The sequence below is a fragment of the Passer domesticus genome, chromosome 6 (assembly GCF_036417665.1).
Source record: "Passer domesticus isolate bPasDom1 chromosome 6, bPasDom1.hap1, whole genome shotgun sequence".
NCBI lineage: Eukaryota > Metazoa > Chordata > Aves > Passeriformes > Passeridae > Passer > Passer domesticus.
This window is the reverse complement of record NC_087479.1, coordinates 9,050,360-9,121,906: the sequence shown is the minus strand read 5'-3', so window position 1 is coordinate 9,121,906 and position 71,547 is coordinate 9,050,360. Positions and strand designations below refer to the sequence as shown.

General features: G+C 43.5%; 2 protein-coding genes across 4 annotated transcripts; one reads left to right on the top strand and one right to left on the bottom strand.

Moving 5' to 3' along the window:
• Window positions 1-37,449: 37,449 nt before the first annotated feature.
• Window positions 37,450-53,885, top strand: C6H14orf180 (chromosome 6 C14orf180 homolog). Of its 3 annotated transcripts, none has more exons than XM_064423178.1 (5): window positions 37,450-37,573; window positions 40,703-40,810; window positions 44,459-44,585; window positions 46,317-46,343; window positions 49,127-53,885. In XM_064423178.1, the coding sequence occupies exons 1-5, from the start codon at window positions 37,556-37,558 to the stop codon at window positions 49,327-49,329; spliced, it is 483 nt and encodes a 160-aa protein (XP_064279248.1). In that variant the 5' UTR covers window positions 37,450-37,555; the 3' UTR covers window positions 49,330-53,885. The 3 variants fall into 3 exon arrangements, with proteins under 3 accessions (XP_064279248.1, XP_064279247.1, XP_064279246.1); XM_064423177.1 differs by having other exon boundaries at window positions 37,496-37,639; XM_064423176.1 differs by lacking the exons at window positions 37,450-37,573; window positions 40,703-40,810 and adding an exon at window positions 41,676-42,171.
• Window positions 53,316-68,504, bottom strand: TMEM179 (transmembrane protein 179). Its single transcript, XM_064423179.1, has 4 exons — window positions 67,922-68,504; window positions 63,932-64,069; window positions 62,384-62,462; window positions 53,316-61,460 (listed from the first exon to the last, which is right to left on the bottom strand). Exons 1-4 carry the CDS (start codon window positions 68,221-68,223, stop codon window positions 61,281-61,283), a joined length of 699 nt encoding a protein of 232 aa, XP_064279249.1. The 5' UTR covers window positions 68,224-68,504; the 3' UTR covers window positions 53,316-61,280.
• Window positions 68,505-71,547: the final 3,043 nt, after the last annotated feature.

Below are 71,547 nucleotides of genomic sequence, written 5' to 3'. Positions count from 1 at the left end.
TATGCTTATCATGCAGAACTAGGTTGCTGTTATATTCATTTGGATGCACAGCAGAGCAGTAAGCAGTCTCCATCCTTGTCTTGGCAAACCAGGGCTCCACCACACAGAGAAAGAGGGTGCTGATCTGAATTCCTCCACATCCCTGTAAGCAAATAAATAAATGTAAAGGGAAAGGTAGAGATAAACCTAGGTTTTGCAATCAAGTGGGTGGGGGAAATCTGCTATTCTGTCAGTATGTAGGCAGATTTTTTAAATTTTATTTTATTTTTTCACTTTCTCACAATGACACAAACAGGGCAAATGAAAGCAGGGAGACCTGTGAGCTGGAGCCTGTGGTCACTGCTGGCCCTGTGCCATGGCCAGGCAGTAGCACTCTCCTCTTTCCAAAGGAGATGACTGCTTGGGAAACTCAGTCCTGATTGATGACCTGTGTGCTTTAGACACGGGGATAAAACAGTCAGCTTTTCACTTCATGTATCTTTATCTAGCAAATAAACAAAACTGGTTTCTGCAGGCTTCTCCTCAGCCCTTGGGTTTTGAGGGAGGGGTGTTATTGCTCCAGCAGCCCCAACAGCAATGACAGGAGCATCAGTCTCCAACCTGCAGCTGATTTTGTCCCTCTCACTGTCTTTGGTGGTAACATCTTGTTCCACTGCCCCCAGCCCAGCTCTGCTCCTTCCTGTGACAAGCTGTACCCAGGCAATGGCTTGGCACACCCCCACAAGCACACTTAAAAACCTCTTTAAGGTAGAGCTACAGTTTTATTTCACTTAAAGTCTCATCTGTGTGCTCCAGCCTGGAATCCTGAAGGGATTGACACAGGATTGACCCTTAAGCTAGCAGCAGGATCTAGTTTCATAGACCCACTTTCCATCAACCTCTGTATATGTATGCAGAAACTCACAGAAGACACGGACTGCCAGCAGCTTCCCACTGCTCCATGCCTGCCTTTCAGCCTTGCCTGACTTTGGATTTATCATCCAGAATCCCCCTCCTGTACCTTTCCTGGCTGTGCCTCCCTGGGGTGAGTGCCTGCTGCAGGCAGAGATGTTCACCCAAATCCGGCTTCATCTGTGGGCCCCGAAGGTGCTCATGAAAATAATTAACACACATAACAAGGAAAGGGAGGGGAGAATAAATTATATGCAAATTTAGTCAAGGAGCTTCACAGAACTAATTAAATTGGATAGGAAGGCTGACAGTAGAGCAGCCACAGAGACTTTTTTCCCCTTCTGCTCACTAGAAAGTCTTGCTTAGATGGGCTTAATATAGCCTGGTGCAGAGCAGCTAGCTATAGGTTTGGGGTTTGGACTTAAAAGCCACGTTTATCATGGACAAAACTCATGCACGTGAAGCTTATTTAATGTGTGTGTATGGGGAGATGGTTTAGAACAGCTAAAAGCAGAAGGCACAGAAGGTGCCTGCACACCTCTATTAGCAAAAGCCAGTCATAGCTGGTAGCACAGATGGAAAAAACCTCTAATAAGACATTGTCACCACATAGGAAGGGCTGGAAATACCCAGTGGCAATTCTCTTTGTAAACTAAAAATGAGGGCAGAAGAAGAATAAATATCAAATATTCACAGAGACACAAAGGAAATTTTCCCCCACTCAAAAAGTTCCTGAAGCCCATCAAAAAAGCCCAGTTCTAACACAGTGGTGGGGGCAGAAGAGATCCCTTCCCAGACCCTGGTTCCACCCTGTGCCACCACACATCCTGTGTCACAGCTCCACTTACAGGGCGCAGCTGGGGATTGGTGCATCCCTGCACAGCAGCTCCAGTCTGACTGCTTTGGGAATCAGTGTGCTCCAGGTATTCACCATGATCCTGCCTCCAGGACCTTTTCTGGTTAAATATCAGTTTTTTGGAGTTCTTACAGAGCTGATTTCAGCCTTGGCTAGGAATTGCATTAAATCCTGGAACCTGAGATGATCTAGTTGCAAAACTAGGGTGCTTGCAGGGATGCATAAGATTTGGTGTAGGTTCAGAAGATATCTGTAGTATCTGAAGGATGGTGTGAATCAACCTCTTTTCCTCATCTGCAAAAATCAAGGCAATGGCATTTTCTTACCTTGTAGAAACACTGAGAAGGGGATGTTAATAAAGATTACGAGGTGCTCAGAGTCTGAAGCAGCAAGTACCATAAAAACACCTTTAAAAGACTAGATGTGTGACCTGCCTCTTGCATTGTGGCAGGACTATGCACAGACAGCTTTTTAATGGAAGGGTCATTGCTGGGGGCTGAAGTTTCCTGCACAGGCTTCGAGTTGCACACTGATGAGGATGGAGTGGCAGGCTGAGCTGGGCTCACCAACTGGTTACTGTACCAGGGAAATGTGGAAAATCTCATGTTATAGACTGAAAGGAGAGGCTGGGGAGGCTGCTATTTTCAGTTTCCCAAGGCCTGTGACTGCCTGACACAAAGACAGCTTCCCTGCATTGATGTCTTCCATGGAAAGTTTCCCTCTGCGTCGAGTTTTCAAATTGCCATTAATAAGTCAAATCCTGTCAGACTTGTGTGCTCACCTCTCTTCTTCCCTTCACATTCATCCTAACCTGCAGCACTTTGGGTGTAAGCCACAGGTGCCCAGCCATGGCTCACTGGTTTGTGCCAAGGGCAGCTTTCTGAGCCAGCACCTTTCTGAGCCCCACACAGTCATTTTCAGAACTGTATCTCCTAGAAGGGATGGGAAGGTCTTTGGGGCCAGCCTTTGTGTTATGTGACACGAGACCTGTCACTTTGCCTTTCAGTTCCTCAGTTTCCCTGACAGAAGGAGGAAAGAACAATCATGAGAACTCATCTGCAGGACCAGTGAGTGTCTTCTGAGCACATCTCTAAAACAGCATCCCACCAACAGCACTCAGTACCTCTCCAAGAGTGAGCAAAACCAGCATTTTCACTCCTCAGCCCAATAACTTTCTCACTGAGACAGCAAGAGAAAGTCAGTTTGAAAAATTTAATTTTATTTTAGAAATGCTTGGCACCCAAGCACAAGTCAAAGAAAGACACAACTCTTCTTGGAGTTATCTCTCCTTTTCCCCATTCCTATCATCTTCTAATCAAACCAGCATGAGATATCAAGCAATTACAGTGCTATTTGCTCCCTGCTGGATACAACAATTAGCCTAAGATATCTAATGAGAGGAATTAAATTCTACATGTTCTATAGCAAATAGCTTTAATTTTAATTACAAATCCCAAATACATCATCTTCAATAACGATCAGCCCATCACATCTGCTAGGGACTGATGAGGATTTGCCTTTTTTTATGGTTTGGACTGAAAACTAAACCAGACTTTCCCACATAAGAGCCCTAGTGGACAATGGAAATTAGGGTACAGCAGGGATCAGAGCCCACAAAATCCCTGCAGAATTTCCCAGAAACTTAGGCTGTTACCAGAAGGCTCTTCATCTGCAGCTGTGAGAAGTGTCCTTACACATCAGATTGGGGTTTGGGGATATATTTCACTGCTGAGTGGCTGTTACAACTCCCCATTTGGACTCCATCCATGTAGTCCATTACATCTGCAACTAAAGCTCATTTTAGCAATTGTGCTGTGCCAGGTGTCTGTCCCTGGGCACTCCTGGCATGCAGGCAGCAGTCCATTAGGAGCAGGTGAGGGCTCAGGGCAGCTCATCTCCCAAGCCTCCCACCTCTGCCTAGATGGGAATTGGAGGCAGTGAAAGGTGAGGAGCAGCCCAGAGGCAAATGCTGCCTGCCACCCCTGTCTGGGAGCCCAGCAGCCTCTGCCCTGGAGCACAGCCAGAGTGCACACACTGTCTCCAGGTGCATGATGGTGGCTTTGGATTCCCTGCCCCAGCAAGTTAAAAAGTCTCTGATGGACCTTGCTCTGTCCTGATCCAGTTTTGCTTTTTTCCTGAAATCTCTGTTTTATTACCCATTAAATGCCTGGCAGTAACTGCCAAACAAATCGTGTCCCTTCTGAAGGGAAAATAGTAATTTTCTAAGTAATTCATACAGTTCTGAATGTTTTACCTGAGAACAATTTGGAAAAATTAGTAAAGTCTTCTCCTCAAAGTTGTCTTTTTCTTCTTTGAGCACAGAAACAACTAAAAAGAAAGTACAATGCAGATCTCTGTGGCTGAAAATCAGGCTGTGTTTTTTTGCAATAAGATCTATGTAAACGCTTTGTTGGGTTTTTTTTGGTTTTTTTTTTTTTTTTTTGGTTTCATATTTTTATTCCAATACATTTGAGTGAAATAACTTAGTGAAAATAAGCTGTGTTTGGGTCATTACAAAGATGAAATTTTTATTTTTACCACAATTTTAAGAGAAGCATCACAGAAAGACTAGGTATTAATTGCTGGAGGAGATTCACTATTTCTCTTCAACTCTCCTGTTCTACGTTTGTTAAATCCCAGAGAGCTGTACTACAGTGGAAAAAGTCCAAAGCAAATACCTCCTGCCTGGCAGCTACAGGGACACCAAGCCCTGGAGGGAGCTTGTGGCTCTGCCCCATCCTGCAGAAATCCCTGCCTCTCACGGGCATCACTGAGCAGCCCTCTGACCCCTGATGGCTGCAAAAGACTGAGTAGTTCTGCTAGTTCTTAAAGACCTTGTAATATACTGGGTGATCAGTCCATGTTCGTGGCATTGCAGCTGACCTTCATTTTCATGTTATGATACCTCTAATTCCCACGGGCCTCCTAACTGCTGGCAGGGGCTACAATTTATACCTGTCACTTACTCACAGACACCCCTGAGAGAGCTGCTGTTGCACAGGCTTGCATTTTCAATTCCATTTGTTGCTTAGAAGCTGCAGGAAATGAGAAATAAAGGTGAATCCTGGTTTCTGTGCATCCCAACATGACCACCCAGATAATGCCACCAGATCTCCCCCATGCCACCAGTGAGTTTTGCCTCTCTGGCTCTGGGGCTGCCTGACCACACACAGATCTCAGACAGTGCTGCCATCCCAGAGACAGGCAACAGCAATCCATCATCCCTAATCTTTGTGCTGCACATCCACACTCCATCCACGCTGATTTGTCTCCTCCAGCATCCAGCATAACTAATAACGCCGGCATTTATAACAGCGGTATCGTGCTGTGTTCCCATCTCGCTCCATAATTCATACACCGTGATTTATTTCCTGTGGACACAACCAGAAAACATATTTGCTGCTTCCCTCACCTCCTACGTGCAGTGTAACATCACTGAGGGATGAGGATTCAGTGCAGGGGCACCAAATCAGGGGAGCATCCCCATGGCACAGCCCCAGTCCAGCTCAGCTCAGGGCCAGGAGCCAGGCAGCTCTTTGGTGTCACACTGCACCCAACAGCTCTGCTGGGATTTAGCATCTTCTCTGCATTCTGGGCAAAAGCTGGGCTGATCTGGAACTGTGTACTGCAGTGATCTGCTGGCTGGGATGACAGATTGTCTAAAGAACCAAAATGTCAAGAGCTAGAAATGATGTGTCAGAGGGAGCCTCAAGAAATCCGCTGGAGAGGACTGCTGTTGAAAAGAGATTCACCAGTGCCTGAAAATTCTGCATAAAATGTTTGTTCTGCCCATATTTTAACCTCTTCTGCAAAAGAGACTCCACAGGTCCCAGCAGCATGTTCAGGTTGCCCTCCCTCCATTTAACACAATTCCTTTTTTCATCTCATCTGATTGTGCGTAGTGGCCATGAGCAGCAGCTAGCCACTATTATGAATATACCATGTTTCTGTACATTGTATACAATATGTGTATTGCATGCAGTGAAACACTTGGGACCTAATCAATTCCTCCTCTTTTCTAAGCTTGCTCTTGTCCTGTCTTTGTCCCTACTCCCCTGGTGGGTGTACACCTACAGGTTTCAGTGTGCTGGGAATCATTACCCAGCACCTCACCACGGTGATACAGGGTGACACAGAGGTACCACCACAGCCATAATTCAGGAGATGAAAGACAGCAAGGGGCCTACAGGGCCAGCTTTTGGCCTTTCCTGGGAATTCCTGGTTGAGGAAACCACCACAAGATCCACATGTAAGCCTGGCTCCACAGCCAGGGGTCTGGAGTGGGATCTCTGCAGGTTCAAAGCAAGGAGCTGACCCTGAATCTGCTGCATCCCCTGTCTGGGAATATCAGCTTTCACCAGGAGGGGTTGTCCCTCTGTCCTACACTTAGCAACACACACACATATGCAATTTTAATATCTGGTTCTCAGTTTAATACAGAAAATGCTGTAAAACCTCAACATCTCTTGCTGAAGTGGAATTTTCCTTTCAGAAATAATCCAGTTCACATGAATATCCCAAAACAGCATACATAAACCACGGTACCTCTGTGCTGTAATTTGTTCCCCAAATTGCTCTGCTTTGATCATTCATATGAGCATTGTCTGAGCATGGAGCAGGGAGTGGTTTAAGCTATAATAGCTTTACCCATCATCACGAGAAATACCTGTCTTGGGGGTCTGGCATGTTTAGATTTCTAATGATGTAACTGTCTCCAGAAAGCTCTAGAGGTTTGCTGGCTCTCAGGCCTTAAGGTTATGACAGTGATGTATGGAAAATCTATTGCTGAAGAAGTAAAGGGTTTTAACATTTATTCTGTCATCTGAAACATACAGGTAGTGACTAAGTCAAGGTGGGGTTACAGATAGTGAAGTGGGTTAAAAAAAAAAAACAAACCAGTAAAAATATTCTACAATTCTAAAGGAAAAATTTCCAATTATATTTATAAATACTCATGAGCATGTCTTTTTACATGTGTGATTTTGACTGTCTTGGAAATGAGAAGTTTTATACTGTGATTTTCATGGTGATGTCTAAAAAAATAGGAAAGTTTTCCCAGAGGCAATTGCACTGCCGCCTGTATAACTTTTTTCAATAAAGTAGATAAAAAATATTAATTTTTAAAGCAACTATTTTTCTAAAACATCCATTTTAAAAACATCCATTTTCATATATCTTTTTAATAAAAAATATATAAACAGTTTCACAGAATTTATCTGTGAAGAAGTTCTATTGATATGAGTTCGCAAAAAGCTGCTACCCACATTTTCCCAATCTTCCTTTTTTTTCTTTCTTTTTTTTTTTTTTTTTTCTTTTCTGATTAGACTGTAAATTCTTTGAATAAAAGGTTGTCTCTCAGTGTGGGAACTCCCAGAGGCAGGGACTCTCTGGGAGGCTGTGCACTGCCCAGCACAATAATATACTACTCTGACAAAGTCCAGCTATGTACTAGACCTTATAGCAACCACAGGAAAAGAAATACAACTCCACTTCACGGACTTAATGTCCAAACTACAAGGATTTCACATTTGCTTGCATTTGATTTGGAAGATAACCCCTGAAAGGTAAAAGGGGACAGATAGGTTCAAATAATTGCCCTGGACCTACTGACTTTGGCAAAATGGCCAGTGGGAAAAAATATCCATATCTTCATTCAAGGAGATGAAAAGACTCCTGAGGCACCTGGCCACCAAGCAGCCAGGAATGGGAAAGTGCTTGGCAGCAGGCTCCAGTGAAATGCAGCCTCTGTCCTGCTGGAAATTTATCCAAATCAAAGCACTGATGATGATGGCTTTAGCAAATGAGTGAATGGCAGAATACCAAGGTGTTTCTGAAAATGTCTCCCTGTTCCCAGTAAGATACTGGGGACATAGACAGGATATTGTTCTTACCTGATGCAGTTGTGTAACATACTTCCCAAAATATTCACACAAACTTAAGAAGGTCTTTGAGTTTAGTGTGTTTGAACCTGTGCAGTTGAGTTTTGAAGTCTCTCTAAGTTTCACCTCTGAGTTTTTTGTATCCCTGTACACTTGCACACAGATAAGCACCTTTTCCCTCTCTTTCTCTACAGCCTGGCAATGTCAGACAGTTTGTGCATCCCTGCAAAATGGGCAGCTGCTGTATGCATGATACCTGCATGTAAGTACTGTCCAGAATGGTCTTTATACATCTCTTTTTATGCAACCTTGATAAATGTGGCCTGCTTAATATGGCTAAGATGAATGAGGCAATAATTTCTAGACAAGACACCAGACAGGCAGACTGGTTTGATTTACAAGGCTATGTTAATAAATACCAGTGGCATGTTTTGTTCTTCAGGTTGCTGGATGTGAGTCTCTGCTTCTGGGCTGGTGTCAGTGCAAGGCTGTGAATTCACCTGCTGCTGCTGCTGAGTTATGAGCAGGGAAGCACTGCAGGGCTGGAAGGAAAACAGGGTGAGAGCAGTTACCTGAGCCATGCTGCAGGTGCAATTTTTGCCATGTGAGGTTGGTGCTGCAATTTGTGACATCAGAAAATTACAGGGACATCACTGTGTCTCCAGGCTGGTAAATATTCAAATACTCAGTGCCTCAGCAGGGCAACATTTCTTCTTCATGTTATGTTTTCTCTTTCCTAAGGAGGAGCTGCTGTTGGCTGGAAATTGCTGGGTTTTAGTTATGTCCAGCAGAGGTTAAGTTCTAAGGACCTTCCCCCCAGTGTGAAATACTGGGAGCAAACCCTCCAAGGGTTTGTGACACCCAAAGAGAGCTGTGTCCAGCACAACCCCCAGAAGCAAATGAGGGCTGGTCTCATGTCAGTGAGGGAAACCTCTGAGCAGGAGAAAAATTCTGACCTTACAAACTATATCAGGTGCCAAAGTAGAGTGACATCAGCATTTGTCCTCTCACAAAAATGAGAATGTGATTCCAGAGTCCCCAAGGAGGAGTTTTTGTAATCCAAATCCTAGCAGTTGCCCTACTTTTCTTCCTTCAGCCAGCTTTTAGTGCTTGGAGACCTTTAGAAGAGCTTATCAGTCAATGCTACTCTATGTTCATTAAATATAAGTAAATTAATATTGGGTCAGAAAAGGCATAGTGGGAATGTTGCATATAATGTGAAATACAAATGGATTCCAATCCTTGCAAATTTTAGAGAAAGATCCCAGCCATAAGAATTTTGAAAGAAAAAACAAACAAAGAAAAAACCACCCCTTAAAAAAAACAAAACAAAAAAAAAAAAAAACCAAAAAAAACCACCAAAAACGAAAAATGCCCCACCAGTCATAATTTGATTGACTTGTCATTATTTTTAGTCCCTGAATTTTTATATCATATGCCAGTCACAAACTTTCAACTTTGAATTTTTGTCATAAAATTACATTTTGGGACGGGTGGGAGACAGTAACGTGAGAAAACAGGCTGTGAGTGTGACTCTCCTCCTACCCTTTTCTCCTTGCACATGGTGTCAGCAAATATTTCTACACAACTGCTGTTGTGAGTTTACAGAGACAAAACTACAGGAATAAACTGAAACGCCTGAAGGCCAAATGCACACCAAAATTCCTGTGGCATCATTGTACCAGTTCATAATTTGCAGAGAAAAATATAGACTGATTTTTGTTTCTGTGTGCTCTCTGTGGCTGCACTTTGCCCCTTTTTTAAGCTGCAGCCCTATTTCCTTTCAGCCCTTCAAATTTTTTTCATGGCCTCCATTTCTGTATCATTGATGTGCAATGGGTGTTAGTGCCCCATTTATTGGAAACATCAACCTCTCACTTCTGCTTCAGTAAAGCTAACTGGGAATAGGAAACCATGAATCTTGTTTTGGTCATAAAAACCCAGAAGTTAAAGAGGGTGCTAAGCCACCTGGCATTAGTGAGTTTCTGCTTACAGGCACTTCTCTCTTGTGGCTGGCAAAAGAAGATATATTTTATGTTGCTGTCCTTGATGTAGTAAGTGTGGATTTATCTTGGGGAAAAAATTCATCCAAGTGGCTTCCTCTAGAAGAAAATTACACACCTCTACCACTCTGTTTGGGAATGGCAACTTGCCCAAGATATTTATCTTGCCTCTGGTTTTAGCTGAGGCTCAGTGTACTCTGACAACCCCATCACTGCTGCTGAACCTGATGTGGAGCATTTCTACCTTTGTATTTCCAAAGGAATTTCATGTAGGCTGAGTTTGTAGAGCTTAAGCCTGAAAGGGCTGTCAAAACCTGTCACTCTTATCCCCTGTCTCACCCCAGTTTATTTTCCACCAGATGTTACACAGACTCAGGGTTTATCCCCTGTTCTTCAGCAGTGGTAGACATCCCAGCCTGGAGATTTCTGCCTGTCTGCTTTGCATGGATCAGGAAAGCAAAACAGTCACCCAGGAAGGAGTGTAAGGAAATTCTTTCAGGAATTGTTATTCATTTACAGAAGGAACTGGCACAAGGGCTAAGATACCTACCTGTCACCTGAAGTGACAGAGGGGATGTCCTGGAAATGAATATTCCCTTTTTATTCCCCAAATCCCCAGAATGCAGAAAAATTGTCATAATTTCAGAATAAATGTGCTTATTCTGAATTTTTGTAACAGAACCAAATGTATGACATGTACCAGGACTCATATTTTTTGTACCCTGAAAAATAATCCAAAGCTTCAGTCCAGACAAAATCTTTGTCATCACAGTCAGAGCCTTGCTCACAGGCAGAACCTTAGCTGATCCCCACTGAAATGGGGCCTGTTGGGAATCCTGTTCTGCTCCCAGCCAGCACAGCAGAGAGGGACTAAACTCTGGGAAAAGATGCTTGTACCTAAGGTAAGAGATGGCCCCCAAACTTGCACCAAATGCAATTTAATTAGGGGTTAAAATTTTCTGTGGTCTTTGGGAGTCTGAAGTGTTATGAGCATGTATGGGATCAATGCTGGTGTGTTTTCACTTTCCCAGGAGTGACAGTAACTCATGGCCAGGAAAGGCAGTCAGTGGGACTGGGATGGGGCAGTGCAGGACAGTGCCATGGTAGGAACAGGCTGCCAAAGGGGCCTGTTTACTTCAGTTTGCCAAGAACAATTTGACAAGGTAATTGCTCATCCCAGCCCCAAAAGTGAGCAAAGCTGTCAAGGCTGTGATAACCATGTGTTTCTATGAAAACACACCAGCAGCCAAAATTCCCCTTCCTTCCCTCTTCCTCCCTCTTCTCTCCCTCTCTGCCCTCTCTCTCTCTCTCTCTACACACTCAGGTGTATAATGACCTTAGTACATCTCAGCAATCTCCTGTGCACCAGCAAATGACCAGAAATTATCTCTATGCAAACTCCTAGTGAGGGCAAGCACAAAGTAATTCAGCTTATTTCAGCATCCTCCATGTCTTGCAAGGATACAAGCTTAAACACACACTGGAAATTAATTTTTTTTTCTTCATTTTTCAAACCTGTTAATCTAACTGCTGCTCCCCAGCTCCCCAGCTGGGAGAAGCACAGAGCAGTTCCTCCTTAGTTGTTCTGTGCATGCCATTCCTCGTTTTGTAACCTCTAATTATATCCTACCTAAACCAAAGGTTCTCTGAACTGTAGCATCCTAATCTGTGCAGCCATTCCCTCCCCACACATCTGGGTATCTGTGCTGCCTTTTTCCAGCCCTCTCTCTCCTGTTAGAGATGAGCAGAGCCAAAATGCACACAGTACTCAGCATGTGGCTGCATATCATTTAGTTCTCTTTTCTTCCTTATAATTTCTAGCTGGTTGTTTGTTTATTTGATGATGGTAATCTGATGATTGTGTCCTAGCATTTGTGGAGAGCTAAGATGTTGGGGTAAGGACTGCAACAAAGCACCTTGGCATTGCTATCAGGTATGTGAGCCTCGGCAGTGGTGGAAGAAGGCACGGGGTTATTCTGTGAAACTCAGGGAGCTAAACTGATTTTCAGCCAGCGTGTAGTTAGCAAAGTCACCAAGCAGGAAAGCAGACGGACCAGGGCTCGACAGGAATATGGGATCAAGCAGCAACTAGAAATTGGTAGGGAGTTGCAAACCTATCAGAAGAAAGGCAAGAATCCTTCAAAGGCAAGAACAAAGCAGCCTGTGTGGGGAGCACAGCGATGAGTTAATTGAAGCGTCTCTGCCTCTCCTCCTCCTGGCTAGGGGAGCACCTGCTATCACTTAAAGGCAGCTCTCACTGGCACTTTCTCCTTTGCTTCACGTGCACTTGTTCATCCTTTGAGCTTTAATCTTTTGCTATTGATTTCCACCCTGTTAGCTGAAATATTGTCCTCCTCTTTGAGAAAGGCAATCGCCCAGACCGCAGTGTTGCAAATAATATGTACTTTGGAAAACAATGATTGAATTCCCATATTATCCGCTGGAGCACAAAAACTCTACCCTGCCTAAAAGAAAATGCTCTGCAGAGATAACATCATAGAAATTCATCAAACTGGCTTCAGGGGTTTGTGTGTGTGCATGTGTTGTCTTTTTTTCTTTTTTCTTTTTTTCTTTTTCTTTTTTTTTTTTTTTAATTTGCACCACCCTGGAGAGATGCTGAGATTAAAATGCATTATCCTTAGATAACCAATGCAGTGAGTTCTGTCACTCAGAATCCAGACTATAATTCACTCTCTGGAAATTGCAGATCCACCCTAAGATAAATTTCAGCTAGAGTGCAAAAGAGCCAGCTACAGTTTTACATGCATATTTAGTTTGTATCTATGTATATACAAATCTTCTGATAAACTGCCATAAATCTGCTGCCATATGTTTCAATGATTCCAAAGAGAACTGTGTGAACATAAGGGGTTTTATTCCTCCCTCAAAATGTCACATGAAAAATAAAATGCCTCCATGTCTTATCTGTTGATCTGTGGAACTTTGAAGGCCATCGATTTATTTTATTATTATTATTTCACTAAAACATGGCACATTTGATAGCAGAAACTACTGTTAAATATGACTGCCTCAGATTCAATATCTAAGTCTATAGCTAAAAGTACTTCAGTAAGGTTAGGCCCAGCTTTTTGGGTAAATGTTCCTTTTTTGGGACAGCTGTACATCAGTTCAGTGTTCTCCAGATTTAGATTTGCACACTGGGACATGTAAGATTTCCCTCTTCCTCATGCCGTTTCCTGGCTTTTCTTTTGTAATTATGTAGTAGAAGTGGCTCTTAAAACTTTCTACAAGGGTATTATATTCATAACAAGAGCAATTCCATTTTAGTAGCAATTCAGATATAATGGAAAGACATATTAAATTGGAGGTGATGTTACAATAAAAATCATGCCATTATAAAAACAATAGAGCATTAAAACCAGTATTAAAACAGAAATATTTTAATAAAGGCACTAAATAAACCAAACAAAAGAAAACCAGGGATGAAACAGGGACAATAAGAGTTTTTTATTGCCATGCTGATTTTGCTTTGTTTTAATGTATTGATGGAATATTTCATTGCAACAGCTCCATAATTTTATCATAAATGTAAGCCATAAAGCATGCTTCTTGCAGGCAGTGTAATTATTTAATTTCCTTTCCAACGGTAGGAAAGGGCATATGCAGTACATGGAAAAAGCAGAATGAATTATGGACTGGATGGAAATCCCTTCCTGCTATGCAGGAGGCTGTATTTCCTGCATTTCCTCTGCCAGAGGAGATGTAGAGGGAATGGGGAGAGCTGGTCCACAAGGACCTGTCTGGGAGAGTGTGTGATGTGAGGAAAACTGATGGCAGCGTGCCCAGGAGTCCCCACAGTGCACCAAAGAAAATAAGGGTTGGTAAAAAATCCCTTCTGGAGAAAAGAAAATGATTGATTAAAAAGTCTGCTGAGTTCCACAAAGATGCAGCAATGAAATGTGGTTTAATGTTGTGTTAAACAACTTTTAAAAGGTGTTAAACAGCTCACCTTTACCTTTTTCTCTGTGAGTAAAGCCCCCTCCCCTTTTACAGAAGAGTGTAGAGAAAACTCCTGGTGTGAGATTTGCACACATGGCTTTTATCCAGAATGTGCTCAGTGTAAGAGAGATGGGGGTAAGAGTGGGGAGAGAAGACTTCTCTCAAATTTCCTTCAAAACATTACCAACAATTTATTTTAAAATTTTGTAAGTGCAGTTGAACCACAGAGCACAAGTGGGGATTTTTCTACCTCGGTTTTGGGGCTCTGCTCCTGGGAATCCCAGCAAGGGTGAGGCTCTGGGAATTTGAGCTTGAAGGAAATTTTTCTGGCTCCTTGCTGGCCTCTGAAGTGCTGGGAGCCCAAACTCCCATATCCCAGCTGGACTTTTTAGCCCTTATCCCCTTCTTTACCCCCTTCCAGACAACCTCCACAGATTCTGTTACAGCACTGCTAAGTTGGTTTAAATGAAGTCTTTAGGGTGTGGAAAATCATGGAAGTCATGTGTTCACATATAGTGGTTTTCAGTTCTCAGTAATGAGTTCTCCTTTATTTATTTAATAAACAATGGAAATATAAGCAATTAGCAACGAGTCTGACTGTGGGGATGGCAGCCCTTGTGATAAGCTTTATTTTTAATGAACTTCATTCCACCTCAAATCCTAAATTTTTTTCTTCAGAATATATTGTAGGAAATACTAGTCCTAGTATATAATAAAAAAAATTAAAGCCTGGAAAGCCTAAGAAGCCACTGAAATCTGTAATTGAAATGCAAATGGAAAGCCCCTGGCACACCAAATCAATTTTTCTCTTAATAAGAGACGGAAATAGAATGTGACATGGAAAGGTCCTGATGCTCTACATAAAGACAAAGCTTTCTAAGTGGTCTGGTGCAAAACAGAAATTCCTTTTTGCTGTAGTCACACTTTTAAACCATTCTATCATTGAGTGATGATGTGACACAATTAAGAAGCTGCTGTTTGGTTACAGAAGCCATTTTCTTCAAGGTGCAAATCTCCCTTAAGAGCATAAAGCAAGCATTTCCAAGCTCACATCTGCAGTGTCTGGCCTCACGGTGTTTACAGCTCCTCCAGACAGACTCCCTGCAGGAGCAGAGTCAGCTCTGTGTCTCATTGCCCTGGTTTTGCCCTGGTACAGGGATACCTGGGGCAGAGATAACCTCCCTGCGCCCGGCTCATTAGCGATGCCCAGCCCGCAGGATCGCGTGGCAGTGTCTGATCCAAAGATCACAGAAGTTAATGGAAAGATTCACCTTGACTTCTGTCCATAATTAGGGTGGAGGAGAGCAGAGAGGATTGACTTTTTAGGAACTGAATGATTCATGTAATCAATAAATAGATAAACCGTAGTCAAACCAGGTATTCTCCTGAAGAGCTTTAAAGGAAACTCAACTTTCTATACAAACCTTCTATGGATGGAAAGTTTTGGATCAGAAACAGGGTGGTTTTAATGTTTGATTTGCTTTTCAAAAACCATTCTCTCCTGCTTTATTTGAACTAACTTGACTGAAACTAATCACCCATAATTTCATTCAGAGCACAAGCACAAAGTTAGGAAGTGATATAGATTTTCTCATGCCTCCAATCAGAACAAAGATGATTCAATTCCTTAAAATGTAAGAAAACATTCACTAAAAAACCAAAGAAGTATTTTTTTATTGCAAAAGTGCTTTCTGCTGGATCAATGTAAGAATGAGGAGGATTATGAGGGTGAGAGTTCTGGCAATAAAGATTATATGTGGTCAGAGAGGGGTCAGGGGAACCATTGTGATGTCTGAAATCTGTCATGGGGTCAGCCCAGCAAAGCCTTCCCAATTTCTATCCCCTGCCCCTAATTCTGCTCAGGTCAGATGTGGTGCTCATCCCCCATGTGCCCCAATGGCCCCTCTGCCTGAGGTACAAAGCCTCTTCTCTCAGCTCTCCATCAAAACTCACCTTGAGTGGCAGGAAGGAGGCAGTGCTGTGATGCACTTCACACATCTTTATGTCTGGAAAAGAATAAAAGCTCCATATAGGGCCATTTAAGATTCTGAGAGCTGGATGGTGTGTGTGACCTTGATGTACAAAATGCCATCTTCACTTTTCCATTTTCCTCCCTCAGCAGAGAATAATTACATTAGTGGGAGATTTCAATCCAAGAGCAAGCTGCTCCACTGCCACGAACAGGAATATTCTGGTGATTGATTTCAGTGGCTTTCAGCTCATACTTGGGAGTCCTAACCCTGCACAATGGTAGGATACTGGAGGGTTAATACTCTTGTCTTACCTCAGGGTACAATTCCCATGAGGACTCTGGGAAGCTCCACAGCTTCTGGGACACCAGTCTCAGGCAGGGCTGCAAGGTGTGGCAGAGAAAAGTGTGTGACAGCAACACTGAGAGCCACACACCTGACCCAGGCAAACACTGATGTGGATTTTCAGGTTTCTGTACATACTGCTGGTGTGCTCATTTGATCCTTACCAGGACAAAGGGTAATGGCTTTGAACTGACAGATTTGATACTAGGAAGAAATTCTTTACTCAGGGAGTGGTGAGGCAATAGAACAGGTTGCCCAGAGAGGCTGTAGAATCCTTCCATCCCTGGAAGTGTTCCCAGGTCACACTGGATGGGGCTTTGTACAACCTGGTGTGTCCCTGCCCACGGTGAGAGGGGCTGGAACTGAGTGGTCCCTTCCACCCCAAGCATTCTATGCCTCCATAATCAGCAGAAGGTGAAGTCCTGGCTGTAATCCTGAATCCACCAAGGTTACTCTGCTTTTATCTATGTGTGATTGTGCCTTTCGTCAGTGCACAGACATGTTTTAACTCTGTCATTTGTTTCATTACCCATACAGCACATTTATGTATTTGTCTTGCCTCATACTGATTTGTTAATTATAAGGTTTTGCTGCTATATTATATAAATTCATATAAATTGTGTAAAAAGGTTACGAGGAGAAAAGGAGAAAGAAGGGAATGAAAATGCCATTGTTTCAATCCTGCTACATTTTCAATATGAGCAGTATTTTACCTGGTAAATGACTGTCTATTATGGACTGTGCTGCATAAGTTTTTCCCTTTCTAGTACCCGTTCAACAAATTAAATACCTTGCTGTGGGTTAAATGCAATGTCAGATCATGCTGTCTCTCAGGAGAAATATATAAACGGGCGGTTATTTCGCAGGAAAAAAATGATTCACATTCCCAGGCCATTAGGGAAATACCAGCAAAAGTTATATGGTATTAAAAATATAGGAGTTGGGTTTGCAAGGCAGTGTTCAATCACTGCAGCCTTGAACAGCAGGTTAAAGTCAGGGAGGGCAGTAAATCCAGCCATGGCTCTTTAACCAGTAGAGCCAGAAGCATGGATCTTGTGCCAAAAAAAAAAATTATTTCAAGGGAAGGAAAGTCATTTCCAAAGCTTATTCAGAGATAAATAGGAAAAAAAACTGACTGGATGTAGAGGTTCCAGCTCTCATGAGGTTAACAGGTACGGATGGAGCTCTGGATGTGAGGCAGGAGGCAGGCAGAGTGCTGGCACATCAGTCAGCTCAGCACCCTGACCTGGCTCTGGCTGCACACACCTGCATGATCCTGGGCAGGCAGGGGAGAGAGGATTCTTAAAACAGTAAATGGCTCCATCCCCAAATCAATGCTGGCCTGAAGTGTGTGAATTAGCAACATCAGGGATTCTTCCTCTGTGAGTAAAACCTTTAAGCTGAGAAAAAGAAGATCACAGGGAGAAAGAAGAGTAAAGCAAAATGTAGCCCATTGGAATAGCTGACCCACACATATTCCTGAGTCCTTTGCTGTAGGCAAAGCTTTAAGTTAGCTCTTTATCTGGGTTTTTGTGTGAGGATTTGCACCTTCCTGTCATATACAGCACAACACTGCTGAGCTTTGTTAAAAAAGACCATTAATCTTGGCTGATCTTAAACTTCAGAACAAAAGTTCACCCTTGCTCACCCTCACATTTCACTTACTCCTGCAAGATGATGTACAGCTTGGGGATAAATACAAGAGAAAAATAAAAGAGTATTTACCCATAAAGAGCAAATGTAAAAATAAACACCAAATAAAAAGGAGGTGGATAGCTGCTTTCTTGTCACCGTGCTATATATTTAAGCATCTTGGAAGATTATCCTGTCCAAGTCCCCTGATCAGAACCCAGTCAGTGACAGGAGGGTGCTCAGGGCCATCTACACTCAAGTTTTCAAAACCTCCAAGGATGGAGACTCTGCAGCCTCTCTGTTCCAAAGTTTGACCACCCTCTTAGGAACCCGGTCCTGGAAACTGGCTCCAGAATGACCACGTCTGGTTCCTGCATCATGCAAGATCCCTCATCAGCTGGTACAAATCCAGTTTGGCTCTGTACAACTCTGTTTTTATTACCAAGCTGTTCCATTTTTCTGATGGCAAGAAATCCTCCTTCTATTTCCAAGTTGAGTGTATTCATAGTCCATTTGCTCCTGAGCCACCGCTTCTACTAGTTCCTCCCACGTGATGACCATAATTTATCATAATCCTTGAACATAAAGGCCTAAAGTTTTTGTTTGTAATGAATTCAACATTTTTTCAGGTCTACTTTTGTTCAGGTGTTAGTTGGTGATTTTCTTCAGTTTTTGTTTTCTAAGGAAATATTTCCCTTTTGCCCCTGGCAGCTACAGGTCTGCTAGAACTATCCTGCAGTAAGTCTGAATACAGGTGCTAAGTGTGAATGAAGGCTTTTAGGGGGAAAAAAAGTCTATTTATTTAGCTAAACCTCATCAAAACAAGTAAGATCAGCTCTAGCTTCACAGCATATACCCAGAAAATATCATTCTCTCTCTGGCAATACTTGGGAAATCCTGCAACCCCGCAGCTGGAAGCAGTGCTCGCTCTGAGCACAGACACAAAGCCAGGCTGCAGTAGCTGTCAAACACCAGCAAGGGGAGATGAGGCTGTTCCAAAGCACTTTTCTACCACTTTCCAACCACTGACAAGGTCGGGGTTTGTTTGCTTGCTTTCCTCTCCAAAAAGAAAGCCTCTGGTTTGCACACAGACTGGTTCTTGCACAGACATTTGACAACAGTTTAATTGTAGCTAACAAACAATGAGAGTTAAGCTTTGTTTTCTGTATTTCTGGCTTCCCAATTTTCTCTCTAAATTGAATGCTCACTCTGGGATGGTGACACTCAGATAATGTCTCCCCAGACATCCCCAGCACCCCATGCATGCACAGAGGAGAGCTGCTGTTACTCCTGCATGCTGGAAATGCTCCTGGTGCACACAGTGGGACAGTGGCTCACAGATCTCAAATTCTTCCCTCCAAATGCTGCAGGGCCCTGGGGCAGGTGTACAGCCACACACAGCAGTGCAGGGCTGTGCCACCCTGTGTCACTGTCCTTCCACTGACATCCATGGGGACAGAGCAGCCCCAGCTCTGACCTGGAGTGCAGAAGAAGAGCAGCAGGTCCATGAGCCCTTCCCTCACCAGTGCAAAGCCCAGTCCCTCCTGCACCTGAGCATGTGAAAGAGACAAGCACAGGGAAAGAAACACCCTGTGAAACCTTTATAACTTGAAATTGCTTCCTTGGGTCCAGCACCACCAAAGATGTGACCAAGCTGTGTCACCCTCCGTACCGTGGCTGCACACTGCTGAGCAAACCAGGTGAAAAAAGACATCACCTGCTAATGATGCATCTTCTCATCATTTCTGACTGGCATGAAGGCACAGAGGCCAGAACCTCTCCCTGCTTCAGCTAGTCACAATCCACACTGCTCTGTGTCATCCAGCTCTGATACCACAGCACAACAGGATTGTGACCCCTCTGCAGAGTTTATTCTGCAATAGATGATGAAGTCCTTCAGCATTTTCGCCCTCACTGGTCACATATAATATCATGCAGACCACTGAGAGGTCTGAATGGCCTGAGGACAGCCACACAAGATGCTGGAAGCAGCATGAGTTCTTAAACACAGGCCCTCAACTTTTATGCACTAATGAAAGGATCCATTTTTGGATCAATCCTTTATATCAGAGTTGCACTGTAAAAATATTGAATTCCTGGTCAGCTTCCACAGTCTTCATTGTTTGATCAGCACTGATTGTGTGCATTATTACAGACAAATAAAAATCAATCAGTCAGCGCTATATCTTTCTTCTCTTTTTCACAATGATATCACTTCATCTGCCCCCAATGCTTTCAGATGTCTCATAACAACAGCTTGTGAGCATCTCATAATCTTCAACACTTCTTACAATAGGCCATGGGGTGTGACAATATTATTATTCCCATTAGAAGACCAAGCACAAGAAACAAAGCTTTTTATTCACCAAAGCAATTTAAAACCATTAAACCCTGACAGCTAATTCCCAGAGATGGCAAATGAAACACAATCAGCAAAGGGGCATCAGTGGGACTTATTTTCTCAAGTGGAAGTCAGGGAGTTGAGCACACTTGTAGTTGTAGATGGACACATCTTCTCCAGGCCTCAGCATGGCCTGGGGTCCCTGTGGGAGCCATCACTCAGCCCAGTGTCAGCCTCCAGGTCAATGTCTTGTCCACCAAACCACCTTCAGAAGGCAGGGTTAGCAAAATGCTCCAGTGTGGAGGAGAGGGGATGTGGAACTTACTCCTGGAGACACCCAGAACAGGAGCAATACAACTATTGCTAGTGATTTTAATCAAAGACTAATGATCTCTTTTTGTCCAGTTAACATTTTTCTTGTGTGAAATTTTTGGCAAACTGAGGAAATTTCAGGATTGTCAGCATTTGTCACCATTATTTTAAAGAGTCTCTTCCCAATCTTCCCAGAGCCATGCATTGCCATGCTGCACTTGCCATGCTCCCCCCTTGCCACTCTTCTGAGACCATCTGGTTTTAAATGAAGCAATGCCCAGGCTGAGCACCAGGGGAGGGGTGCACAGGGGACAGGAGCACGTTCAGTGGGTCAAACCTGAAACAGGAGTCCAGCTCCTCATTCCTATGAATGAAAGGCAGCAGAGTGCCCATCTAATGGGACACCAGAGCTACCTTAACCCCTAGGCAGGGGCTGCTGTCATGGTTTGCATACAGTGGCATGGCAGAGTAGCTGGGTGTCCATCTCAATTATTTGTCTGGCACCCATTGTAGCAGTAACTGAGAAGCCTCATGATCTTTCATGTATTTGTCCATATATCAGCCAGGTTAAGGTGTTTAATTATGCCCTGTTTCATGAGAAGGAGCACCAAGGATAAAAGATATTGAGAGTATGTCCCCAGCAACCAATTCAACACCCAAGAAATTTTGAATTTTCTAAATCAGACTCTTATAACTATAATTTCAGGGGTGGAGGATTTTATTTACTGAAAGCCTACCCAGTACTCCAGGTGGAAAGTACATTAAGATTTATGCTTGGATGTAATGCCAGTAATGCGAGAAGCATGGAAATATCTAAGTTGGGTAGATGTTGGAAGAGTCTCCTTTCCAGCAGGCATGTGATTAGTACAGCCCATTCTTCTACAGCCACCAAACCAGATTAAATCTATTTACACAACCCTAATCCCCCTCTGGCTGAGTGGAGACAGTAGCTTGCCCAGGACAGAAGTAAAATTTTCAGTAAATTGGAGAATAGTTCTCAAAGCTTCCAAAACACCTGGACTCTTCCTGCACCTCAGCAGGAGTAGTCAAACTCCTATCAATTTCCAGTTGGAGATCATAAATCCAAAACTCTTGTGTCAGGTATTTTGAATTCTTCTTGAATCAGCCTGAATGAAGGCTGATTTTTAGTGATTAAATATTTACCAGATATCCCATCCAGACCACAAATCTGGCCTGAACGTTTCCCTTGAAGCTAACCTTGAATGTCACAAAAATACTTTGGTCTCCTTGACCGAGTGATATTGTTTAAGGTGATAAAATGTGAGCACAAAATTAATGGGCTGGTTGGTTACATGAATATTCCTCCCTGAAGTATTATGGTGACATTTCTTCTCTTAATGCCTCAGTGATTTTGTTGAAGTTGTTGAATATTGTCTTATGCATTAATTAGAGATTTGAGGGGGGAAAAGAAATGTTAAAAAAATAAATCAATTTCCCATCCAGACCTTTCTGTAGCAACCTTACCTACCGTCTGAGAACTCTACAATATGCTGAGGAAAAAATATTTTGTGGGAGTCTCTGGTTAAAATACAGGCAGCACTCCAGTGGGTTTCAAATAGTTCTGTGAGGAACAAAACAAATGATAAATAGGTATAGCAAAGTTCTGGATGTATTTTCCAAGACCAGAGCTAATAAATTCTGCACACATAAGATACAAGCATCTCACCAAGCTGGAGCATGCATAGAATCCAACACTAATTAATTCTGTGTGTGTGTGTGTGTGTGAACTTTGAATTGCTGAAAAAACATGTGCTGTTAATTTAATAAATCTTCATTAATGTGGCAAGTAGCAGTGACCACCACAAGAACAATTACAAATTGACCCTTTTCTAATCCTCATAATCCTGCACTGGAGAGATGCACCTAATTGGGCTCATTAAAAGTAAGCTTTGATTGCCAGGACCACTGGGATCCTTAAAAGGGCTGGAAGTTGTGAAGAATCCCTGCATTCCTGATCTCCAGAGCAGCAGACATTGTTTGTTGCTTCTGGCCCACGAAAACAGCAGGAAAACTGCTGGCAGCAAGTAGTGCACAAGGCAGCAAGGAAGGATGTGGGGCCACAGGTGACAGGCCATAAATGGGGAACATTACCATGCTCAGGTCACTTTAACCTTAAGGTGACTGCTGGGGGATGCAGACCACAAAAAATGTGGAGATAAGGGAATTAAGGAGCTCTGAACTGTGATTTATTATTGCTAAGACTTTGGGGCTGTTTCGCCAACATTTTATGTTTTGTAAGTCATTAGCAACTGCAAAATGAGTGTAGGAAAACATGGGCAAATCAATAGTGTATTACATAGGCATCAGTAATTACATAGCAGTGGGGAATTGGACCTTGGGACTTTTCAATTATTTTCTGTTGCAAATGATGTACAGGCACCTTTTGGGAAATCATGTTTTGGTCAAACACTACACATTTGCTCAGTGTGAGTCAGTGTTATGGAGGTAATCAAATAATATGAATCTTTCTGGGCTTAAAAAGTCTATCAATCTCTAAGCCTCCATTTCTGAGTCAAAGCAAAAAAAAAAAAAAATAAAAAAAAAGCCATTGGCTTATTACACAGCCTGAACGTCTTCTGGCTGGAAAACTCATGTCATTGTGAATGTTCAGGCATAGCCCTGGACATCCAATTCAATGCACGTTTTTCAGTGTGTAGTTTGGCTGCTTTTAAAGTCAGTCTCCAACTCTTTCTTCTATAGAACATGTAAATTTAATTAATCTTTCTGTATTCCAGAGCTACACAGATATATGTGCACTTCAATGACATCTAAAAAACCTACTGCATGTCAGGGGCACTCTGGTAGCAGTTTAAAATAAGTGTTCCTAACTTGTAAAAAAGGACAATAGTGTGACCTGGTGTGGATCTCTCAGAGCAGCATCCAATACAAGTTTGACATTTTACATGGGTAGGTAGTGATAGGAGTAGAGGAAATAATTTTAAGCTAAAAGAGGACAGATTTAAGTTAGATGTTAGAAAGAAGTCTTTACTGTGAGGGTGGTGAGACCATGGCACAGGTTGCCCTGAGAAGTTTTGGATGCTCCATCCTTGGAAATGTTTAAGGCCAGGCTGGGTAGGGCTTTGGGCAAGCTGGTGTGGGTAGAAGGTGTCTCTGCACATGGCAGGGGGCTGGAACCAGAGGGTCTTTAAAGTCCCCTACAACCCACACCATTCTTTGATTCTATGATAAATTGAATCCCACTCATTTGCCATGATCAATGTAAGCACACACAGGCTCCAGTTTACTCTGGACTTGCTGATGTGCAGTCACTTGCTCAACTGCCAGAGCAAGTTGTCTGAGCCCTTTGCATCATCTACTGCCCTTAGTTTCCTGCACCAAACATCCCTTGGGTGGCTAGGAGCCACAGGAGGTTGTCCCAGTTTGTCCCACTGCTGCTCATGCTGGTGTCACACAGATGCAGGAAGCCCAGATGCAGAGAATTCTCCTGCAGGGATGTAGCAGCTCTGCCTCCTCCAGGACATCAGGCAAATGCTTCTGAGCAGGCTGAGGTGGAAACATGGGAGACACTTCATGTTTCATTGGAGCTTGACTGCAGAAAGAAGTGGAAGTGTCAAAAAGGATTAGTTTGTCAGTAGTTAAAATGGTTGTGGCATAAAGGGACTGAGGGCTGCCAAGACCAAAATAACACAAAAGTGTCTCTGAAGGCACTCCTGATGCATTGCTTTGACAGATGTGCAGCTCCTCACTAACTGCAACAGCCAGTGGAGAGAGGCTCCTTTGCAACAACCTCCCTGGCCTGGGACCAGGAGAAGATTTGGGATGGACCCTGCAGGCATTTTATTCAAAACTTGCTGATTTGGTAAGATCAGAGACGTTTGTGCTGCTGCATCATTGCCAGCAAACCAAATGGGGCTGAGCATACGAGCACAGAACAGACCTTTTGTGGTTTTAGACTTTAGCAGGACCCAGGTGTGGTGGGTATCAGTGATTTGGTGGCCTTCAGCAGGAGAATCCAGACTATCCCACTACTGGAGTGTCTGCACTCTCTGGACAGTCACAGACTGCAAGTTTGGACACTTTTGCTGGGAGCTCACAGAGGCCCACCACAGGCACTTGCTAGAGGTCAGTATTCTTTGACTCCTTTAGCTGATGAAGGAGAAGGAAGGTTTTATTCAGAAGACATCCTCAATTCAATCTACCTTCGGAATTCACCCCTTTCCTTCCGTACTTACATGGGAAGTACCAGAAGAAGAAATTTCCAACTGAGCATGCAGAAATGTTCATCCATTCCTATTCCATCCAGTCCACTGCCCTCACAGGAATTCTACTTCCATCCTGCATCAGCTTTGACCCAGACTTACCTCTTTTTACTCCTTAGTCTAAGAGCTGTGGAGCCAGGAGCTGTGTTTGATATGGGCATCTCTGTATCTCTGCTGCATGTCTGATGTCTGCCATGCATCCTGCTCTTGTTTTCCACATTTTTACCTGCCTGGCAGGCAGGCTCTGGACCATTCACCAAGAATGTGATAGACTTGTATGCCAGCTGAGATAAAATAAACAGCACTGAGACAAAAATTTTGGGGGAATTGGAAGATGAAATAGTACCAAAAAAAATAAACACAAAAAGATAAATGCAGCTTGCTATTATGTAACTTCTGTTTCTGCCTGAATTTTTTTTTTTTGAGCTGTTTTTCCCAGAAAATAGAGTGAAATAGAGTGAAACCATGATGTTAGATGTGCAGCATAGCCTGTGTAGTGCTCGAACTCCCTGCTGCTTCATATTTATTAATTGAGAAATCCTTGGGCAAATTGCCACTCAAGCCTCAGTGTTGATAAATTCAGGAGTTGCTGGCACTCCAGCAGCATGCAAAGAAGCTGAACAGGACTGATTACAGTGTGCAGCTCTATCTGCAGAAGGTTGATTATATGGTTTGCTTCCTAATTAAATATCTAAGCATCCGTTTACTGAGGAAAGTGAAATTGAGGAATCATCATTTACAGCAGCCTTGTGTGGAACAAGAGAGCCAGTGTGAAAATTCCTGGACCACAAAGACACTGTATTGGCCAAACCCTCTCCAAAAAGCAGGCTGGAGCACAAATACAGTTTTGCATAATGAACATATCCTAAACCTTGTCACTCACAAGAGTGAGATGAAATTGGATGTGGAAGAAGCAGTAAAATCAGCTTCTGGTATGGGCTGGGATGGAGCTGTGCTGGTGAGCAAGAGCTGCCACAGCATCATTGTCTGCTGGCACATCACAGGGGCTGCCCAGAATGCAGCAGAGGGACTTTCTGAAATGATGCCTCAGGGGATAAAAATCTCAGTTCCAGCTATTACTCCTGAAGGATGGCATGCAAGGGGCTCACTGTTCAGTGGAGGAGAGGCAAGGGGGAGGGAGGGAGGGCAAATGTCTTCAGCAATGTCTTTGCTCTTGTTCTCTCAGTACTTTGTCACTCCCCCTTGATGCTGAATCAGATATTTACAACCATTCCCAAACATAGAAATTACCATATGGGCTCAGCAGGATATCTGGGAATGATTTCCCCCTTCACAACTACACATTAGGTCTCATCCTGATCTTTAGCATTTAACAGCATTATTTCTAATATGAATAATTACAAATTAAAGTAAAATGGTGCTGCAGGTTTTTTTGTGGAGTAGTTGTGGAAGCTAAAGGATGTTGCCATCAGAATAAATTACTATAAATTAGCCATCAATAACTTTAAACATGATGATTAGGATGCAGGAAACTCTGAAAAGGGCTTCTGAAGGACTCTGGGCACTGAGAGTTGCTCCACTGTGTGAAGTCTACCACATTTAGAAATAGAATTGTATGATATGATTGCCTGTAATAGGGGACTGGATTTGATGCCTACTGCATCTTTTTCCTTCTCAGTCAGCATTTAGCAAGTCTCCAAATTAATTTCTTCATTGCTGATTTTAAGGACTGTCATTTTGAGACAATACTATCTCCATTAATTATGTCAATATCTTCATTGGTCAAACAAGGCCAGGGAAAAAAAGGGTCACTAAAATGTTTGAGGACCAGAACTAAAACAAGCTTTTCCTTGTTTTTATTTCACTTGGTTGAACTCCTGCCTTGTTATTGTTGTTGTTGCTATTTTTCAGCTCAGCTCAGCCTGATATAGTTGGTGGAAAAAGTGTGAGTGAACAATTAATAGAAAGAAAGGAAAGGCTGAGCAGGACCGCATCACCAGTGGTGATCCCAACAATGATTATTCTGCTTTATGACCCCATTCAAGTTCATGCTTGGACAACTTGGACCAAATCAGCACCTTTCATTGCATTTAACAGAGCTAATTCCATTTGGAGTTGAGGCCAGGTGAGGATCTACAGAGCTGCTTCTCAAAAATCCACCTCTTACATCAAACATAGAAACTAACCTCCATTTTCCTTACAGCCCTTTGGTAGAAAAAAGGCCACCAGATAAACACAACCCATCATTACAGTGTCTGTGGTACAGCAGATGGTATTTGCAAAAATTAAGGGAATGTTATAAGCACAAAATTATTAGGAAAAGGCACAATCAATACATGGGAAATGCATAGAGTTTAGCTCCAAATTTAGAGGTGAGAAGAATATGATGCACTTCAGAGATGAAAAGAAACTACAAAAATAAACAAATTGCATAGTACTGGACTATTTAATATTATTACCCTACCAAGAACCCAAAGTAATACTGAGGGTTGGCTATATGTGGCTTTCTGTAAAAAATAGCATATGGTTTAAAGGAAACCACAGTCACATAAAGTTAGCAAGTTTATGTAAATAAAGAAAACAAATGCAACAGAGACTTAAGAGCAAGTTTCTCTGAGAATAAGTAGAGACAGAGAAGCACAAATGGTTCAGTAATTCCCAAGGAGCTGGTTGGTGCTGATTGTGCTATTTAAGCAATGTGTCTTGTAGGTTACTAATGTGAGCAACAGTCTGCCTGCTGCATTTTAAATTACCAGCCACTGCCAGCCCATTGTTTTATGTGATTCCCCCTCTGAATAGAGATATTTATTCATAAATAGCTGCCTGTTCAGTAAGTCTCCCTCTGCTTTGTGGAACTCACTAAGCCATATATTTCCCTCAGTCAATTTGCACCAAACAATCCCTGTATGAGCTGCTGTGAGCTTCATTCAGTGAGCCAACAGTGGGTCACTATTTAGGTTAGATTTTAGGAGGGAGTTCTTTATTCAGAGGGTGGTGAGGCAGTTGAAGAGGCTGCCCAGAGAAGCTGTGAATGCCCAAGCCCTGGAAGTGTGTAAGTCCAGGTTGGATGGGGCTTTGAACAGTCTGGAAGGTTGGTGGAAGGGACCACTACCCATGGTGGGGAAGTAGAAATTATGTGGGGTTCAAGATCTCTTCCAACCCAAGCCTTTGTATGACTCAATGACCTGTGAAGCCTGAAATAGGGTCAAAATTCTGTCACTAAATTTTGCTGCTGGTCACCAGACCTCTGTCAAGAGCAGAAGGGTTCCACAGAGGCATTAGACGAAGCAAAAGGGTTAAAACTCCACTGTGTTTATTTCATGACGCAAAATGCTGATTTTCCTACACCACAGGTTCTATTGGCTGGTTTAAAAAAAAAGGATGCTTTTGGCAAAGGAACATTCTGGTAAAGGAACAGATGAGTTGCAGAGGTGACCTGGTGGCTCTCCACAGATGCCACCAGAGCTGAGCATATTGAACTAATGCTCCATACAGAACAGTACTGCACAGAACTAATGTTCTATCACTGCACAAGGCACCCACATGGTGTTGGTGTTGTAGTCAGCAGTGGTGTCAACGAAACAGAGACTGGGACAGGACATCTGACTGTGGCCTCCCTCTCCAAGGGCACTGTGCTGAGCCCCTGGACCAGGGGGCACGAGAGCCAGAGGCCACCTCTCATTGCATAACCACCAGGCAAGGAGAGGAAAGGAAGAAGGAGAACCCATCCATCTTTTAATAACAAGCATTGTAACTACTCTGACTCTTGGCAGGTGACAAAGTCATCCTAGTAGTGGTAAGACACTGCCAGCTGATGTTTGCCATGCTGTGACAGTGCATCCAAACCTAAAAATTTCATCACACAACACCACCCTCAGCCATGGGTCATACCAGGAGAAGAAGTTCAGATTAAGAACTTCACAGTCTGCACATAAAAAAGCAGAGCTATCACTGGGCTGGTAAGGCTAAGGATTAATTCCTATTTTTATTCTCTTTCACTTGTGTCCTGCATTTGAACAAGAGTTGAATGCTTGGTAAGATGAAGGGTTCAGCATACAGCATACATTTCTGAGCTGAGTTATTACCTCTGGTGCCTGGAGCAAAAGTGCCCCTTGGGATGTTTGACAGGATATAATGTCTGACTTGATGATGGAAACAAAAGAAGTCCTCTCCATGGCAGATTTAGTCTCTTGAATTTACTGATAATGCACTCTGCTCCAATAAATCAAAATTCCACTTCACCCACTCAGATGTCGGTTCTGTGCACTGCTGGCATACATGGAAATGCAAACCTCCCATGAAAGTAAAAGAAAATCTAGGTAGTGTTCTGACAAAGAGAGACTTCAAAACGGGGGGAAAAGCTTTGGTTTATGTTTAAAATTAACTCTGAAACACAGTAGCAGAGAGATTGAAACAGAAAGAGGTGCTGGTGCAGGGACATGCAGCTCACCTGGGTAGTTCTGCACTGAGGTTTCAGTATGGGGTCAGTTTTCCCTTTGGTAACCCCTCCTTGCCTTTCCCCTTGCAGCCCAGAAAACTCACCACAGAGAACTCACAGTCAGTGCAAGGTCACCCCAGAGAAATCTCCCCCTCCCCTGCCTCAAGCAATATGTATTAAAATGTCATTCTGGCCTTCAGGAAAAGCAATTTTCTCTGCCTTAGTGTAGGACAGCTCTGATCCACCATTCTGGATGGAGACATCAGCATCAGAGCCAATCCTCCCTGCTATGGAGAGAGGAAAAGGCACCTGCAGGACAGGATTCACCCACAGCTTATTTATTTTAGGGTTTTTAATTACTGTCGATGAATTGCCGCTAAAATCACTTGTTTGGCTCCCTTGACTGCAGTGGGGGCCTGGGGTGATGTTCTGAGCTATGGGGCACCTGCATGGCAGCAGATATCTGAGCAGCTGAATCCTGACTTTGCAGTTAGTGAGAGAAAGAGTTTCCTGGGCTGGGGGAAATCCTGCATCCAGATGAGCAAGGATTTGGCAATCAGCTGATATGAAGAGGAGCTGAACTTTCTTTTTGCATCTTTTCCACTTTATGCTGGAGAGCACGGGAAGAGGCAGGAGAGAAAGGAAGGGGATGCTGTGCTTAAGGCATGACAGCTCATTTGGGATAAGAATTTTGGGAAATATGCAGAAGTCCTGGCCATTTAAGTCAGAGCACTTGAGCCCTCACAGCCTGCAGTTCCCAAGCAGTGTGCCCAGCAGTGAAACCACTGACACTGGCTCCTGCTCTAGCCCATTCCCACTCAGAGTGGAACCCAGTCCATGTGTGTTCCCAGCTACATAAAACTCAGATATTTGACCTAAGGTAGGCATCGTGGCTCCCTGCAGAAAGCTCTTAGCTCCCCCCTGGGCCAGGGCAGGAGTTATCAGCTCATCTGTTTTAGAGCCCTTGGAATGGGATGAGCATGGTGCTCTCAGTGACTGCCTGCACCTCTCCTGGCTGATTATTCCATTTGCTAAGGAGGATAAATGCCTCTAAATGAAACTCAGCAAAATACTGAGAGCACTTTGAATGCCCCCTGTAGAAAGCAGATTGAGGGCAGATTTAGCCCATCCACGCACAAGATGGCAATCCTTGCTTGATGGGGAAACCCTCTCCTCTTTCCTCTTATCCCAGACCTTGCAGGGAGTCTGGCAGGTGATGGGGGCTTGCAAGCTCTCAGTGAGGGGAGTATGGAGCTGGAAGCCCAACAAACAGAACAGACTGAAGAAAACCAGGCTGTGTTAATTTATCCTGGGGTCTCAGCTCTCCCTAAATCAGCAGTCTGTACGGCCAGCCACAGCCTGCTTGCATGTTGCTATATATCAAACAAGAATGAAATGTGGACAGAAGAGCTGAATTTCATGCACTAATTCAACAAGCAGCCTGATTGAAGAGATGTCAATTATCAAATTTAATTCCTCCAACTCCCCCATTTCAGTGGCAAACTGGGGCACAGTCAGCTTCCCCTAACACAGGGCAGGGTGTGCAGGATGATGTGCAGGCTCAGGGTGCTGGCCAGGCACAGCCAAAATGCAAAATCCCTGTCCCTTCCACGCACTCGCTTTGTGTGGGGAAGGAGCTGCTGTGCGTGACAGATGAGAGCTGCAAAGCAGGCAAGTCAGCACTGTGGTGAGGGTCAGGGCTATTTCAATGGCTGGAGATGCTCTAATTATAGTGTTGGGAGGGCTGGAAGCTGCCAGGTTCGATATGGGAATAATGCGACAAGGAGATTGCAGAGTAAAGACACTTGTTGTTTTGTTCTCAGTCGCTTAACTCAGGGACAAAGCCTTTGAGGAAGGAAAAGCAAATTTAAGGTTATAATTCAGTCCCAGGGAACACTGAACATAGATATATAATTAGACAGGGGGAAAAAAAATCAAGGCAGCCCTGTGTTTATTGCACTGGCTCCATCTCCTGTGCTTTTGGCACTGTGTGTTTCCAGCTGAGCTCCAGCCAGTTGACTGGGTGGTTAAATATCCTTCAGCAGGATAAACAGCTGAGGAAGCCCTGCTGCTCACTCACACAGAGCCTTTGGTGGGTGCTCAGGCAAGTACATGGCTTTATCTCTACTGCACTACTCCTCTCTGCTGCCTCTCCACACTCCGCTCTGCCTCGCCACAAAACTTTCGCAGGGCTGCTCTTCAGTATTACAGGATTTATAGCAGCATTTCCCACAGGTTTTATGATCTGATTATTCTTAGGGTGCTTTTCCTGGATAGTTCTGAGCTGCACAGCCTGCAGAAGCCTTTGCTTGAAGTGTCTCAGAGCAGTCACCTGCCCCTGGCAGCAGGGGAGATTTAGGAGGGGGGATGAGCAGTGAGCTGACCCCAGCACTCAGCTCTGCTCTTGTGTTTGTGAGAGGGCCAGTCACTTTGCAACCTGGTGCCTCTGTTTCCCATGCAGACAGATGGAAAAATCAGCACAGAGGCATAGCATGTTCTTGGGCACTTTGACCAATACAGCAATCAGAAATGGGAAATGGATTCCTCGATGTCCCTCACAGTCCACCTCCTGGGAATGCTGCCTGCCCGTGAATTGCTGTTCTGGGTCTCCTGTCTCAGAGATCCTCATGCCTCCCTGACACACCTCCACCTCTCCTGTGCTTCAGCAACCTCTCCTCCAACTATCTTTTTTCACAAGCTCCAGTGGAGCATATTACCTCCATTTCCTTTCTCCCCTTCTCCTGGGATTCCTCCTGTTAATTACTTCAGCTCCTGCAGCTCCCATTCCCTCTCCCGTGCCCACCACAGCAGTCAAGGCACTGCCTGCTCCCCCATGGGTAGCTCAGTCAGTGATTTCCCCCAGCTATTCCTGCTTAGGAGAGAGGTTGTTTATTTCCCTTTTTTTTTCCTGTAGTTATGCAAACTTTCACATCATGTATGGTGGTAATTTTTTTTTTTTTTAATTTAAAAAGTAGAAAGAGCTGGCAGACAGTATCTGGTGTAATGCCAGAGGACTGGAGAAGCATAAAGAACAAGTTTTGATCTGTTTACTCTGATACTATTCCTCAGGCAGGGATCAATCACTTAAAATCAGAGACACTGTAAATAATTTACAGCAAATACAGCTAAAATCAAGTACACTGATAGCCTTTTATCCAAGATAGGGTTTGGTGAAATCCAACTCAAATTTGTCCCAGATGCAACTCCAGTAACAGCAGTAAACATTGGACAGAGAGGAACTCAGTTCATTTGCTTTACCTTACCTTATTTATGGAAACTGAAATGCTGCTAATGCAAGCAAAAGTACAACGGAGGGTAGAAGCTCACAGTAATCCCTCTCCATGGTCACCATGGCTATTTGTGCTTTGTTTCACTCTATTTACAAATTATTAAGCATATTGACCACAGATCTGTGCTTTGAAGTCAAGAATGCAAAGAATCCATTTTTATTACTTTATTAACCTTTTTTATTTAACTTGGTAATAAAACTACTCAGCTGTGTGGTGAAATCTCAATTAAAATTTGCCTCTCTAGGAGCCACAGAGTCAAATGCTCCAGCAGTTATCAAAGTTGCTTTCCCCGTAAAAGCTGTGCTCAGTTATCAGATTCTGTTATTCAGTACACAGATCCCTGCTTCCCAGCAAGCATCATTTCAGGAGGTGCTCTGAAAGCTTTAGGGCTCTCCCAGTGATTGCTTCTCTTTTCTTTCACAGCAATTACAGTCTCTTCATTTAATTTCAATGGAAACTTTAGTGTTTTAGACCTTGCCCATGTAGCTGAATGCTCATCTCTGGATCTTATTTCCAGTCCTCAGGAGGACTGGTTTTGATGACCTAGTCTGATTACAGCATCTTTGACAGCTTTAAAGGAATTTGCCCTGGGGAAGAAGACAGCTGCTGCCCTGATGAGGGATTTTTCTGAGCAGGCCTCCCATGCCAGACATGTCAGTGTGAGATGCTGCCTACATTTTTCATCGTGACCAACAGGTACGTCTAAAAAAGGTTGTGTGTTCTAGGCTGCACATGCCAGTGTGGAGAGAGCCTCTGTCGTTAAACTGCTTAACCTGTTCCTGTCAAAACACTGCAGCTTCTTGGCTTCTTTTCCCTTGTATTCTATATTCAGCCTCTCTGAAAACTGTGGGCCAGATCTTTGTGCTGGTGTAAAGTAGCATTGCTCCTTCAGTTTATACAGACTGCAGGGTAGGAACAGTCTCTTTGCCAGCATCTGCAGCTCTTGTACAGCTCTGGTCATAAACACGGCTGTTGAAATTGAGCACATTATTTATGAACAATAGCAACCCTTATTAGGAGTTGCTATAAAATAACTCATTAGACTTTTTAGAATTTTTCAGTATAAAAGCAATATGGTAATCGATTTCCCGAGAGCCCGTTTTTTCATGAATGTTGAAAAGAAGATAATCAACATTTCAAATCCCAAACAACCCATTTTACCTCCTAAGAAAGGAGGTCTGATCTGCTTAACATGGTGTGGATAAGGAAAGCCCTATGTTCCCTTCCTAATGACATACCAAAACCTGGGAATTAAACTCTGTTTTGCTCAGATAAAGTACCTAGAATGAATGGATCATGATTCAGATGAGTATGTTTTGCAATAAAAGATTTTGACAAGTATCTGAATTTACAAAGTTCTATATATTCATCCTGGAGCATCTATTTATTTTGGGGGAACAAATAAAGATTTCAGATAGAAAAGCCAGAACTACCACTGCATGAGCTGGGGTAGTGCCAAGATTTAGAAGAAATCATCCCCAAGACATTTTCAGTCTTGGTTCTGTAAAAGAGATAAGCAGATAGCTTGGAGTTCTGTGAGGTGTTTGCTACATGGAGCACTAACTTCTCCTCTCCAGTGCCAGCCCATTTCCACCACATGCTGCCCCAAAATCAAACTCTGAACTGACAAGTAAAGGTGGCAGTTACCAATGCCACCTGCTCGAAATTCTCAGAATTGCCTTTTTCCTCCTCTGTATTTTTTATTTATGTTTCACATTCACAGAAAAAAAAAAAAAAAAAAAAGAAAAAGAATTAAAAGGAAGGCGTCATTTTGCTGCCTGGCAGTTATTTGATTTGTGTTTGGTAAAGGCAAAGGAGCTGAAGGTCTCCTTTCTGAAATGACAATGGGAGCACAGAAGAGAGCAAACCCACCAGCTTTGATTAACCTGGCACTTCTTAGTCTAAATCTCTGACACTGATTCTGGTTCAACTGGATCCTCCTGAAAGACATGACAGAGTGGTGGCTCCTGGAGCATCCCTTGCTAAGAACCTTTTGATTTGGGCTGTCAAATGTACCATTGAAGAAGTTGACAGTATTTCCCAATTCTGGCATTATCTACACAGCAAGTAACAAACCTTGCCAAAAGCAGGAGTGTCAGGAAGATCTGTTTCAGATCCACAGAGGTGTCTCAACTTCTGGGAAGGAGGAGTGGTGGTGCCACTTTTCCATCATCTTCACTTTAGAGCTGTAAAGACCCTTTTGGACCAGTATGCTCCAGAAAGAATCTAATATTTTCCCAGATTTCCAAACAAAGAAAGAAATGCTAGCTATAGGAACACTCCAGTCTCAAAACTTCTCCCAGAAACACTTGCTGGAGTGGGTATAATGCATGAAAGCGAGAATGCAAAACACTGCACCAGCTCAGTGTACCCAAAAGTTTTGTCTTTGTCAGGGAACAGCCATGTAGTCAGAATCACATAGCAGATCAAGAGCTCAGTTTCCATGTTTCTCCCTTCAGACACTATTATTTCAGCATCTCCACAGCAGTCCCATGAAGCTCCATTCCTTGTCTTTGCATTTCTCTGCCTTTAAAAGTAAAGGCAAATTAATTTTTATTGTTTCATTGAGGAGACTGATTGAAAGGCTCTTACATTTGAGATGATGAAAAATATACCAATGAAAATACTCCACATCAGAAAAAAATATATTTGTTGAGGCAGAGATGATTCTGACCAGCATATTAATTTAAGCTGAGAGGTTTCCTGGTCCTAGACCAAATTTCTGTTAAGAATGAAGGAGAGAATGGGGGAGAAAGAGAGGCAGCTGAGCTGTTAGCAGGCAGCTAATAAGAAGCTGCATCTTACGGGCATCGCACTTGAAGGTTCTGATTCAAACCTGCCAGGGGTCAAAGGCAGACCCTGTTTTCCCACTCTGCTCTCAAAGCACATCCTGCTCTCAGCTACCCCATTGTAAGACACAAATTGTCTTGGTGTGAGCAGGATGCTACAATCTCTTGCAGGAATGCCAAAGGATGCTCTGCTTTGGGATGAAAGCACAACTTAAATATTCAGCTTGCCTCTGCAAAACATAACTGGCTTTCAACCTGACTTATCTGTATAGCCTGATGCCAACAAGTGTACTTTGATGTTCTGCCTGAATTTTCCCTTGCTTATTTTCTTTGCCTCAGCTTAAACTGAGATGAAATTGAATATAAACTCTAAAAGCTCTCAGTCAGTTTTGAAAATTGTACCAATTACTTTTTGTTAAACCTATTTGTTTTTCTCTGAAATCACCAGTCTCCAGGGCTTGGAGAGGTGGAGGAGAGAGACTTACATGCTAATTAGAAAAACAAATATCATCAGTAATAGACTTAACATTAATGTAAATCAGCTGCCAATGACAGAGGGATTTGCCACTTTCTTTTTCTAATCTTTATCATCCAATATCATCATCCAAATGCTTTCCAATTCACAGGGGTTTTGTACTCATTTGGGCTTTTGTTACACTTCAATCTGCTCTTTTCTCCATTTTTCTGTTCTTTCATGTCATTAATCTAATCTCATCCTCTTCCAAGGTGACACTACAAATGGAGCTCAAGTGCATTTACATCAGTGCCCTCAAATCATGTTGTGTAGTTGCCTTGGTGCTTTGTGATTCCCTTGGCTCCTTCCCTTCCCACTGCTGTCAGCCCTGCTTGTTGCCCCTCTCAGGGCCAGTTTGGCATTAATGGCTGCCAGGTTTCTAAAATCCTTTTTAGGGGAGGCACCGTGGCTCACAGAAGTAATTTGGAGTCTTTTGATACCTGGGATTAAGACAAAACCACTAATCCCCTTTTGAGGCTGAAACCTGCAGTCATCCTAGCTGGATTTCTCCTCAGGTCAAAGCTCACCAAGGAATGTGGGCAGGAAGCCCCAATGAACACAACATCAAGCACAGAGAAATTACTGCTAAAATAGAACTCCTGAAGATAAATTCCACTTTCCCTACTTCTAAGGAGCTTTCTTTGCATACCTTTTCTCTTTTACGCCAGCTCAGATGTCCTCCTGCTGGCAGTGGGTTTGTCCAAATTCACCTCATGGCTGATGGCAGCCCTGCCATCAACAGCAGCCCAAATGCTGAGGGCAGAAGTTACAGTTCTACTAGTTTTTGTTCCTGAAATACAATGAGTGCGTAACAAAAGCTGCCTCAGAACGACCTCACTCACTCCAGCCCTGTCCATCTCCCACATCCCACATCAGCAGGACTGACTGATTTGGAATCAGTGAGCCAACAGCAGATATTAGCATTTGGTTCCTTGGTAACTCTTATTTGATCAATACATATTTTACATTTTGGGCCCCAGTGACAGGATGATCAGAACAAATTAGAAAATCTCAGGTGGAATAAACCTAATGGCAGTGGGACATTTCTAAAAGAAAAATGCATGTTGAATCACAAATAATAGCTTGGCTGCAATCTCAGGAGTCTAATTATGAAATGGATGTGGAATCATTCTGTAATTATTTAGAAAGTTCATTTCAGCAGCCAGAAATTCTCTCTATGTTTACTATATATCATCACAAGTCTTCTGTGGTTATTTGTAACATCTACCCGGAAAGACACATGAATAAGAGAGGCAATTTTAAGAAATGGATACAGATCCAGGCCTTTTATAAGTCAATGAACTCATGCCAGGAATAAATTGAGACCAAATTCCTCAACAGAGTTAAATCACTTCCAGTCAGTCCAAATAGAGCAGAGCTTGCTCTGCCCTGCAGCAGGGATGTTCTCACCATAATGCAAAACCCTGCAACATTTCTGCTCCGTGCTTCTATCTTTATCTTAAAAAAGTGCCCAGTTTAAAACCAGGAAAAACCTGTGCACAGTGTGGGTTTAAACTGGTGCCACAGCTCCAGGAACACGATCATCACTTTGAAGAATTTGCTACATAGTCCCTCTGCACTCAGCGCTGGTGAGGCTACACCTTGAACCCTGTTTTCAGTTTTAGGTCACTCACTACAAGAAAGATATTGAGGTCCTGGAGGAGGTCCTGAGAAGGGGAATGGAGCTGAGGAAGGGTCTGGAGCACAAGACTTATGAGAAGCAGCTGAGGAAGCAGCTTCAGTTTTGACTGGAGAAAATTAGGCTCAGGGGAAACTGTCTCACTCCTTACATCTACCTGGAAAAAGATTGTAGATGGGGGGTGTTGGCCTCTTCTCCCAATTAAGAAGAAATAGAGCAAGAGGAAAAGGCCTCAGATTGCACCCGGGGAGGTTTAGATTGGATATAAGGAAAAAATTTCTTCACCAAAAGGGTTGTCAGGCACTGGAACAGACTTCCCAGGAAAGCGGTCGGGTCACGGTCCCTGAAGGTATTTAAAAGACATTTAGATATGGCACTTGGGGATGCGGTTTAGTGGTGGCCTTGGCAGTGCTGGGCTGACACTTGGACTCACTGACCTTAAAGATCTTTTCCAACTAAAACAATCCTGAGATGCTGCATCTGCAAGCAGTGCCATGACTCTGCCCTCAGAAGTGAGTTCTGCTGTGATGGATCAGATGGCCACATGCAGCACACCACCCCAATCCAATTTTACAAAGGTTAGCAATCCAGGCCCACAGGCCCTGGGTGAATGGCCCAGACCTGCCCTCCTGCACTAAAGGGGCACTTACAGATCTGTGTGACCATGAGACCTTCCAGCACAGAGCAGTAACAACTAAAGGGCAAAGAGGCCCCACAGGGAGGGTAACTCTGTGTGTCCTTCATGGAGCACACAGGGGTTGTTGATGCTGCACTTTGCACTGATCACAATTGCACTTCCTTGGGGAAAAACACACCTGGACACACAGCTCCCTGGCCATCACAGGAACTAACAGATATACAAGAAGGAAAACTGATGGCTTTCATCCTGGCTGGCTACACACACCAAGTGTTACCAGAACCTCTTCACATTCAGTGCTCTGTTTCCGTTATGCTTTGCTGTTGGTCTTTTTTTTCACCAACTCCATGAAAAAACCCTACTTTGGATTGATCACCAGACAACAGATTAATCATGATCCTTCTGGATGTGGAATGGAAACATGCAGTCCAAAGAGCTGATTTTTGTCTTGAGGCTGGGATTTACACAGTGCTTTCTTTACTGGAAAATTGAGGAGAAGAAATGTTGCTGTATGACATCTCATGGGTGTCCCAGAACTCTCAGCAGTAAATCTGTTTCTCCAGAGGCAGAAAAAGGAAGAAGGCAACAGCTAATTATACTCTGCGGGGCAATTTGCTGTTTTATTTCCTGATGTACTCCCTGACTAGTGGAAAATCACTCTTGGCAAACACAAAACTTACCCTGCTTCCAAAAGGTGCATCTCTAAATTATTAATCAAGAGTACACAGAACCGCGAAAGGTGGAATAGTGAACAAAGGCTCAATTGACACTCTGGAAGTTGAGGAAGCTATGGAAGACTCCCCTCTAATTTATTTATTCCTTTTCTGTTCTGTTATCCTGATATGCTGCTTCCAGTTACCACTGCACTCCACACTGTATGGTATTACGTGATTTTGTTTTCAGATTGTTGGAGATAAAGTTACTTCATTATTAATATATATGCACTGTGCATATCCATAAATATTGAATATATACGTGTGTGTGTGTGTGTAAACCTACTGGAAGTGTTAATAGTTAAGATAAACGAAGTCCATTATTGCAATGAGTGACTATTTCTATGACCCTATTTGCAATAAAAGCAGATTCAATGATATGAGAAAATTGCTAGGTTTCAGAATAATTGAACCAGGCCAGACGAATCCCCACAAAGGCATCATTTACAAAGTACTTTGCTTGTCTAAAATATTTATTCCCACAGAAGCAAATGGAAAAAGAGTTCATATGGTTACACGGCTATCCTCTGAGTGTAAAATTGTTTTATCATGTTATGTTTATTTCCTAGACATCTTCCACTGAGGTATTGTAGAAAAATACTGGCTGTGCAGTTAATTCCTTTGTGTGGACTGTTCATACTTATTCTCTGGAAAGTCAATCATGTTTTGTTTAGGCATGTTTTGTTTTTCTGCTGAGCAAACACTTAAGCAACCCTTTTCTTGTAAAAACTTATTTGCATATACAATGTGCACCATTCAGTGTCAGTAGCTACACAGAGAGTTGAAATGTTTTTGCTTTCTCTCCTATGTACCATGGGAAGTAGTGGATTTCTTGATTAAAATGTTGGTGTTTCTCTTTAAGACTGCATTATATTGTTCGTGTTTAAGGGCTACATCAGTAGTTATAGATAATTTTAGTTTGTCTTTTATTGAAAGCCTGGATAGATTTTTTACTATTAAACATTCACAGCAAAATGATTCCAAGCAATCTACAGACAAAGAATTACTCCCAGCAATTATCCACTGAATAAATCTGAATAATGAATACATTGACAAAAGTCACTATCTATTTGTGAACAATTAGCTGAAAGAAATAGAGGTGACACTCACAAGCTAAATAATTCATTTATGAATTATTTGTCCAGCTTTGTTTCTGATGTTCTTTGCATGAAATGAGATCAAATCTTAGATGAAAAATTACTTTAAAAAGAACAGCAATATTAAAGGAAATTCTTACAGCTTCTAATACAGGAATATCCCACTATAGTAACTATTATTTATTACTAGTGATTTCAAGTGCTAGAGAAGTTATTTTCCTGGATTCTTTTGCTTTAAGCATTGGGCTGTGTTTTATTTCTAACATATATCCAATTTTGGATTGTTAAACTACAATCAAAAGCACTTAGTAGGAATGGAACTGTCCCTGTCATGAGATTTGAACTCCTGACATCTTTATCCACTGAAACTTGAGTGCCCAGGTAACTACTAATTATTCAAGCATTTACAACCATTACTATCAATATAATTAGCACTTCTTGAGATAAAAGTGAGAATGCCACTACGAAATTATCATCCCTGGCATTTAGGTAGCAATCTTTCATGAAAACATTTATAAGCTGCCCAATTATTTTTCAATCAAATGAACAAAAAAAAAAATTGTTTACATTTAAGGGGAATCTAGAACTGAAAAGAAATGGTTTCTGGCATGAAAAATTATAAATGTTGTCTCCATGTGTCCATTTCTTGTACACAACAAATCCCATCAACTTCTGCATTGGTGGTTTTTTGGTTTTTGATTTTTCTTTAAATTACCAAAATATCTTTGACCAAATACCTAGAAAACTGTAAAATCTTCCTTTGAACAAAGCCAGGTTCAGGGAAAAAGATATGAACAAGGCTTTTCCTTTGGATCTAAGAGCTGACAAATGCATGGCCCCACTCTGCAGGAATAAGAGGCTGCACAAGACCTTCTTATGTGCCTTGCTGGGCAACACTAATAAAAGTAAATGAGACAATTCCCATGGAAAACTCAAAACTAGATGAGGACTAGCGTTTGAGTTCCCTAATCCCACCTTCATTGGTTTTTCTGGTAAATTCCTTTTACATGAATTAGTAGCAAGTGATTACCACAACAGGAGGAAGGAGGAGCCAGAGAAGCCAGGAACCATGGTTTGACAGGTTTTGTCACCTTTCTGTCTAGGATCTACTATGAACAAAATCTTAAAGACTGTCTTTTCCCCACCAAAAGCCATCCTAGATGTACTGAAATAACCTCTGTGGAACACTTGCAGGACACAGCAGAAAGGGCATTTTGGAAGCATTTCACAAGGCCTGCAGCTGTGAGTTGGTTTCAGCATGAGGAAAAGCCCTCCATCACCCCAATGCACAGGAAAGAGAAGGTAAGGGGACTTTCTTCAGGGTAATTTTAGATATGGTGCATTCAGTGGAGAGCCCTAGACCAGCCAAATCTATTCCTCTCCACGTGGATGCTGATGTCACTGAGGGCAGGCTTGAGGACAGCACACCCATGCAGAGGCTGAGCTGCAGGAAGCAGCAAGTCCTGAGGAGTCTGCCAACTCCATCAGCCACAGAAGCCTCCTCTGCTGCTCTGGCCCAGTTTTCTCTGGGGGAGGTCCCAACCCTTTCCATCTACTCATCCATTCCCCATATCCCTAAAAGGAAGAAAGTAAATAGTGAAGCCCACTGAGCAGCTGTGCCCTCTGGCTCCCAGAGCCTGTATGAGCATCTTACCACCCTCTCTGTGCTGCAGAGCAAGGGCCAGCCTGAACATGACATGGAAATATCCATCCAACCACCTGCTATAAAACCAAACCATGTACATTACACATGGCACTGCAAAGAAATAGCTCCAGGAAAGGAACTACAACAACAACAACAAAAAAAAAAAAGCACAAGCTTGTGCTTGCACGGACAACAAACCAGTATGTTTCAGCAATCATGGCAGGTATTTCTAACTAAAAATTGTATATTTGATGATGCCCAGCCTTCAGCATTTGACAAGGGACTGTTAAAGCCTCTTGAACAGTAAATCACCTCTCTTTCTATCAATAATCTTATTACAATATGAGTAGAAATGTCAAATGTTTAAATCCCACTTTATTACTATAATAATGGATTTAATTTGTAAAACATATAAAGTGAGGCCATAACTGTTCTGGAGGGAGATATCTGTCATCCCACTATATTTCTATAATTTGCTGGTGACTTTACCCACATATTTTGAATGGAGGAAGGACTAAAAGCAATCCCACTTGCAAGATTTTTGTGATTGGGAATGGATTCTGGAAAGGCAACCAACATGATCACAGAATGCAGCAATTGCTATCAAAAAAACCACCCCCAACTTCACATTCACAGAGAACAAACACGTAGGTGTTTGTCTGTGACTTGCTCTATTCAGGCCCTCTCCCGCTGCCAGGACAGCTCTGCTTCCAGCTGCACAGGCAGCATTATCACTGGGTGCTATTTTTGGCTCCTGAGTACATCTCATCCTTCCCACGCCAGCCCTGGTACAAAGGACACAAACTCCTCTCTGCACTCCTTGTCCTGCACAGTGCCGCTGCCGGCTCCGTCCCTGCTGCTCAGGGGTCTCCGGACACTTTTACTTGATCCTTCTCAGTTTCTGGGCAAGAGGCTTTCCATCCAAAGCTTCATGTGGGAGGCTTCATGTTGGCATCCAGAGTACATGTCCCAAATATGTCCAGCCTCACTTTCTGATCCTAGTGCCAAAGAGCTGCAGGTAAGTAATCTTCTCATGGGTGATGAAGTCCCTGTGTCCAGTGCCTGGAGCTTGTTACAAATGGGTTGTTTTTAGGGTCATAGAATTTCCCAGCTATCACTTTGGTAGGTTTCCAGCTCTTGTCACAGCATGCTAACACCAGATTTCTGTCTGAGGGAACAGTGTTTTGTTCATTCTGACAATGTAGAGCTTTGATTTCTGTAAGCTATTAAAGTCTAGTGAATATCATGAAATCTCTTCCTTTTTAAGGTCTTCCTTGGCTAGGTGCTATCCAACCAGCACGTTGTTTCATGTTTTTCTCTTCTGATGTGATGTCACTGCTAAGAGTTTGGAAAAGCTCATATGGGCAACAGCTGCACTTGGAGTTATAAATCTCTTCAAACATAAGATTCAGTTTCCTTGGTCGTGCCACAGGAGAAGCCCTTATAGCTATAAGCACCCCTAGCCTGAGCTAGGCTGTGTCTCCCTAAACCTGTTTCATTTTACACAGAATAATCAAATATTCATTATGTGAGTAAGTGTGTGTGTGTGGCTGTTGCAGAGGGATTGGGGTATTCACCTGGTAGATGAGAGACCCTGCTCCCAGTGACCGCTCCAATGAATATTTAAGTATTACATATTAAGTATTCATTGCAGCAAGGGTAGGAGCAGACTTCTGCCACCCCCAAGGGAGCACCCAAACACGAGGCTGTAAAGTCATTCTTTCTTTCTTTCTTTAGCTCAATGAATATTTAATTATTCAAGGCCAAACAAGACAGCTCCAGTGGCAGAGACTGAGATTCCCTGCACTATAACCCTGATGATGAGGGCATGTGTATAAGACATAGCTTTGTATTTCTTTGGACTCAGAAATAAGTGAAATCCAGGTTTTCCATAACCTGAATGGGGCTTCCAGCTTCTTAGCTGGTGAATGAAAAACACAGAGCTCCAACACACACTGTCCCCAGTCCTGAGACAGAGGTGATATGACCCCAGGATCAGAGAAAGCATCCTTAGCAGTGATGAGATTGGTTTTATGAATCTCTCAGGAGAAGGAATCAAAGCTGAAGACATTCCTCACCCCATGGCAGTTCCTGATGGCAATGTAATATGTCTTTTGAGGTTATCCAGGATGTGATGTGTAAGAAAACCTATTTATCCCCTTTACTCTGGGGTCTGACATCCCCAGACTGCAGTCAATGGGACCTAATCCTGTTTCTGCAGCCCAAGGAGTGGATGTGTGAAATGGTGAGCATGAGGAAAGCTACCAACAAGAAGGCAAGACAATGGCATTTGGGTCTAAAAAAGGACAAAAGTAGATATTTGAGGAGTAGAAAGGTTAAAGCAAGGAGCAGAACTGAAGTAAGAAGCATGCAATCAGTGAATGGGGGAACAACAAACAAGGGGGGGGAAAGGGAGCAGAGAGAAATCCAGAAGAAATAATAACCTTTATCCAGCAGAGGAACAGAGGGGAGAGATAGAAAGGGCTAGAGAAGATTACTTCAGTCTTAAAAATAAAACATTAAGAATCTCTACTCCTCACTTTGAAAAGCAGAAAAATTGCCATCTGCTCTCTACTGCCAGAGGACAGTGGGTGTCTGAATCAAGGTTCTTTGGATTCACTTTGGGCAGTTGACTGTGGGAGCACTCCCATGCAGAACAGTGAGTTATTAATGTTATTGCAGCTCTGTTTCTTGTCATTTCAAAGAATCCACAGCATTATGATTGTGTTGTCAAAGACTAGATGTGGTTCCCAAGCAAAAAACAGAGCAACAGCATAATTGTTATATTGAAATGCAAATAAATTACCTTATTGTAGCCATCAGGAGTACCCAAACCCAAGTCAGCTGCACAGTCCCAGTTGCTGAAATGGTAACGCTGCATTCTGAATGGAACTGCTTGGCTCAGAACATTTCAAAGGTGCTCCAAATGACATGCTTCATATATTTCATATATTTCATATCACATTTATGTTCTTCTAAGAAAAGCCCAAGGCTGTCGAGCAGCCACCTTCAGCAAATATTTCTTACAAGTTAGAGAAATCCTTTCTGAACATTTTGCTGTTCATTGCTTTACCTACCCTTTTCCCTGAGAACACAGCTTCAGAGTACTGCAGATGAATGGCAATGTAGGCATATCCCTTTTGTTTGGCTGTAAATATCACAGTGGTCTGGCTATGTCCAAGCAGAGGTGTGACATATCATGTCCTTCGAGGGACACTAACACATCCACTAAAGATCAAAAGTTCACCCAGATACTTCACCCTGTTTGAATGGTCACGTGTTTTGTGTTTTGATCAACTCTTCAGACAGATGACAGCAGCTCTCCTCCTTCCATACTGAGGAAAAGGCCACCTGTGGACCAAGCTGTGGGGGAAAAGCGGAGAGCGGAGCGAAGGGTTCGATTTCGTGAGCCAGAAGAAGTCATTGAACATGGTATGCTCAAGCGAGCAGGAATTTTGGCGTGACCTTTCCAGCTTTTAGCATCCACTCTGTCTGTCCACATCAGCTTCCCCCTCTGATAATTTGTGATGTTCAGCTCAGCACAGAGCAGAGGATGGGTGATGTTTGCTCTGTGTTCTGCAGAACTGCTCTGGTCCATTTGCCTGCCTGCCCTGGGAGGACACAGGCTCCTGCCTCACGCTCAGCTGCTGTCACAGTGATTCCTGAGTCTGCCCCCACAGGGGACATTGTACACCCTGGGCCTGGCTGGGCCCCAGGGCTTCCCCAGAGCAAGGCTTCCACTCAGACCAAATTTAAACATAATTATGTCACTGTGGTAATTAGCATGGCACAGAACACAGCATCAGAGGTCTGAGCCTAGCAGCCAGGATGTAATAACTTCTGCCAACAAAGGCACCCAAGGACTGACACCGCTAACAAAACCTCTAGTCTTTTCATTCATGAGCCAAAATATTGCAAGTAGGTCAACTGGGAGTGACCTTCAGCAAAGGTCTGGCACAAGGATCCAGTTTACAATTCTGCACGTGCTGAATGCCATACCAAATAATAATAGGTGTTACCTTCTGACTTTCCTAAACCCATCCAACCAAGAAAATTGTATTTATTGGTAGAGAACTAAAATTTTATGGGTTTTATATGTCAGTTGGTCAAAACACAGGTGGCAGAATGGTAAAATTTCTATGTCAGCCACCTGTTTGGACTGCTGCAGCTTCTGAAAATAAATCTTGGCATCTGCTGTGCCTATAAACAGAACTCTCATTTGTTTGGCAATACGTTGTTTGGGATGCATGAAGGGGAAGCTGATAAGCTTGTTGACATGGCCTGGGCTTTCCCACCAAAACTGAACTCCTGGAGAGACTCAGTGAGCCAGCCTAACATTCCTCGAAGCTCATCTGACTGCTCAAGAGCAGGATTCTGATGGGAATGAATAACTCCCTCAGTTCTCTGCCAGAATCCATGCCCCACATCAGCACTGGGAATGCTGCAGTCAGTCCAGCCCAGGGGACCAGGGTGGTCTCCCCTGGCTCTGGCTTCAGCAAAGCCATGCTGGAGCTCGTGCAGGGAGATGAAAGCATGGAGATGACTCTGACTCTTTGTCATAGAGACATGAGAAATGTTCCAACCCATCATTAGCATTCTGTGTTGCAAACAGTCTGTGATTTAGATTATTTGCTGTTTGTCCACACAATATTACTCACATTAAGGCTGGTAAAATGAAGGTTTCTGGCACCACTGAAATTTTTCCATTTCCAATCCAGGACTTTTCATCCTGGATTGTGTCTGGCCCTGCCTGCCAAGCAGACACATTTCCAGGATATTGTTGATGAAAGTTATTCTGACAGTGCTTTCTTAACTTTATTCTTTCAGCCTGCTGGTCTAAATCCTTTCCTTTCTAGGAATTATGTGGAATAGGGAGGGGTTTTAGCAGAGCTGTTTCTTGACCTCCCTGCAACAGCAGCAATCCTGCCTCTGAATTCTTGCACACAATAATTTTTCCTCACTTTCCTGAAGTGCACCTGCATCTGCATGTTTGCATGGGTTGAGTAGGTCCTCACCCAGAGCCAAAAGTGGTGTAAGAGGTTGCCCAGCATCTCCAAGGTGCCAGGCAATTTCAGAGGCACTGCTGGGTTCTGGCTTTTCTTGTTCACCCGCTGCCAAGAGATCATTCCGGGCAAGTAAAAACATTTTCATTTTGTTTTCTAGTAATTTCCTGCTGTGACTACGTAGTGGGTAAGTTGAATTTTTCACATTATAACTGTGAGCCATCCACAGCATTAACCTGAGTTTGCTTTTGCAGCTGGTGGGATGCACTGTGCAAATATACCCTCCATATACACAGCAGTTTGTGTTGTCAGTGGTTGCTGCTTTTTCTTCTCAGCATAAGCAGCACAAGGTGCTGATGAAATCTGGTGCAATTTTAAACAAGACATCTAGTAAGACAAATAGTGGAAACAAAAATTAAATCCCTGAAGCTATTTTTAATTTAAATATAATTAATATATTTTATGGCATTAGAATAGGTACAGGTTTCTCACTAAGATATGCAGGGAAAGCACCCCAAGCTAAACAATAGTTCTCCCTGCTGAGTTTTGTATGAGGGGAAGAGGCAATTCATTTATATGCTATCAGCAGGGTAGAAATAATAAAAATAATTGGGGGTTTTTCTGGGTTTTTTTGTGTTTTTTGTTTTGTTTTGTTTTGGGTTTTTTGGGGGCTTTTTTTTGAGGCCTGGCAGCCTCGCAGACCCCAAGCAGATGAGTGTGTCTGGATATTCTGATGATGGTGATAATTTCTAGAGGGCCTGGGCAACATGCAGCCCCTCTGTAGGCAGTGAAGGGGGGAGGGGTACCTATACACATGTATATATACACACACAGAGCTGTAGTTTTGGGAGGCCAAAAAGCCTCTCAGGGAGATGTCCCCATATCCCTCAGCTTTTGCTCTTGTCCAGGAAGAGGGGCTGTATGCTCAAGACAATGGAAGCATCATCTAGGGCTGTCATTGGGCTACAAACAGGGTACCAGAGCCAGAAAAGGGCCTGGAGGAAAAGCAAAGATCAAATATTCTTCTGGGCATGGTGGAAATGTGTACCCAAGGCAGGAACTGAAACAAAATCTCCTGTATTCAGGTCCAGTGCTTTTCTCAGATGAATTGCCATGAGACTGGGCACATGTCTGTGCTCTTCCAACAAGCAATTTAACTAACAAATTTAAGCATTAAAATTCTAATTGTAATCTAGAAAAGCAAATTTGATTTTCAACACCTAAATGTAGTGACAGGCTGAAGCTCTTATGTGCACAGCTCATCACAATTTTGCAGGTGGAATTACTCTTCTGCATTATTTATTTCTGTTCATGGATAGAGCATATTTCATAACTGAGAGGATATAAGGAAAGCCCAATTTTACATTTGAGCTCGCCCAGAAATTTCCCATGGAAAGCAACTTTTTAAAAGTTGAAACAGGTTACAAGCACTTCATATGAAAGGGCTGATGTGAAAAGCTGTTCAGCTTCCACAGGAAGGTTTCCCTGCTCCCACGTGTGCTCATCAGCCAAGCCCCACATTGGAAAAGGCAGGTGGGGCACCCAGTCAGGAGCTGTAGCCTGTGGTGTGGGAAATCTCACCAGGGAAACACTAAGTCCCAACTCACAAATCTCTGCAAAACCAGAAAGTGGTGAGCAATTCCCTGGCTAAACACCTTCATATCAACCCTTCATAGAATAACGCCAAATAAACAAATTTATAAAATCTGAAGCCTGCACATGGAAAATTTGAAAACAGAAAGAAGGGCTAAATTCAAATGAATAAATTACTTGCTGCAAATAATTCACTCAGATCTATTATGGGACATTGATTTGGTTTCTGGTTAGCTATAAAATGACTGCCTATTAACATTTTACCTTTTCCCCATACACTTTTTGATACATTATTATGTGTTTCTGGCTTGGTTTTATGACTTTTACCTTCCTCTCTGTGCATCTGTATGACAGTTTAATTGACTGGTGTGTATTCCAGGGCTCGGAGTAGAAGCTAATTTAAATATGTTACAGCTAATGTTGGCCCTTTACCCACAATAATACACTCCACATTTTTATCTCCTTATTGATTATGTGCATATGGCAGGAAAATAGCTGCACACTATGGGTTTTATTCAGGCATGAATTTGGCTTTATGCTGCATGTTTAATACTCTAAGTGCTTTATGAAATAGTGCCGACTGTGCAATGGCCATGCAGGCAGCCTGAGCAGCCAGAGCTGAATCCAACTGGATCCCCAAGGCCCAGGGATGGATACACACAGCCAGGGACTGAGACACAGCTGAATGCAGCCCTCGGATTTCCACATGTGTGCTGTGCCCGACCTGCAGCACTTTAAACATGTTTGAAAAAATATTTTGAAGGCAAGGAAAAATCTTTACAGTATCCTCTTGCTGAAGAGCAAGTGCAGAGCATGTTCTGGTGTAATTAGCACACATAGCACTCTGAGGGTGGTTCAAACTGCCAGAGCTTTCTGAACATGCCTCTTGGTTAAGGGAGCCATGTTTGGGTTCTTCCCATTATTAGCCCCAAACAAGCTGATTTACCAGGCAAAAGGACAGAAATCTATAGCTTCTCTCTTTTATGGAGCATTTGTGAACATTAAATAATTAGACCAAGTAGCTTCATATTCTCCTAGCCTTCAACTTAACACTTAGGGTGAAGGTATAAAAAATAATTGCTGGAGGGGAAGTTGAGATCATGCATTAGCTATGCTAATCCTGCTCTTATTGTATGTAATTAAACTCTTTAAATGCTCCATTAGATGATATCTTTCATACTCACCACCTTCCATCAGGAGGTGTGACTCACTATCACTTAGCTGATGCCTGCAGAAGTGCTCACCACCAGAGCCCTCTGTACCCTGCTGCTGCCAGAACTCTGGGACAAAGGCATCAGCAGGGGATCAAATTTAGGAAGCGTTTAAGATGGCACTAAAATAATGCTGCTTTCTTTTTTTCTCCTCATCACCGTTCAGCAGATGACAGGACATCATCTGGATTGCCTGTGCTCCTGTGGCTCTTGTTTTGTGCAGTGCTGATCCTTGCTGTGAGTCTCTACTACACCAGCATGAAGCAAGATGTCACAGTCCTGGAGGAATTTCAATCCCGACTTGTCATCTTCTTTCTTCATATAAGACACGTTGCTCAGAGGTGCTGGACTTGGTTTCTGAGGCAGTAGCAGTGTCCTCCAGCCTGACACTGCTAAGAAACATCAGTGCAAAGCTCCCAGCCTGCTGCAGCCACATGCAAGGAACACATGAGCATCCACCTCAAAGAGCAAGGAAATCACCCCTGCTGTGCACCATCCAGCAAACACTTGTTCTCCTGTTTCCTTCTTTGTTGTTTTCCTTTGTTTCCCATCAATGAACATTCATACTAATGCCTTGAGGTCCCACCAAACTCATGTTCCATCCACCCTGAAGAGCAAACAAGTATCTGGATTTGGTTACCCAGAGTTTATAAGCTGCTGATATGAGAAGCAAAAGCGGAGAGAGAAATACATTGATCTGTGCAGGCATCAGCAAACTCACAAGTCTTGTGAGTCTCGGGTCAAGGCTTTAGATACCAAACCATCTTTCTCCTCAAGTCTCCTAAGAATTATTCTGCAAAGGTTAAAATAAAGCTGAGCTATTGCACAGACCCTGCTCTGCTGGCCAAAGGCTTGGCAAGCTGCTATATTTATACACCTGAAACGATTATTAGTAAAATCCCAGCAAATGGCTTTCTTGTTTCCTTTCATGCATTTTTTCATCCATGGGCAAAAGGCTGGTTCTTAATGCTTCACTTGACTCCCAGGTGTAGAAAAGAACAAGAAAACTCATTTAAACAGAAAATAGTTTAATTGTCTAAGATAATAAATAGCAGCATTGAAACCCAGGTTAATCATCAAAACAGTAGTTTAATCCTGTGGGCTTGATTCAGTCCATAAACCCCACAGGCTGACATGCAGGATTAATGATAGTGCTTGTATCCAGACAGAGGTTATGCCGAGTATTCAAGGCCTTATATCATGATAATATGGACTGCTTATGAAGGTGTGGGATGCAAAGTTCCTTTATCATTGTCCCACCATCCTATGCATTTCTCTGAAAGGAATCCTTTTAATGGAGATCATGTGAAACGGTGCTCTGGCTATCTGAGAGGAGAACAAATGACTGCAAGTTCATAAGCTTCAAAGAACCAGCACAAACAGCTTTTTAGATCTTAGATTCTGCTCAGCTAGCACCTGGTGCCTGTTTGGGGTTATTTACTATGGTAAAATTGACATCAGAACCTGTAAGTAAAAGAAAAAGAGGGAAAAAAAGTTGGGGGGCGGGGGGAAACACTGCAGAGAAGATAAAGAGATGTCTGCAAGACCTTGGCTTATATTCCCCCTGCCACTGCAACCATCAAAAAGAAAAAATGGTGCTTTATTTCTAGTTATTTTTTTAAAAGAGGGCCATGCATCTGCCCCAGCAACCTTCTCCCAGGCAGCCCAAGAACTTTAACCAGGAGAGGACAAACAGCAACACAACGTGCAATCTCCTCTCCGGAGAAGAGGGGGCAGCAGCTTGATTGAGAACAAGTCAGAAAAATTGCAGTCCAAGACAAAGAAGTGCCTTCAGTGGCTCCTCTCATGCCTCTCCTAAGCTGTCAAAGCCACAGGCAGGCATTGGACACGGGCTGGCCTGGGAAGCAGAGGGTGCTTTGGGAAGCAGAGAGTGCTGCAGGAGCAGGGTTTGGCTCAGGGGGTTGTGTACAGGTCACTCAGGTACCCCAGCTCAAAGGGTGAGTCCCACCCCTGCTTCCCTCCCTTCTACCCTGTCTCAGCCCTGCTGTTTAGGTAATAAAGAAGAAAGGTTTTAAACCTGTGTGCTGGTGAATCTCTGGAGGAGAAGGTTTAGATTGGTACCTGCATGGGGCAGGGGGGTAATTTCAGCTTCTGTTTGCATTTTTTGTATGTTTGTGATCTGTTTAATGTCCAGGTTGAAACTCTTTGGCAAGTGGTGTTTCTTTTTGGCTCTGGTCTGACTCCTCCTGGGACTGTGAGGGAAAATGTGGAGGTGGTGTGAATACCCCACATGTGCTCACCTTCCTGCACAGCTCCCCAGGGGATGGACAGAGGATCACCTTTACACTGAGCCTGCCATGAAAGGAAAATGTCCCCATTCCTCTTGTTGGGGCACAATTTACTGGTGTGAGTGAGAACTGCTATCACATCTGGGCTGCCAGGGATATTTAGCAGAGGAACAGCTATTTTTGGCTTTTGTGTTGTCTCTGTTTGGGACTGTTTTGGGCATGGGAAAAGGCAGCACTCGAGTTATCTTGAGACCACTGTGGAGGTCTCACCATGGCTTTACAAGGTCTCATGGGTCAGGATTGTTTACTGTGGTCAGTCAGATACTTGGCAGGCAGCAGAGAGCCAAATTAAAATTGCCTCCAAGCCAGAAGGTTTGAAATAAATGAAGGCTAAAACATTTTTCTGGCAGAGTGGTGGCATCTTGTAGGTGAAGAAACCGAAGCTAAGAAAGCCATTGCATGTGGGAGTGAATGAAGTGGGTCAATAACATGACTGGGAATAGGAGACAAAACTCCAGCTCCTGGGCCTACATTTCTTTACTGCTGCACAACTTCACTGTAGACTTACCTCTTTTATTTCCTTCTCACACTGAAGCTCTTTTTCCATTCATCCATACTGCTTAAACACACAACCCCTTTTCCCTCTCTGCCCCTTCATTCTTTAGCCATCACAGCTTTATCCTCACCACTGTGAGCTGGATGTGATTTCTCCTTATTCTTGTTCAATGATGCTTTTTCTGGGCGTGATACCTTTATGAGTTTGGATTTCTAAAGTCAAATAAAATTATCTGTGGTGGGTAATAATCCCTTTGTTGGCCATGCTGGGCAATATTTGCCTTCAGTACCACTCCTGAGAATTTCCCAATAGAGGCAAAAAGGAAATTTATTGCAAACAATGGAGATGCTCACCTGAATTCACACTGGAGCCAGCCTGGTGAATTACTTCAGATGTCAGAAGTGCTGCAGCCAACCAGCTCTGGGCAAGTGTATAATAAAGCTTGGAAATGGCTGTGCTTTAGATATAAAGGGCTGAAAGAGGGAGTGATGTACGACAGGACCTAAGGTGCAGTTTTTGAAGCAGACAGTGGTAGGAGGCATTCCTAGGAGCAGTGGTTGGGGTGGCAGGAGACAAGGGGCCAGGAGAGAGCAGCAGGTCTGGGCATGACAATGGACTAATGGCAGTCCCTAAGGGTGGAAGTGCTGCTTAAATTCCTTGATGCAGTGAGTATGTAACTAACACAGAGCAGAAATAAGCAGACCACAACAGAAGGGTGTTGTTTTGACAGAGCTCAGCCCATTCCTGCAGTGTGAACGGATGGAGGGCAGCTGCCAGCACCCTCTTCAGGCACATCCACAGCACCTGATTGCAGCAGCAGCAGTATCCATACCCATGTGATTAGAGGAGATAGAAAAAGACACAGAGACATGACACTGGATGGTTTTGCATTAACCTTTTGATGCACTCAGCATTAGCACCAGTGAAAGGCAGTCCCAAAGACTGCCTCAAGTCCCCTTCCTTCATTTCATCTCTCCAACGCTGATAGTCTGGAAATGAGCCCATAGCAGCAGTTGCAATTGTCATTTCTGCCTTTTGCCACTTAGAAGCAAGCAGAAGAGCTGGCAGCTTGTGGCTATAAAAGGGTGTTACCAACTGCCTCCAAGGAATAACTCAGGAACCTAGTAGATAATAGTGTGCACTTGTTTCTTATTAATTCTTTGCTGCAAGATATCTGTTGGGAACCTTTATGCCCACTGCTGAAGAGAAAGACTGATGCTACACAAAGGAAATTAACCAGCTGGCATTTAGAAAAATGGCCTGTCCATGCAGCCTGTGGTCTCCCCTTACATTTGGTAACAAACCAGCTGCGTGTTGACACAGGACCATTTTCTCCTTGTCTCCAATGGCATTAGGGTGAACTGCTGGAAGAGGATACCAAAAGGGCTCAGGCAGCTGAGGATGGTTGGGCATACCCTTATCTATACAAGCTGTGGCATGGAGATGGTGAGGAACGACTACAAAGACTCTATCACTGACTTTGAGAACATTTTTAAAAATCTTATATTGTAACAATTTAAACTCACTTTCAAAGAACAGGCACAGAAACATTGACTTTTCAAATAATTTATTTTTATATTTCACCAAATCATAAAAAGCCGATGCACTGTTCAGCAAAAAGCATCAATATATAAAACACATTAACTCATTATCAGTAATGCTGGAGAGTACCACATACACTGAACCCAGTCCAGCTCCTACTAAAGCCACAGGAAACTCAGTGACTGCACTAGCAGAAGGATTGGATTCAGCATTTTTCTTTGCTGGGTGTTTACAAAGGGCTGTATTAAAATGCCAGTAAAAAGCTTCCCTTTTGAGACTGTATCAAAACAATAATAAATCTCACTCCCTTTCTGGTTTTGTCAAACACATGCAATTGAAGCAGTCATTACACTGCAAAAGACCATACAAATAAACAGAGATAATATTCAAAACAGGCCAGGCTCTACCCTCAGCTTGTGTGGACTGGTGTGGCTGCTCGCAGGATAATCTATGTACACTGGTGAGGGATCTGCTCCTCAACTGCTTTCAGTGGTTAAACAAATTATGAAAAAGTGTTCTGTTTTCTCCCCAAATACCCACTGTAGGAACCTCTTAAGCAGCATTAAAAAAAAAATAAATAGATAATCTAGACTCTTATAAAGCTTTTCCCAGATGGCTGTAAGAGACAGTAGCTCATGAATTCGTACATCAGAGGACACATTTCAGAGAGGCTGAAATGCTTTCAGGCTCTGCACTGACTTACAAGCGAGAAAGATCTGCTTCAGATCTTTGCAGGTGGTACCACACAAAACTACTAAACCCTTTAAAACTATGGGTGCTACTGAGCTAGCCTCACAAATACCAACTCTACAGAGATTTGGGAACAGTCCTTCCTTCCCTGGGCAATCAAGAGCTGCACTAGACCAAGGGCCTGTGTAGGGTGTCTGGATCTGCTTTCCTCCAAATCTGCTTTCCTCCAAACCTTTACACCTGTGCACAGCTGGCACAGGTGGCTCTCTCCTGAAGCTGACTTTAGGTCAGGACATGCTTTGTGAGACCACATGAGCAGGTAAGGGCTGAGCAGGCCAAGCAGAGGCTGAAATTGGTATCAATACCACTCCCTCATGTCACAGCCCAAAAGCTGAAATTCCTCACAGGAAATGCACTGACTCCTTATTACCTATTTCTGTTCAGACTGATGCCACTGTCCTGACACCTCAGCTGTCCTTGTCTCTGTCAGGAAGAGATGTGAAAAATAAGACCCAATCAGCTTGATAGCACTAAAATCCTCTTTGAAGTTTGCAGGAATGTTTTTGAAGATTGTAGGATTCAGAGAGAAGGAACTTCAGTGGAACTGTTGGAGTGTTTTGCTATTGTTGTTTTGGTTATAAGCATTCAAAAACCTCTCTGGAGCGTACTTCAGATCACAATATATTGATTTCTCAGTTGTGTAGCTTGGGCTGTTTTAATTAGAGTGTGTTTGACCAGAATTGCTCTGATGCCAGCAGCCTGCACTGGCTGTGGACCCCAGTGGAGTGGTTCCCCCACAGAAGGATCCTGTTGAGTACAGAGCTGCTCAGCACCACTGAGCAAAGGGACTGCCTGCTGCTCTCAAAGAATGTGGTTTAATAAGGAGGCTGCCAGCAGCTTATGAAGTCAAATGCTGGACCCTGTTTCAACAGCCATGGTTAAAAGTGTTTGCAGCAGCCTAGAAAGTGGAATGGATTCACTGATGCAACCCAGATCCTGTGTGTTCCAGGAAGTTGTGCTGCCTTTCAGACACAGACTCTTGCTCTTCACAGTGTTAATTGGGAGAAATAACTCTCTCTGCTGCAGGAGAGATGGGGTGAAGAGTTCTGGACTGTGTAATGTGGGATACCATGACAGTTTTCAAACAGTTTTTTTATGGTTTAACATAGCACTCATTTAATTCCACCAGGTTCCTGGAGAGACTGGTGGCACCAGCCTTGGAAACCTCCCAGAGCAACACATCACCCAAATCAGGCCTGGCTTATGTAAAGGGAAGGGTTCAGTGGCATGATCCAGAGAGGCTGAATGAGAACAGGGAAAATCCTTGACTGCTTTTCTTAATTTTTGGACAAAATTTTCCATAGAGATTGCAATTTTTCTCATATTCATAAATACACTTCAGTCTGTATCCACAGTGGAGTTAAATTTGCCCAAATCTAGGCGAAAAAAAGGAGAAAATAAGGAGGAGATGTAGACTAGTTTAGTCTCAGGACAGTTTACTCACTTGTGTGAGAAATCATCCAAGATACCAAAGTACTTACAAATCATCATTCTCACCTCTTGGCAGGTTGGCTCAGCCCTCACTTTACAACACAGTCAAGTGGTAAGGGGGAACAAAAGCTTCTCACATTGGGTTTCTACCACATACAAAAAATTCCAGCTATTTCAGTGAGCAGCTCTTGCTTCCAAGTTATCTCCTTGATAAACACCAGAGCCAGCACGCTAAATAATTGTTATTTAGGAATTTCAAGCCAAGTAGAAGAGCTCCAGCAGGAGGATTCAAGGGGGATCAAGGATAACCTTTCATGTCTAACGAATTGCTGTTCTTGTCTTTTTATTTTGGTGAGAAAAAAATAAATTAAAAAAATCCCAAACCAAAATTATATCATTATTTGATCAATGCAAAGTGCTATTCACACAGCACTTCTTGGGTACTTATGCCAGTTTTTTTAGCAATGAGGATTTGACAGCAAGCTAATAAGCATTAAATCCTAAATCCTTTAGCTGTCTATGGAAATAGGATTTAGCCTCTCACATGGATTCAGGTTTTTTTCTCTACTGTGTGCAACAACAGTTCAAGCAGTTATAGCAGCTGTGAGAGGTAGAGGTCTTTAAGCACTCGTGTGAATACGTTCACATTCATCTATGTTTGCAATAGCAGTTCAATTACACTCTTTGGCATGAACCAAAAAAAGCTAAAGAGAAAGCATGGCTATGCTAATACTCTTCTCAACAACAGGATGGAAAAACATTATTCATAAAGTGTCTGCACTGAAATAAAGCAGTACTTGCTATACCTAAATAAATTCTGTTCTAACCTTCTGTTTGTTCAGAAACAAATGATAGTTCTTCTGAGTGCAGTTCTCTTCTATATCAGGAGAGCATGAAAGTGCTGCTTTCCATGCAGTTCTTAACTTCATAAATCACTGAGTTAAATTTTGTCCACTTAAAAAACATCCATAAAAAAAACCAAAAACAACTAGATGCATATATGTGAGTACTAAAATACAACTCAGGATAGCTTTCCTCCATCTTATGGAGGACAAAAATAGAAACATGTACTTCAAGGCACTAGGGCCAGGAACAGAAATAGTTTGAAAACAATTTCTGTGCTTATGAAGTTACATTAGCATTTTGTCACTGCAGGTAAAGCCTTCTTTTTTTCCCAGATTGTCTAACCAGAAGGAAAGGATATTTGTGGTCTCCAAAGCAAACATTCCAAGAGATAAAAATGGGCCCTTTCCATCAGCAAAGGAAATGGTCTGAGGCACAGATTTAGGATCTGGACACAGCCAGGATGCTCATTCACTCAAGGATACTCAGGCCATTGATACAGAAAAAAAACCAAAAGTTTTGTCATAACCCAGATTAGTTTTTCACAAAGTATTGCCAGTCTTTCTAGTATAAATTACTGTCCAGATTTTTGTTAAAGTTATAATTTAAATGGTAGAAGTGATTTTACATGCAGTATGTTTGAGAAGTCTCTGAAAAAGGGAGATGACAAATCCCACATACATCCAATACCAGGTTTGTGTGCAATGTGACTGTAAAGTGTGAGCTCCTCTTCCCTGCATCCTGAACACTGCATAGGTTAAAGCAGCAGTGTTCCATACTGGGGAGGGAAGGCCTTGAAGGGAAATCTGACTCTGTTCCTAACTGGACTCATTTAGGGTAGCAGCAGGATGTTACTCAAATAAAGGGGAGGAATTGAAACACCTGCAAACCTGCATTAGAAACTCACCTCAGCCTTTGGGAGGTTATGCATTGGCCAGTGCTTTCCCACTCTGCCCACATCAATTCCACCTCTGGCTATCAGAACCATTGTCACTGCACAAGTCCCAGTGCTGAATAAAAGGAAGTGTAGAAATTTAAGGCATTCTAACAGCTACACCAGCCAAAGCTGCTTGGTTAGAGAAGAGCCCATATCCACATCACAGAAGAGCAGTGGAACTGGCATTTATCTGTGTGCATTGTACATACACAGAAAATGCTTTCATGACAAGGTCTGTACACTCCATCATCCATCATTGGTTATTGTAACACCTCCTTTTTTAAGGGACCATAGAATTGCTGCTATAGTATGAATGTGTCCTTCAGTTTTTACAGTAAATCATCATGCTCTTATTTTTGTGATTCCCACTGAAATTTCCCAACTGAAAGATGCCTCATGAGTTAGTGGTACAGGATGTTTTGTGCATGAATGCACTCATGAGGAAGTTCTGTTCCAAAAGATGGCTCCGATTGTTTCTCCATTATAAAAAATAGTAAGAAACAGCATTGATCTAAAAGCTCAGATGGCACTTGTTAGCTTAGATTCTTCTAGCCCAATGAGGACTGCTGGCAGGGAATTGGTGGGGAATTGAACCACAGATGGTAGCCAGAGAATATATTTGGTACAACAGGATAATAGTGTGGCAACATCCCAGTGCCTTTGAAAGGCCGCAAAGGTTTTTCCCCTTGCACCATGTGACAATAAATAAATAAATACGAGTATAAGTACCACACAGCATTCTAGTTCTTTGAATACAACTCTTGCTAGAGTGTTCCCTGCCTTTGAACATGGCAAATTAAAGGTATTGAAATGTCACAGAAATGCAAAATTTGACTCAGCCCCACGATGTGCTGGTTGGCAATGGGTGACTAAAATCAGACATCAGAAATGTACAAAAGAGAGAAGTGCATGAGAGAGAGCACAGGTAGGTATGTATGTGTGCATAAATTATACCAAAATTCTAGCACACTTCCAGCTTGGCATCACCAGCCTGGTCTGAGTGGCTAAGCTTTAAGAGAAGAGGTTGTAGAAAACATAAAAAATACCAAGTGTGCCCAAAAACTGGGAGTTGCAGCATACCCTCCCTCTCCTTGGGTCAGCCAGAGACCTTCTCACTATGTGCTCTGCCTTCTGACTCACACAGGGGCTTCCATCAAAAGCAGCTTTGTTTTTAAGCATCACTGATGCTTGCAAGGGGGTACCAGTGTCATCCCACCTGGTCAAGGCAGGGAAGGTGTGAAAAACAGTCCCATTCACATGGGACTCATAGAAGAGCTTCAGCCTCTTTTCATTTTGCATGGCAACTCCAAACCCAGGACCAGTGTTTGCTGCTTCTCATGGAAGTGGAAAGGAGGAAAAAAACCTTAAGACAGGAGAGGCAGAAGAGAGCATGAACTCCAGAGAGCCTCACCCTCAAGCAGCATCTTCTCTTTCAGAACCAGAGACAAGGCTTGGGCCCTGGTACCTCAGAGCAAGAACCACAAGAAGACATTTGTTATCTTCTGTCTCATGGTTCTTCAAACCCTCAGGCAACACCAGGAACAGTGGTCCCCACCCACACCTCACTTCAGCCTAAGCCTGATTTGGCATATACAAAAAATATATTATACAAAGCAGCATCATGGTTCCACACAAGGAGTAAGGCATGCACTGAAGTAATTTGTGGGAAGAGACATCACTGCTGAGTGAAAGTGAGATTGCCTTTTACAGCTGGAGAAACTGGAGAAACTGGGAAAACAGCCTAACTTACAAGACCCAAGCTCTTCTTGGTATGAAGAAGGTCATTCCCTGGCAATGAACTCAGGTACTTGCAAAAGTGTGTCTCCTACTAGAGACAGAGTAATTTGGGTTGAAAAAGACTTCTAGGATCATCCAGTCAAACCATTAACCTGACACTGCAAAGGCCACCACTAAACCATGTCCCTCAGTGCCACATCTACCTTTCTTTTAAATATGTCCAGGGAGGGTGATTCCACCACTTCCCTGGGCAGCCTGTTCCAGTGCTTGACAAACCTTTCAGTGAAGAGACTTTTCTTAATATCCAAACTATTAGACCAAATGAATTTTAAAAAGGCACTCTGACAGTCTTGATATCTGAATTTTAAGTTGGCATTCATTAACTTGATCTCTGATTCCCTCTCCAGGAGTCCTCCTCTGATGTCAGCTCCCAACTATAAAAAAAGCCACTGCTGCAAAGCTTTCAAAGGAATTGCATTCTCTTGTGGGCAGAAATCATGCTGAAGGGCAAAGCCTCTCTACAGAGAGCTGTGGCCAGCTGGGGCTCTGAGCAATGTTCACAGGGCTGGCTTACTGCTTAAGGCCCACGGAGGAGTCTATGAGAACATTTTAGCAGTTAAATACTATGTCAGATTTTATGCCCTAAAATGCTTAATAATTGAGGGATTTGTCACGACACCAAATTCTGTTTCAATGAAATGCTTAAGCTGGTACTTAACTAAGCATCAGAGAGTCCCTAGAAGACAACAGTAAATCTGCATGGTTGTGCTAACCCCAGGCTTGGGCTCTGATGTGGTAGAAGCATGCTGTCCTCTCTCCCCTCATTCTGATTTACCAGGTCATATAATCGTGTGTGGTTTGCACTTCTGTTACAATAAATTCAGTCTCAACTCAAACACAGGTACCACAGGCAGTGTCAGCATACTCCTAAAAAAATCTCCAGTCCAAACTTAGTTGTTTTCTTAAGTTTTGTGCTGATTTGGGGTCTTCTGTGCAATGTGCACAGGGGATAAAGGCTGAATCCTAGCGCAGCTTTACTTCTCTGCCGTGCAAATCCCACACTCCTCTGAGTGACTCTTCTTAATTATCAGAGCTACCTCTGATCTCAACAATCCACCTGATTTGTTGAAGCACTGGCCAAGCAAAACTGAAAGCAACAACACAGTCACCAGTGAGCTTTGTGTAAATAGCAATTCTTCTTCCTTTTCACAGCAAAATTCATCTGCCCTGGAATTCCTGCCCATGAGTGGGGAGAATGGACCCATTCAGCACTGAACTACCAATAAAATAACTCAGCTGTTTGAACTCCTTGCTATGTTTATATATAGAAACCTACAATGCAAATGCTTACAGTAATTTTGCATATTCTAAATGAAATAAATATCACAAATAAATTCTAATATTCAAAACAGAATAGTATACAATGTTAGGGACCAAGTTACATTTATAAATGCACAAACATAAATACTATCTATTCAGCTTAATTTCTTAGTATGCAAGCTTCAGCAATTTCTAGCTACACTTCACTTCAGGAATCATAATAAATGCTGCTCATGCCAAAATTTAAGATGAAACAAATCCACAAATGTTCTCCGTCAACTTCCATATTATACACAGTTTTTGACAGGTGGTATAATAATATACGAGTTTCATGGAATTCATTAACACTGTCCAATACTAAATATCAAGTCTGGAACACAGGTCTCTATGTTTGAAATAAAATCAGAGCAGGAGCAACATGTTTGTCAGCACTGCATCCACACACAGCGAAAGCAGAGACAGCGAGAGCCCGCACCCCAACCAGAGCTGCAGCTCCCCAGGGTAAAGGCAGAGCAGGGGCAGCTTCACTGGCAAAAGGGAGGAGAGGGACACAGGAGGGACTGAATGCAGATCCAGTTACAACTGCTTTTGAAGAATAGTTTGAAGAAATAGCCTGGATGCTGTAGCCTGGTCTTGCCAGCTCAGTCCTCAAAAATGGCCCCTGTCCCAAAAGCCAGTGATGGCACGTGGGAGCTCTGCTGACAAGGGCAGGTTACAAATTTTGTCTGCACAGGACAGAAAGTTTGCTGTGCCATAGGCACATAGGGCAGTTCATCCTCTTTATCCTAATATCAGTATTTCTGCCAACAGTTTCTCATGGGGGAAGTGAGTAATTCACAATTACATTTCATTTCAGGAAAATAAAAGATCTCACACACTCAATACCCTGACTCAGCTTCAGCTCACATTACTGAATAGTAAAATCTAGATCCTGCCCTGGAAATTTGCTTACACTTTAGATCATGCCACTTTTGTCATCTTGCAAAGAAGATCTTGAAGCGGATCTTCCTAGCAACAGCTCCTTCTCATGGATCAGGCTATCTAGCAGATCCTCCTGTCTGTAGTTGTGATAAACTTTCAGGAAAGCCAGAATGGTAATTGCCAGCCAAGTCAGCCAGGCAGCCCAGAGACCAAACTGGAGAAGGAAAGAAATCATAAAGAGGTCAGTACAGTATTGTGAGAACAAAGGCAGTTGTCCAGGTGATTATGCAAACCTCAGCTGGACCAAAACCCATGGAGTCATGCCAATATAAATCTAGAGACATCATGGGTTCTTATTTAAAGGAGTCACTTTTCTAGCATATTTCTTTCCTAAATGTAGTTATGCCTGAGCTGGGCATCTAGATGCCAACATTGGCAACAAAGACAAAAAACTGGCTCATGCCCAAGAGGCAGGGTTACCTTCAAGGAATGTTCCAGGCAGGCTAATGCCTCTTTCCACATGGGGCAACATAAGCCTTTGTAAGGGTGCAGCCCTGCAGGGATGCAAAATTAGTATGTGCTCATGTCCCAGTGTTCACTGACTGATCATTGACTTACAGCTAGAATATTCAATAGAAAGGTCTGACAGCCTTTGAGGTCTAATTCTCATGGATTCAGCAGAAAACAACCCTATATGAATGAATCAATCTTTGATTCTTTTCAATGGTCTGATATGTATGTAGCTTAGGTGATCTCAGTTAAAGTTAAGGAAGGTAAAACTAGGAACCCCACAACATGGTGCAGGTCAGAAATTATTTTGAACAGTAATGAAGAGATCCAGGACACCAGAGTGCTGCAACTTTTGCAGACCTGATCCTTTGGATGAACAATGAGTTTTCTGTCATGATTAACAAGATCAGTGGTAGGGTGAAGCTTTGACATATCTGTGTTCAAAACTGTCTGTTTTGAATTTAAAAGGCAAATGTGCCCATCACTATCATTCTGATTCAGCACTTACTGAAGTCAGTGGAAACATCCCCATTGATTGCTGAGAATGGTAGTTCAGCTCCAGCAACCCCAGGTCAACAAGCAAATGGCAAATTAACTGGAATAGAACCATGACTTAGTCTGACCTACCTGTGCAATAGCAAATTGGTCATAGAAAGCAGAGTTTTCCAAGTTCAGCTCAAGATCTATATCCTGCAATTCTTCACAGCTACCCAGAAAGGCATTTGGAAGGGGAAAAAAAAAAAGAAGAAAATTTAAGAGATTCTAGGTAAACCAAATATAAAATGAAACAACATATGAAATGTATTTTGAACAGTCATAATGGCACATTCTATCGAAGGATAATTAAGTTATTGCAATCATCAGGTTGTTTGCTGATCTTTTCTAAAACTAAGATAAGAATTACTTTATTTTACCAAAAAAATTATGTAAGTGATAACACAAATCTTTCAAAAGTGGAATTGTACTATTTGTTATAAACACAGCATCCTTAAACCCCTCTTTCCCACTGCCCCTCACCTCCCACAGATTTGCCCCTGACATCACCCCAGGTTGGTTTTTTTCACCCCTCAATGAAACGAAGTGTATGATCCTCTGTTACCTTTTGACTTCATCAGGAAAAGCCTCAGAAGAAGGAATTGTGTTTTTGTTTCGGATGCTCCAGCAAGGAGACGATACTCTGATGGTAAGATAGGGGCTGCCTACAGATTTTACAAATAACTTGGACCATTACTGCTGTGAAAAAAATCCCAGGATTTTGAGGTTGTCATTCTACCTCTTGGTTGATTTCTGCAGCCTCTTCTCTCTCCTTTTCAGTGCTGTCGGTCATCTTGGGTTCTTACCCGAATATTCGATTAGATGCTTTTTGTAATTGAATTTTTAACCGAATATTCGAGTAATTCGATTAATCGTTGCAGCCCTAAACAGAACATTCACTATGGCATTTTACAACATATGACAATGTGCAACACAAATGTATGCTTTAAGTATTTTATTCAGTATCATATGACATAAAATGTCACATTTTCCTCTCCTGTTTGACAGGAGAAAATCTTCCTCAACTTATGTTTCCTATAAGGAGCACAAGCATTGTGGGATACAGTGGACCATTGTAGGAGCTGTACATTTTTTGACTGCAACAAAGCATCAGCCATCTGTACTTTGCTTTCCATTCTGTGGCTCTCAGGACATCCACAGCATCACTACAAGGCAAGGAATGTTTTGTCTGATGATGAGTTGTGGCACAGGCAGGATAAGTGACTTGCTTGGTGTCACAGAGTGGGTTGGGGGCACAACCAGGATTGTAAGCCAGAAGCCCTGGCCCCCAGCCCCTTGTCCTGCTCACAAGGCCACACTCCCCCCATTCTTACAAAAACTCTAACTCTAGCATTCCTTTGGAAATAAAAAAATTTAACACAATGGATTTGTTTTTCATGTGATCATGACCACAAAATATGATGGAAACACACTTTTCTTTGTGGGCTTCTAAATAACAAAACAAAAAGAAATTTGATTTGCTTTGTTTTGTTCCACATGAAAAAACTCTGGATTTTCATATTACACATGCCTTCTCCCTCTTGCTCACCTTGCATGTAATAACTACATTTGTAACACCACAGATCAATTGTGCCTATATGAAAAAAATAAAATGAATAAAATGTATTCTTCAATACTAACCTATTTGGCATGCTTCCTTTTTCAGTAATTGCATCACACCACATGTTAAATCCTACACTCACTATAGTGCTGGCAATAAATGTGATGAACACCACAAAGGCGCTGATCAGCAGATTCAGGAAGGCGTAAAAGAAAGAGCTGTAATAAAAGGGAAGAAAAATGTAACTCATAAACAGCTGAAACACAACATCAGCAGTCTCTGTAAGCAGCACAGAGTGGGCACAAAGATATCAGTTTCCATTTAAAACACATCTTTAATTAAGAACACCTAATACATTGAAACACTATGGACTTGATTTTGAGTCACACTACCTTCACTTGCAAATGCTTTTGATTTTGATTTCTTTTTTAACCATAAGAAGATGTGGCTTTATATAATAAGTGGTGATTGTTCATACACAATGTGGCTTTCATTAGCTGAAATTATGAAAATCACCACTGTTAAAATAAATGTCATTAGCTCAAATTATGTAGTAACTGCAGCTAAAATTATTTCATGACTTAAGTGATAATTGGGACAAAAATCACTTAGAAGAGGGAAACTAAAAATAAAAACACAGAACTGATAGCTATAATCATTTAAAGCAATGTAACACAAGGTACTGCCATCACAGGACACGAATTTCAGTTTTATGGGCAATTTGCAGAGCAGGCCAGCTTCTCCTGGGATTTCTCTGGCTTTGGTGTCAGTATGCTATGTCTGCCAGCTGAATATCAATTTATCTCAGCCCCATTAAATCTGCCCCACCAGGGCCTGCCCTCAGCACATGCAGTGTTTGGAGTGGGATGGGTGGGATGCTTACAGATTTCCCATAAGGCCACGGAATCACTCTCTCATTTTCACTCTTTAACTCCTCACCTGAATTCTAGCTGTGAAAAGTTTCTAATCCCAGTCATCTGGCAAAGCCCTTCTCCACTTGAAACTTCTCTAAGTGGCTGTTTGGAATAGGACACCTTGGAATGTGACATTATGTAAAAACTGGACATTTGCTCCAGGCTGGAGAAAGACTGGCAGCTCCAGGAGGCAGGTCATCCTAGTCAGTGTGTGGTAAAGATGAATAAGACAAATTTCTCACCAGTGCCACTCATTGTGCTGGTGATAGAATGAATCTACTCACCCCAGAAAAGAAAAAAACCCTCAGTCACTTCTTTTCCCTGGTTGCTCACCAAATGAAAATCCAAGAGGCTTTTTAAATGAGTGTTTGAGTTCTGGAAGGTTCTGGGCTGAGAATCCTAATTTCTACAGATTATATGTGATACATTTGTGACCTCAGGAGAATTTCTTTAAAATGAGATGAGAAAGTAATTATCAGCAGAGTTAGGATTCTTGCTTCTGGGTTGGTGAGGCCTTAGAGGGACTGTCTAGGTTCTCTCCAAAGTGACAGCTGTCCCACCCCAAGACTGATAGAAAAGTGAAATAAATCACCTTCAAGAAGTGCCCCTATAAACTGCAGTGGGTGCTGGATGCCAGGACACCTGACTTCTGGATGAACAATAAGCTGAATCCTGCTCTGGTTTAGCTGGGCTTGGTGAAGTAGATCAGCTCACCTCTTCTGTGTGCTGGGGTCACCCACACAGTGAGAGCTGCTACGAGATACCAGATTTCTGCATGTTCTCTGCCCTGATTTCACAGCCAGCCTGGATTTCATCCCGAGTGTTGCTGAAGTCAGATATCATCCTACCTGTGTGCACCTTAGCATGGCAGGCTGGCCTGAGAGGCAGAAAAGACTTGAGCTGTTCACAGAATAAAACAGACCTGGAACAAGAATTAGCAACAGCTCTAGAAAAGGAGCAGTTACCAGGACTATTCAGTGGGTCATCACAGCCCAGGATCTTCAGCTCTCCTTCTCTTTCCTACCCTGCAGCAAGAGAGGTTCCATGACCCAGGATCTGACCTTCCACTGACAAAGCAGGGCTCAGCCTTGCACTTGATTTGCATCTGGCAAGAGTAACCACCACCAATGCCAGGGCATCCTGACATAAAACTTCTTATTTGGATCTCTAGATCATCTGATTTTTCCTCCTTAGATTAGAACTTCAAGCTATGCATTGCAGACTGAGTGAATGTCCTTTAATAATAAGTGTTTACACTTAAAGTTTGTGTATCCATTGCAATCCTAGCAATGAAGTTATACCTCCACCCTTCAGCTGAGCTGAAGAGCCCCAGGCTGCTGAGGTAAGGGGTGCTGAGACCCTTTTAAGGTTTTTTGGTAGTCACAACTGCTAGAAAATAATCTGTCAGCAGTCATTCAAAGCCATTGCACATGAAAGATACAAAGGGTGCTAACTAACCCTGACTGCCTTGGCTGGCTCACCCTGGAGTTGGCCCAGTAGCAGTGATCCTCCTCGACAGGATCCTCAGTTAGGACATTCTGGCTCTTCCTCAGCTACTGGTGAGGAGCTCACATTTATCTCTCCATACAAACAGAAATGTTTTTGCACCCATTTGAACTGTTAACAAATGGCTGTCTGAAATCAGGACAGTGTGAGCCCTGCCTGCTTTTCATATGGTGGCTGTTGTGGAACAGGACAGACCTTCCTTCTTCCCAAGAAACTGCTGTTCCCAAGCATCTTGCCATGTTGTACCCTCCTGTGGTCTTCTGTGGTTATCTCATCATCCCAACTTGCTCCATCTCTGCTCCCCATCACCCAACAGCCTTCTGCCTTTCTTGCCTGGAGCAGCTATGAACAGTGTTATAAAACACCCAAAGGAGCCTGAAGGAGCTCCTAAAGGGACACTTTTCAGGGGCCTGCCCAACAGTTTTGAAGTTAACAGCCACTTTTGAAAGTAGGCCAAACATCTAATCCAAATGTCACAATTACAGGGTTTTTACTGCTGGTTTCTTCTAAAATTTAGCTAGCTCTGACTTGCAAAGCATTGAGATTCAATTAACCCTCTACAGATATTGGATCACCTGAGGAAACCAAATTCAAAGACATTAAGAAGTATGTGGTTATATTTAGTGTAAGGTGCGTTTTAATATGGAATAAGTTTCTGGTCCTCACTTACTACAGCATGTTTGAGTATTAGGCAGGTTGAGAGTGGTTGGAAAGAGCCAGAAAGACAACACTGCTACCCAGTCTCCAGGGCTACCAAGCCCAGATGTAACAGCCCCTTACCCAAGAAACCTCCAGTCCAAACAGACCTGGACAGGAGTGATTAACCCTTGGCACGGCTCCTAAACCATGGGAAAAATATTTTCCTAGTTTAGACAGGCACCAGTGCATTGTCCAGCCCTGGCCCTGTGGGTTACCTGCACCAGGGTCTCTGCCCTCTCAGGCCACCAGAGAGGCAAGCACAGAACATGACAGGCCCACCAATCCTCTCACCAGCCCTGCTGGGGTGGGATGCTCTGGAATCCTTCCCCATGCTGCTACAGGATGCCCCTTGGCTTGTGTGAGCACAGGAACCAGCAGTCAGTGCCACCCTGAGCTGCTGCAGGAGCGCTCAGCGTTGCCCTCATACTGTAACCAAGCAATAGCTGTTTGCAATAGCTGCCATGTACACAGCAAAAGCAGCACAAAAAAGAGAGGGGAGGCACCACCTTCTCCCTCCTGGCCCCCCACGCACCACCATGTTGTTTCAAGGTTTTTCACACACCTGGGGAAGGCCTCCTTTGGCACAGATGTGTAGAGGCACCGTGGTCAAGAGGCACCTGTGGGTCCCAGCCTCCAGCATCACCCCACAGCCCCCAGATCCTTCCATGCCCACTGCAGCTGAGTGGCCACACCAGGACTGCCAAAGGGCAGTGGGTGCAGAGCAGGGGATCTGACCCCCTCATCCCAAAGGAGCATCCTCTGGAGAGGGCCTGGACACACTGGGGACGTGCCTGTGTGTGTGCAGAGAGACAGGGGCCACACAGCAGCTCTCCCCAAAGCCCTCTGGGGAGCCCGATGACCTGGCTGGTGCCAAGCCCAGCGCTTCACCCCACGCTGCTCCCACGTGCCCCAGCCTGCGGGAGGCACGGGCTTATCCCCTGGGATACTTACTCCTCGTGCCCTTTGCAGAGGAAGAAGAGGGTCCTCCAGGCCTGCACTGTGGCCAGCAGCAGGGAGAGGAGCCCGGTGAAGATGCTGAAGCGGCAAGCAGCCTCAGGCCCCCACTCCTGCACCGTGAAGCGCTGCCGCTCCACCGTCAGGTTGGCGTTGAGCCACATGCCCTCGGTGAAGAGCAGGCACCGGCCGTGGAAGTCGTTGCCATTCTCGGAGAGTGGCACCACCACGATGAAGCTGAAGAGAAAGGCCAGGAAATAGCAGATGCACTGAGCGAAGAGGAAATTGCTGAGCGCCATGTCCGCGGCTCTGCGCAGGCAGAGGGAGGGAGGGAAGGAGGGGTGGAGAGAGGGATACAGGAGGGAGGGATGCAGGAGGAGGGATGTAGGAGGGAGGGATGCAGGAGGAGGGATGCAGGAGGGAGGGATGCAGGAGGGAGGGATGCAGGAGGAGGGATGCAGGAGGGAGGGATGCAGGAGGAGGGATGTAGGAACGAGGGATGTAGGAGGTAGAGACGCAGGGGAGCGATGTGAGGTGGGACGCGGGGAGGATGGAGGGATGGAGGGAGGAAGGCAGCTGCAGCAGTAGGCGGTGGGGAGGGAAGGAGGGAGGGAGGATGCGCAGTGCAATGCAATGCAGTGCGGTGCGGTCCGATGCCTCCTCCGGACACGGCTGCTCCCTCTCCCGCAGCCCGAGCTGCCCCTCTGAGTGGCTTCAGGGCTTGTAGGGGAAGAGGGGAGAGAAGAGAGAAGAGCTGTTGTGGGGTATCCCTCTGCCACTACGCCCTGGCGCGCAGGGGGTTAAATGAGCCCGTGCGCCTCCAGCAGGGCTGGGGACCGCCGGTGGGGGATCCCCCAAATGACACAGGACACTGATGTCACCCCTGTTGATCACCATCACACACACACACACACACAAAAATGCCCCAAACCAGCTGACTGGCTTATTCCTCGCTGCTGGATCCCAGGAAATTTTGACCCAAGTTTCTGAAACTCGGGCCCCAGCCTCAGACGGTGGCAGTAACAGAGAGGGTGCACAGCCACCCCCGACCCAGTGGTTTTGCTCCTAGCTCAGCTGGTCACACCCCTACCAACGTGTTGCAAGGGGAGAAAACAAGCGGAATTCCTCTCACCAGAAGTGGAATAACTTTTCTTGAGCCTTGGTGTCATTTAGGGGCTGCCTGGGGTTGGGATCAGCTCCGTTATCCCCTGGCTGGCAGGTGGAGCAGGGCTGAGAGAAAATAACCTTAAGCAAGTTCCTGCTGGACATCGAGCTGGGAACAGACCAGCACAGCAATGGAACACACACAGCAGGAACAGATGGCATTTTATCCCCGGGGGTGAGCAGCTCCCTGCCCCACACCATGCTTGGGCAGACAACAGAGCACTCCTCTGCTGTGGGACCCAAAACTGCCAGGCCAGGATGCCAGAAAGCAAAAGGCATCAGAGAGGGGAACGTAAGTTGTGCTCAGATCACTCTGGCACAAAAATCCAAATTAAACTGACCTCAAGTTATAGTTTCCCCACAATCCCAATTTCATTTTTCCATCTCAGCATGAATCCTCTCTCCGGCACAAGACACCACAATTAAAGTCCAGTTCCAGGTAAAGTAATTTCCTAATTTAATTTCCTAACCACATCCAGTCTGAGATCAGCTGCAGGTCTCAAATCATCTCTTAATCAGGGCTGTTTACGCTCATTTTATCACTGTGCCACATCTCAGGAAGTGTTTAGAGAAGCAGATGAGGGACAGAGACCCCAAACAGTGCACATGGGAATTCGGGCTGGTGTTTCCATTGGGCAACCAAACAATTATTTCTGTGTGCTGCTAAGAGGTTACAGATACAGTTCTAAGGAGGGAACTGGGGGGATTCTCCAAGAAGACATTCATTCACAGTTTCATTATAAATCATTTGTAATGCATATTATCTTGAAATCTCTCTCTATCTGTGCAGGGGAAGTATTCTTCAATAAAAACTTTTTTCAGTACAAATGAAAAGTGTCAGGCCAGTTTTCTGATCCTTACCCAGCACTGATCATCAAAAATTGTATTTCAGTTTTGTAAGATGAGTTATAGAGCACTGACCTGACCCTGTGGGGATAGATGTGTGCTCCTAAAAGAAAAGATTTTGCTGATATTTCAGTCTATTGGTAAAGAGGAAAGTTTATTGCTCTTAACCTTGCTTCCAAGAAATGCTTGGTTCCCAAAGGGTTTTATCCTTTACCTGTAATGAAATCAGACCTGGATTGAGGTGGAAAACTCTTTTCTTTGAAACGTGACACATCAGATTTACCAGATAATGTTTTCTGAACTTAACCTGGGAGGTCAGCACCAACATAAAAGCCCAGTTATTGCTTACAGTGGAGCCCACAGAAGGGGCCAGCAGATGCCAAGGGTGCTTTGCCTGGGGCAAGCCCAGTGCTCAGATCTTGCCAGCAGCAACCACAGGGCTCTGCTGCACGAGGCTGTTTGCACAGGGCAGCGTGGGGTCACTTAGAGAGCAGATAAAATTGTCTTTGCTGATGAACTAACTCAAGCGAGCATTTATTGGAGAGTTTCAGAAAGCACAGCCAGGCATTTACAAATGTGAGCAGACATGTAAAACAGCTGCACTTAGCAGGCTGACAGCTACTGGAGCTTGGGCTCAAGCAGTGAGCACACACTGGAGTGAGCAAAGGGATGGAAATAAAACCTTTCAGCCGTCACTTTGGAGCTGCCTGGATTTCTCATACTCTTCTCTCATGTAATTGCTAAAAAACAAAATCCTGCTAGGCTGGAATTGGTTTCAGAAACATGGAGTTATTTCAGTGGAGTTAATTTGATAGGCTTACTTTTCGCAGCGTGCTGAAACTGAGGGAGAAAGGCAAAGTGGATTCTCTTATCACAGGGAACGGAGGACATGAGATATACAGGCCAGGCAGAAAGTCTGAAACACAGGAAAAGATGCACATTTTTCTCACTTCATATAATTGTTCTGTGACACACATCACAGGACTCTGCAGAGGGCAAAAATAAATGCTGGTGCCAAAAGATATTAGGTAAAGTAATGGTAAAAAGAGTTCCATAAGGACCTGAGAAATGCAGAGCCAGGGAAGTAACCTTCAGCTCAGGATTCCCTCACAACAGCTTGCTGGGAAGGTGGAGCCACAAAATGATCCCTCTACATCTCCAGAATCCTGTATTCTTCCCTAAAGCAAGCACCTGCTCCTGGCAGGCTTGGAGATGGGATCCCCAGGGAGATCCCCAGGGAGATCACCCTTTGGTCTGACCCCCCTTGGCCATTTCAGGTTCTCATTGCCAAGCTGGCAGCACCAGCCTGGTGTCTCAGCTTTCCCATCCAAGTGGGGAGAGCTGTCCCTCCAAAGCATCCCCCATGCCTTGGCTCCTGTGAATGTCCTTAGGAGGGGCTTGCCCCCAGAGCAGACCCGTGCAGGAAGCAGTGGGGCAATTCTTGCAGCTGCAGGAAGAGAGAAGAGATGGATGTGTGATGAGAGGAGGCTGCAGCTTCCCCCAGCACTGCTGGTGCCACCACGGGAACAGTTCAGATGTGTTCCTGCTGCACCCCCCATGAGCATCACCTTGACCACAACCTCCCCTCTCACCACAGCACAGAGAGCTCTCAC

Bases quoted from the DNA above. Each gene is read 5' to 3' on its own strand.
- C6H14orf180 (XM_064423176.1), top strand. From the start codon at position 41,707: ATGGATTCTGGAAAGGCAACCAACATGATCACAGAATGCAGCAATTGC. The intron at 44,586-46,316 runs GTATGCTCAAGC...TTTGTTTTCTAG, and splicing joins AGAAGAAGTCATTGAACATG to TAATTTCCTGCTGTGACTAC. The intron at 46,344-49,126 runs GTAAGTTGAATT...ATCACCGTTCAG, and splicing joins CTGCTGTGACTACGTAGTGG to CAGATGACAGGACATCATCT.
- TMEM179 (XM_064423179.1), bottom strand. From the start codon at position 68,223: ATGGCGCTCAGCAATTTCCTCTTCGCTCAGTGCATCTGCTATTTCCTG. The intron at 64,070-67,921 runs GTAAGTATCCCA...CTTTTATTACAG, and splicing joins CTCTGCAAAGGGCACGAGGA to CTCTTTCTTTTACGCCTTCC. The intron at 62,463-63,931 runs GTTAGTATTGAA...CTTTCTGGGTAG, and splicing joins AAAGGAAGCATGCCAAATAG to CTGTGAAGAATTGCAGGATA.